Genomic DNA, 72,089 nt, shown 5'->3' on the forward strand with positions numbered 1-72,089 from the left:
ATTTTTGCTATACCAAAATTGACTACTTATATGCTATATCTAACAAAAATTTTGAGTCTTTTTCTTGTTGTTAGAGAATTTTATTTATAGATTTGCAACCCTATTCAATAGGAAAACATGCTTATTTGTTCAAAAACTCATCTAACCAGGTATTGAATTGTAGAATTAAATATTTCTCTTGGTTAACGTAATTAATGTACACAAATTTGTATTATTTGTTTTCCGAATCCTATTAATATTTAGTGTACTTTTAGACATGTTTAGTTAAATTTGCAATGTAATATTTTTACATTTAAACCATCAAGACATTATTAAGAACTCCTCCCTTTAGCCAATTAAACTCTATTATAAGGCACTGGACTTATAAAGGGATGATTGAGCATCTCATGAGAAGCCTCCCTTTACCCTTGTAATAGGAGTTAAAGCTTAAAGAGTGAGGGACCAGGCTGAAGTGAAAATGGGCCTCCAACCTATGTATTGACCATAATTAATTATACAATATTTTGCACTCCGTTAATCAGAGCTGTAAGATATATATATATATGTGTGTGTGTGTGTGTGTGCACAACATAAGTTAATAATACATTATATCATATAATATATATTATATACTTGAGCCCAAGGGGTTAGCTCAACCACTTGATAATATTTCTGGACATTTAATTAGTTTGGTATTAACATGTGCCTTAGTTGAACTTCATTTGGTTGAGTTGCACTACTCTATGTTAGAGTTTTACTAGGGATGTTACTAAATGTGTAAAAACATCCCTTGGGTTTATTCATGAGGTTTTCTATGGAAATATATTATGCATGTGAAAGTTATACTAATGTTATAATTAACTCTTATGCATGGGAGGGTTCATCATAACTATAGGAAATGATAAATTTTTATTGAAAATATATTAGTTCTTTCTAGCAACAATGATTACATAAATGATTAGTGGTTTTGGGTATTGTTAATTTTTCAGATTGTTCTATGTTGTATCAATTACTTTAGCCCAATTCAAAACTTCAATTAGCAATATTTCCAAATAAAATTAGTCTTTCCATTCATCAATAGTAATTGAAGATATAAATAAATACAATGACAAAGGAGACAATCAATACATCAACAAGAGACACAGGCTTTGGTAAAGGACTAGGGAAAAACCCCACTAGGGGGAAAACCATTTGAAAAATATTCTTCTATTAGATTGTCATAAAATGTTTATCAGAGAGTACAATGAGCTTAATACAATATCATCCAATAACCCAATCACATTCAAAAATATGATTCCAACATCAAGATATATCATAAACAACTTTCTTGTTTGCGGTAAATTGCGGTCAACTACGATCAATGGTCAAAACTTAGTCAAACTTCTCGCTCGTATGGATGAGGATATGTGTGTGCGACTGAAGGTTCCCAGTCGCTCCCTTGATCTTGTGATGCCTATGACTGTGGCCGAATCTACCCTGTGGCAAGCCAGTGACTGTAACCCAAAACCTTAAAACATATGCGATCCTCGGACCTTGTAATTTCAGACCTTTGCGAACTTCATTTGTCGTCCCAACCTCAGACCTGTGCGAACCAATAAAGGAAGAAGAGAAGAAGATGTTTGGTGATGTCAAAATGAGATTGAGGTCACTTCTATTTATAGGCTTCCATGGGTGTCCAATTTTCTTTGGGGCTGACCTTGTCCAAATGTGCATATGTGGGCTTTCCTTCATAAGTACACTTTCCCTTATCTAATTTGAGTGATATTTAGATCGATTTTGGTCCTCTCAAAAAGAGGAATTAAATTCAATCATCATCTTCATAAAATTAGCTTTCCAAAGTGGAATTTGACCGTAGTTTCATAATTTAACACTCCCTCTCAACTAGGGAGAATTCCACCTGTCAATATATGATCATCGAATATCTTGTCATGTATATCCTGTCGAAATATCATGTCCCATATTTTCTCAACTCTATCTGCTCAAACATTCTCAAATATAAAGAAGACGAATCAGGGAGCATTATATTCCACCCTCTATAACGTTGGAGAGAACATCTCAATTTGAGAACAATACCAGGGAGCACATCTTAACTTGAAATCTCATGGGGGAGCTAAACATATACAATCCCATATAGAGAAATAGGTGATATAGGGGAGCACATCTCAACCCATCCTATTTCTCACTGATCTTCCCAATGATGACCCTCAAGAGTCATGTGGTAGAACACCTGCATCATAATCAACTTGGGTTGTACAACCCCAAGTACACTCTCAACCCGTTAGCCAGACGAGGAGTGATAATCCCAACAAGTTGAGCTTGTGGATATGATGGTAACTGGGGTATACTCTGCAAAGACCAAGATAGGGGAGGAAAAACTCCAACCCTATGGGTAACAAATAGGGGAGCAACATCTACGACCCTATTGTCTATAGATCCCTCAACCCCAGGAACCCTCTATCTCAATTCCTCACCCTGGGAGCTCAAACAGGGGGGAAGCGTTGGCTTAGTGTTCTCGATTAGTGATGACCCTTGTCAAGAGGGCTCACATCCATCAATCCAAGCTTCTCTCTAAAGACCAATAACTTCCCTTTTGGAAAGTCCTTGGTGAGTATCTGCAATCTTCTCATATATCGATCTGTGATGGAGTCAAATGAATCATATATTTATTTTTATTTTTATTTTATTTTTTATTTTTATTTTTATTTTTTTTTTTATTTTATTTTTATTTTATTTATTTATTTATTTTAATTTTTTATTTATTTATATATATATATATATATATATTTTAATTTTTATTTATTTTATTATTATTATTTTTTTTCTATGTAAAATTAATTCTATTAAGTAGAAGAGAAAGTATTTACAGGGTGACCGAAGTCAGTACAATGCTCTGAAGAAGAGCCATCATTCCAAGAAAAACCAACAAAAGCCTCCCTCCAGAGGCGAAGAAACCCATAACTGAAAACAAAACCACCCATAGAGACCCATACATCCTAATCAAAACCAGGAGACCCGTTCATCAGCAGCCGGAAGAGACCCAGAACCCGGATAACTAAGAAGCAGCCGAGGATATCCAAAACTGGAACAAAAAGAAGGAGGATTACCTCCAGCAGAAGCATGCTACTCATCAGGTTGTTCCTCCACAATTCGAAACCATCCGAATTGCTGTTCATCTTCAGCAGGAGCGTTGAACTGAGCAGAGGGACCAGGATCGGCAGGTTGCATCTCCGTGTCCTGAATAGTTCTTCCTGGTTCCGCTTGTGTAGGCTGTGGCACCATACCAATGCCAAGCTGGAATGCAGGGGGAGGACCATCAGCAGCTCCCGAACCTCCGATATGATCATCAGTGCCTCCCAATTGCGTGGTTTCATAAAACATCACCGTGATGTGAGCAGTGACTCGTGGCCGATGAAGCGAACTGTCGAAGGTAAAAATGGCAGACCCAGTTGTCGAGGGTGGCCCAGGAGGCAAATTGGTTGCTCGGCGCCTTCCTCGTCCGCTATGGGTGCTCGGATAGCGCCCAGTGAACAGCTCGCTGGTGGCCGGCGAGTCCGAATTGGATTCATTGGGGGCACACCTGGGTTGGCCACGGCGGCAGCCCATTCTCTGTCGAAGGCGGGCCATAATAGGAGAGGCCTCAGACGGATATCCACCAGACACTACACTGTATCCTCGAAAGCCCACCGCGGTAGGAGAAGACTGAACGATCGCGCACCGAACAGAGTCAATGTCCCGGAGGTTCGAGCTGAGGAGGAATATAACATAACAGAGGGAATGTCGCCCACCTTATGACTGAAAATCTTGGAGCCAGCGGGAGCGGAGAGGCTGTTTCCTGTGAAGTCCCCTCCCTCCTTTCCAAAAACTTTGCTCGAAACAGGACTAATGCACCCGAGACTCGATGACAGAGGCCACTGCCCAGAGCTCGAACTCCGGCCAGTGTCCCAGAGAGAAATAGCATAAACCATACACAACAACTCCGCTTCAGGCGCAGAATTGACAGAGAGGACCCAGCCTAACACCTCACCTATCTGCATCGCGCTTGCATTACCTTGCTCTTCCTTATAGTTGTCTTCCCTCCCTCGATTAACCCACACCATAACTGCCTCATTGATGAAGACCGCCATCGCTTGCAGCTCACAGCATGCGAGAGCCGACGCATTAACAACTGAACCTGCGGCACTTAACAGGAGTATGTGATAGCCTACATGCCAGGCTGCCTTCCCCCGCTTTACATTCCTCTTCACGTACAGGGTGGGCAGGTGTCGAGCCGCCTCCCACCACCCCTGTCCCATCACATTGATCACCTCCCTATTCACCCGCATCCGAGGGGATTATTATTATTATTATTATTATTATTTATTATTTATTTTATTATTTATTATTTATTTTTATTTTTATTTTTATTTTTATTTTTTTTTTATTTATTTATTTTTATTTATTTTTATTTTTATTTTTATATTTTTATTTTTATTTTTATTTTTATTTTTATTTATTTATTTTATTTTATTTTATTTTATTATTTATTTTATTTTATTTTTTATTTATTTATTTTTATTTTATTTTATTTTTATTTTTATTTTATTTTATTTTATTTTTATTTTTAATTTTTGAATTTTATTTAATTTTATTTATTTTGTTTATTTTATTTTATTTTTATTTTTTATTTTTTATTTTTTATTTTTTTATTTTTATTTATTTATTATTATTATTATTATTATTTTTTCTTCGGATCCCACTCTTATTTTCACAATATATCACTATAATATCTAGGATTTGCTCAAATAACTCTCCAAAGAGCTTCCTTAATCAAACTGCTTCCTAGCTAGCCATGCTAGCGACAATATACTCTGCCTTGGCGGTACTCAATGCTACGGAATTTTGCTTCCTTCTCAACCACGATATCATGGAAGATCCAAGGTTGAACAACATTCAGACATACTCTTTCTGTCGACAACATTTCCTACCCAGTTAGTATTGGTGTATCGATGAAGTCGAACATCTCTGGTAGAATATCTCAGACCAAGTGTGATAGTCCCATGCAAATATCTCAAAATGTGTTTTGTAGCGATTAAGTTTGCATGGAGAGGCTCAGTGATGAATTGACTCAATGTATTCATTGCATAACATATGTATAGATAGGTGTTCACTAGGAACATCAGAGCCCCAAACAATTGTCTATACTTGGATGGATTCGCCAAATTGTTTCCTGTAGCTTCTCCACATAACTTCTTGAAGTTCATCTCCATTGATGTGGATAGTGACTTGCATTCTTTCATTCCAAATCTTTCCAACAACTTCAAAATATATTTTCCTTGTGAAAAGAAAATATCATTGGGCCTTTGCCACACCTCAAGACCTATAAAGTAGCGCATGAGTCCAAGGTCCTTCATCTCAAATTTAGAGGCTAGATCCCTCTTACACTCAATAATTAGGGGCTCACTACCAATCAAGAATAGATCGTCAACATATAAAACCAAAATCAACGACATACCTTGGACTACTTTGAAGTACAAGTTGGGATCGGCATTACTTATTGTGAATCCCAACTTTACCAAATATCTGTCTATGTGCGCGTACCGTGCTCTGGGGGCTTAATTCAAACCATACAATTCCTTCTTCAATCTACAAACATGTGTTCTCTGGTCCTCTACTTCAAATCCTTGTGGCTTCTCAACGTACACTTCTTCTTGTAACATACCATGGAGGAATGTTGTCTTTACGTCCATCTGATGAAGAGTCCATCCTTGAATTGCGGCAGGGGAAACTATCGAACAAATGGTTGTGTATCGAACCATAGGTGAAAATATATCATCATAATATTCTCCCTCTTTCCAAGAGAATCCTTGAGCCACGAACCTTGCCTTGTATTTATTAATGCTACCATCAACTCCATGCTTGATCTTGAATAGTCACTTTGAAGTCACCATAGATTTCCCCTTCAGTCTCAACACAACATCCCATACATCATTCTTCATGATCGATTCATATTATTTAACCAGAACATCTTTGCAAACTTTTTCTTTTACGAATTCTTCGAATGTGGGAGGTTCAGCTTGAATCATAGTGTTCATGGTTGCAACATATCCCTGATACCTACATGGCTTCTTCCTTTCTCTAAATGGATGATCATCTCTCATCATCCTGTAATGTGTCTCCAAGCCAAAGTAGCCTCTTCCTGGCAGGAGGATCACATGGAGCAAGATCTAAGGGATCCATGGGATCATCAATAATATCTATCTCAGATTCGGGCATAGAAGGACCATCCAAAATATCCATATCATCACTCTTCTCAGGAGGAGTATGAGGAGGAAGGTCCCTTGATTTTCTAAGGGAAGTATCTTCATCGAATGTTACATCCCCGCTAATCTTAACCTTCCTTTGACCATGATTATATATTCTAATTGCCTTAGAATTTTCACAGTATCTAATAGATGTACCTTTTCTTCCCGTGGCTTCCGACTTGTTTCTTTTTTCCTTCGGCACATGAAAGTATACGGGGCAACCAAAGATATGACGATGGCTAACATCAGGTTTGACACATGTGAACACTTCTTTGGGGGTCTTGTTGTACAATGCTTGATGATGCACCCTGTTTTGAACATATACGACAACATTTGTTGCTTCTCCCCAAAGGAACTTCGACAACTTTTGGTCATGGAGCATGGCACGAGTGGCTTCTACAATAGACGTGTTCTTCCTTTCAGACACTCCATTTTTTTTGGGATTAGAGGGCACAATCATTTCCTTCTTACAAAAATCAATGAATTCATTTGAAGTGTACTCTCCACCATTGTCAGACATGAATATCTTGATTTTATTCCCTTCTTGATTTTTGATCAAAGCTTTGAACTCCTTGAACATTTTGAAGGTTTCATCCTTGTGCTTCAAATAATATATCCACGTCTTTCTTGAAAAGTAATCAATGAAGGCGATATAGTAGAGATGGCCAACAAGAGGGTGTACATGCATTGGACCACCCAAGTCGGAATGAATGAGATGGAGGATGTCATTTGTCTTGTTCTCAATAGAGGGGAATGGTCCCCTTGTCTTCTTTCCTTTAGCACATCCTGGACATACTCCATCATGTTGGGCTTGAACCTTGGGGATCCCTGAGATCAATTTCTCCAATTTTGGAAGAGCATCATAATGTATATAGGCCAATCTTCGGTGCCATAGCTCGCTCAGATGATTAGTACCATGGACCAATGCAAGAAGGGGTCTTCTAGTAACCCTATAGAGTCCTTCATATCTTTATCCTAATGTGAATGCATATCTCATAGGTGATCCAACAGGCCAAGTAAGAATATTTCCCCTGATGAAGGAAACCCTCATCCCTTTGTCTTCGAAAGCAGATATTGATACCAAATTCTTCTTTAACCCTGGCACATACATCACATTGTGGAGAAAAATAAATTCTCCCAAATTCAAATGAAAATTGATAGACCCAAAACCTTTAACGGGATGAGTGGAGTTGTCTCCAAGAATTATTTTAAAATTTGACTCCCTCTCCACCAAATTAGAGAGAACTTCCTTATAACTGATAAGTGATGAGTGGCCCCACTATCAACCAACCAATAATCCCATGAATCCGGAAGAGAGGAACTAGTAAGAGCAGAAATAATAATATATTCAGGTTGTTTGTTAACATTATTTTCATACCTGGAGTATCTTGACATCTTTTGAGGAAAAAAATCTTCTTCATGGTCACAAGAAGCATCTATTCTTATTCTTTCATCTCTTCCACTACGATCATTCCTTCGAGCATATCTTCTTCTTTGATTATCAAACCTGTTGTTGCTTCTAGTGTTGTAGCATTGACCATTGTTATTCTTAGGGAAATCTTGAGCATAACGAACCTTCTTGTGACGATTGTAGCATTCAATGTGAGATGATGTTCTATCATTCCTTCTTTTTGTATCTTAAGGTGGAGTATTTCTTGATGGACCTTATTTTCCTTTCTTCTTCTTCTTATTTTGTGTGACGAATGCAACAAGTTCTTCTTCATCATGCTTTTGAATCCTTCCTCTTGATATCATCCTTGATTCTTCTTGAGTAAGATTTCCAACAATTTTATCAAATCACAGGAGGACATTGTTGCTGCTTATTGTAATTGTGAAGGTTTCCCAAATAGGAGGGAGACCTCTTAGAGTTACAATCACCAATTCCTTGTCAGACACAATTTCCCCAACTCTTTGCAATTGATCTCTAAGGCGAGATATCCTCATAATGTAGGATTGAACATAATCTCCCTTGTTCATTTTCATGTCTTTGAGTTGATATTTCAAGGATATGATTTCATTCAAATTGTTGACTTCATACATGCCAACTATCTTATCATATATATCTTTAGACCTTCTCAAATTTCCAACATATGCACATATATTATCTTGTAAACCATAAACTATAATTTGATTTATTTTTAACTCACCTTTCTTGTGCTTGTTCTTAACAGCAGTGGAAGCATTCTCTAGAGGCTCAGGTACTTTTCCTTGAATGTAATCCAGAACATCATTGTTATTAGCTATGATATCCAACCTGACTTTCCATGCAACAAAATTAGATGAGTCACCCAACTTTTTATTTTCCTTGAAGAAGGAAGATATGTTGACTTTGACTAGATTATATCCTTCAACTTTACAAATATGATTGTTTCAATGCTTGTTTCCTTTTGGGCTTGTCCTTCACCTTAGCTCTGATACCATGTTAATTTTTCAGATTGTTCTACGTTGAATCAATTACTTTAACCCAATTCAATACTTCAATTAGTAATCTTTCCAAATACAATTAGTATTTCCATTCATCAACAATAGTTGAAGATAAAAAAAAAAAAATGCAATGACAAAGGAGACAATCAACACGTCAAGAGACACCAGATTTGGTCAAGGACCAGGAAAAACCCCACTAGGGGGAAAACCTTTGAAAAATATTCTTCTATTAGATTGTCATAAAATGTTCAGCAAAGAGTACAATGAGCTTAATACAATATCATCCAATAACCCAATCACATTAAAAAGTATGATTCCAACATTAGGATATATCAGAAACAACTTTTCCTATCTATGGCCAATTGTGATCAATGGTCAAAACTCAATCAAACTTCCAGGTCGCATGGATGAGGAGATGTGCATGTGAGTAAAGGTTTCTAGTCGCTCCCTTGATCCTGTGATGCCTGCGACTGTGGCCAAATCTACCATGTGGCAAGCCAGCGACTATAACCCAAAACCCTAAAACATATGTGAGCCTCATCCTTGTAATTTCAGACCTTTGCGAACTTCTTTTGTCATCCCAGCCTCAAACCGTGCAAACCAATATATGAAGGAGAGAGAAAGAATATGCTTGGTGATGTACAAATGAGGTTGAGGTCACTTGTATTTATAGGCTTCCATGGGTGTCCAATTTTCTTTGGGGCCGACCTTGTCCAAATGTGCATATGTGGGATTTCCTTCATAAGTACACTTTCCCTTATCCGATTTGAGTGATCTTTAAGTCGATTTTGGTCCTCTCGAAAAGAGGAATTCAATGCAATCATCACATTCATCAAATAAGCTTTCCAAAGTGTAATTTTATCGTAGTTGCATAATTTAACAATTATAACCCATAATGAACCTTAGCTTGTTTTCTACTACAATGGTAAACACCTATAAAGTGATGGCGTGGGTGCCGGCGTTAGGGATAACCTCCCTAATCTGGCAACTATTTCTTCAATGTCCGGGTCAGCTTCTCTTTCTGGTTCTCTATGCGTATCAGTCATTAACTGATAGCTTTAGTTATTTCTTTAAACCCACAATCTTGCTTAATTATAGAAACAGTGGCTTTACAAAATACTATAGGAGGCTTTAAGGAGGGATTATATACCCAATACACATTACTTTTTAATATCCTTGGGCTTTAAAACCCGCGCCACACATATATACAAATACACAGCCCCACTATAAACCCCGCGGCCACATATATATCAATATATGGGGAAACCATATAATTCCCGCCCCAATTAACACATGCGGACTTCAAATTTTATATGTCGCCTTTATAATTTCGGCAGGTCCAATTATCGGTGGTCGCCACAAACAATAGCCTCCCCTCCTCTGAAACGACGGACCCGATGGCCCCTTTCCGAACCGTCCTATAAGGATTTCGGGTCCGGATCTTTTCGACAATTTCGTTAATCGCTGCTCCAAAGTGATACAAGGTCTCTGCGGACCCGATGACCCCCTTCAACTGCTGTGCATAAAATTTCGGCTCCGTAAGCTGGAGTAATGTCAAAGACTTCCCTTCGGACCCGACGCCTCTATGTGTTGTGGTCTATAACACTTCGGCTCTGGATATCGGAGCACCCAGTTCTAAAGCTTTCGCGGACCCGATTCTCTTATATACGGCCCCTCTATAATAATTCGGCTCCGAATTGTCGGAGTTCATGTATTCCACTGTTTATAAGCCCTCTCCGATGCGATGCGATATTGGTTCGGACCCGATAAGGGTAAGAACCAGTATTGATAATATCTCACGTCCGCTACAGTGCTCGTTCAATCGAAAATTGCATGAATTCTTAATGTAAACAGAAGTGTGCGCAGAACTTATAAAATATGACTAAAGGCCTGTGGATGCATAAATGAAAGGGAAGACGACTCAAATGTTTAATTACACAGTATAGGCGTCATGTGAGAAACAATAAAATGATTCAACACTATCAATGCACAGGATAATAAGCTATACATGCATATTATCAGAAACCATTGAATTAGAACGCCGAGAGAAAAGTTTCAAATAATAATACTTCGGCACTCGCTCCTCCCTCCTCTCTGCTGAGAGTCTCGCTTGCCTCTTTATTTATAATTAAGGATAGGCCTTCTCGGTCCTTATCCGATACAAAAGCATGCTTTACATAATGATTTAAAGCATAAAAAGCTTTATTACAGCTTATCTATCTGTGACATAAATAACATGTTTTATTCTCTACTTTATCTTATTTTTAACTAAAAAAACATGGAAATTGCAGGCTAAAGGACCCCACTCCCTTGCCTGTAGATTTTTATTTTATTTTTTGGGATAAGTTGGAAGACTTTTTCCCTCTGAGTCACATGCTCCCGCATCAGACTCCTGAGGACAAAATTCTTCATGGGCTCCTGTCCATGAGCTCGTCTACAGATTTGCCCAATTTCTGTAGAACGTCTTCTGTAACCCAAGTATCTTCAGCGATTGGTTGCTCTTTCCATTTTATCAGATACTGGAAGTACTCTCGTCCCCTGGTCTTCTTATGCACTTTCTTGTCCAGAATTCTTTCTGGCTGTAAATTCTTTGCTGTGGGTAACTGTTTTACCCAATCAATCTCTGGAGTCTCTTGATCCTGTGCTGTATCATCTGTCGTTTCATTCTCATATTTGTACAAGTCTGCAACATCAAAAATTGGTGATATTCCCACACCAGGTGGTAATTCAATCTCATAAGCATTTGCAGAGAATTTCCTCAGTATTCTGCACGGTCCAATTTTCTTGGATTTTAACTTATTATACTCTCCCTTTGGAAATCTCTCCTTTCTGAGATGTGCTAAAACCAAATTCCCAACTTCAAAGCTCACCTCTCTTCTCCTCATGTCTGCTCTGGTTTTATACTTGATGTTGCTATCCTGTAACTGTTGTTTCACCTGTTCATGTATCGCCTGCATTCTTGAAGCAAAGTCTTCACCCTCTGCACTTCTCATTTCTTCTTTTCCCAAATTCCTTAATTCAGATATTCCCCTTGGATGCATTCCATAAACAATATGGAATGGGCTCTGTCCTGTGCTCCTGTTTGGTGAGTCATTATATGCATACTCAACTTGTGGTAACACTTGATCCCATTGCTTTGGATGCTCTGCAGTAAGGCTCCTCAGAAGATTGCCTAAACTTCTGTTCACAACTTCAGTCTGTCCATCAGTTTGTGGATGATAGGCAGAACTGAAATTTAATTTAGTTCCCAGCTTCTTCCATAGTGTTCTCCAGAAATGTCCAACGAACTTTGAATCCCTGTCTGAAACAATGCTTTTGGGCAATCCATGCAATCTTACAATCTCTTTAAAAAACAAGTTAGCAATGTGAGAAGCATCACTAGTTTTATAACATGGAATAAAGTGTGCCATTTTTGAAAATCTATCCACTACAACAAAGATTGAATCATAACCTCTTTGAGTCTTTGGTAATCCCAGCACAAAATCCATACTTACCATATCCCAAGGCCTATCTGGAATTGGCAATGGAATATACAACCCTGTGTTCTGGCTCCTTCCTTTTGCATACTGGCAGACTTTACAATTTCTTACATACTTCTCCACTTCAGATTTCATTTTCGGCCAGAAATAAAATCTGTTGAGCTGTTCAAAAGTCTTCTCTGTACCAAAATGTCCTTCAAGTCCTCCACTATGCTTCTCTTTGATTAAATTTTCTCTCATTGAACAGGTTGGTATGCACAGCTGATTTTTCTTAAATAACAGTCCATCTTGTAGGAAATAATCCAACCACTTGCTCCTATCCGCCAAGACAGGATTTTTACAAGCCTCAAATGCCTCTTTAAAATCTGAATCGGTCTCATATAACTCTTTGAGAAAATCGAAACCCAACACTTGGAATTGACTTTCTTGCAGCAATACATTTCTCCTACTTAAGGCATCTACAACTTTGTTTGACTGTCCAGTTATATGTTTCAACACAAAATGAAAGCCTTGAAGATATTCTATCCATTTAGCATGTCTCTGACTGAGCTTTGGCTGCTGCATTATAAACTGCAATGCATGGTTATCTGTATAAAGAATGAATTCTTTTGACATTAAATAATGCCTCCATTTCTTTAATGCCTGCACAACTGCGTAAAACTCCTTATCATAAGAAGAATATTTCTTTTTTGCATCATTTAGCTTTTCAATAAAATAAGCTATTGGTCTATCTTCTTGGCTTAAAACTCCTCCAATTGCTTCTGCGCTGGCATCACACTTAACTTGAAAAGTTTTGTTAAAATCAGGAAGAACTAAAACAAGCTTTTCAGTTATTTTCTTCTTTAACATGTGAAAATTACTCTCTGCTTCAGCAGTCCATTTAAATGGCTGTTTATCCTTCTTTATGGTCTCAATAATAGGTGCATTAATCTTACTAAAATTCTTAATGAATTTTCTGTAAAAACTAGCAAGACCATGAAAACTCCTTACCTCAAAAACACTTTTGGGTGAAGGCCACTCCATAATTGCTTTGATCTTCTCTGGATCCATCTTCAACCCTTCAGCTGAAATAACAAATCCCAAGTACACCAGCTCCTCTTTCATGAATGAACACTTCTTCAAATTCAGCAATAGTTTTTCTTGCTGTAGCTTCTGTAAGACATAATTTAAATGCCTCAAGTGCTCCTCCTTGGACTTGCTATAGACTAATATATCGTCCAGATATACTATTACAAATTTACCAATGAATTCTTTAAGAACTTCATTCATAAGTCTCATGAATGTACTTGGTGCATTTGACAACCCAAAAGGCATCACTCTCCATTCATATAGTCCTTCATTGGTCTTAAAAGCGGTTTTACACTCATCCCCTTCTCTTATCCTTATATGATGATATCCACTTTTAAGATCTAGTTTTGAAAAATATTTTGCTCCAGACAAGCAATCCATTAAATCTTCAATTCTGGGTAACAGAAATCTGTACCTGATTGTAATTTTATTGATGGCTCTCGAATCTGTACACATTCTCCAGCCTCCATCTTTCTTTGGGCTCAGCACTATTGGCACTGCACAAGGACTCAAGCTTTCTTTGATTAACCCCTTGTCAAGCAATTCTTGCACATGTTTCTTAACTTCTTCATTTTCTGCAGGAGTCATTCTATATGATGCTTTGTTAAGTAGGCTAGCTCCAGGAATCAAATCTATATGATGACTAACTCTTCGAATGGGTGGTAATTCATTAGGCAAATCATCAACAATAATATCACAATATTTCTCCAACATTTCTTGAATTTCAATGGGTAAATCAGAAAATTTAGTAGAAGTCATTATTACCTTGGGCTTACAAATTACAGCAAAATTTACCTCGTTTTCTTCCATCTGCTTCAGGTATTCCTTTCCTCCAAGCAACAGAGTTTTTGGATCAGTCTTCTCTCCCGGTACATCTTCTTCTTGCAGAGGTAACAATGTATGATTGACACCATCCTTTCCAAACTTGTAGGTGTTTCTCTTCCCATCATGTATGGCTCCTCTGTCATATTGCCAAGGTCTTCCAAGCAATATGTGACACACGACAATTGGCATCACATCACAAACAATTTTATCTTTATACTTGCCCACTTGAAATTCCACTTCACACTGTTCACTTACCAACAGTTGATGTCCCTTTTGCAACCATGACACTTTATAAGGTGTTGGATGCTTCATTGTCTTCAGCTTCAATTTCTCCACTACTTCTGTAGAGACCAAATTATCAGTGCTGCCACTATCAATGATCATCTGGCAACATTTCCCTTGGACTTTACACACTGTCCTGAATAAAGTCTTCCTTTGTGGCGGTTCAGCCACCTCCTTTGCTGGCTTAAGTAGAACTTTGTTAACTACCAGAGATTCTCCTCTTTCTGGTGTATTTTCTTCTTCTGCTACTGCTGCCACTGGTACTTCTCCCTCAGCTAGAGCAACAATTGCATTCCTCTGCTTTGTTTCTGCATTCTCTGGGCACTCAAAAGCTCTATGTCCCAACTTGTTACATCTGTAACATCTTATTTCTCTGCCTCTTCCTCTGCCTCCTCTTCCTCTAGAAAAACTCCCTCTGCCTCTTGCATCACCTCCTGTGGGTGCATGCTGGGTTGAGCTACTGCTAGCTCCTTCTTTAGGTGCTGTAGATCTTCCTCTACCACCTTGACTTCCTTTTCCTCTGAAAGTCCCTCTCCCTCTGGCAGACTGCTTCCTCATGAGTTTTTCCTCAGCTTTCAGTGCTATCTGATAAGCTTCCTCTACTGTTTTAGGAGACAGCAGACTTATCTCATCCTGAATGTCCATCCTGAGGCCATTCATATATCTGGCCACCTTCTCATCTGTATCTTGGGCTTCTCCAGCTCTTATGCTCACTTTATAGAATTCTTCTGTATATTCTTTTACTGTTAAAGTTCTCTGTCTAAGATTTTTCATTTGTCTAAACAATGTTTGCTGATAATTACTTGGCAAAAACTTACCTCTTAACTTTGCTACCATTTTGCTCCAATTCTTGATTGGCTGCTTACCAAGTCTCTTCCTTTCCGCCTGCACACCATCCCACCAGAGCGCTGCATGGCCTTTTAACTTGGTGACAACAAACTTCACTTTCTTCTCATCTTTTGTTTCTTCATAATTGAAGAATTTCTCCATGCTATTAATCCAGTCGATCAATTCTTCTGGATTCAGTCCTCCTTGGTATACCGGTACTAATTGGTTCCATGGCCTGGCTGTGGATTTCAACACTGACTGAAAGAACCTCATCTCAGGAGTAACATGTACAGCTTCCTCCTCTTCTGTAGCTTCAACTTCGGGTTCACTGACATCTCCATCATCTATGTTTCTATCTGAAGTTAACACATCCAATCTAGTTCGCAGCTCTTCTACTGTTTCCATTAATTCAGCATTTGCAACAGGCTGTCCTCTTCCAACTCTAAAATCCATCCTTCTCCCGCTCCTGAGATTCAATTCAATGTCAGTTGATGGATCTGATACCACTAATGATGGCGTGGGTGCAGGCGTTAGGGATAACCTCCCTAATCTGGCAACTATTTCTTCAATGTCCGAGTCAGCTTCTCTTTCTGGTTCTCTATGCGTATCAGTCATTAACTGATAGCTCCAATTATTTCTTTAAACCCACAATCTTGCTTAATTATAGAAACAGTGGCTTTATTTCTTTGGGCGGTAATTCTAAAAGAATTACGCCAAAATACTATAGGAGGCTTTAAGGAGGGATTATATACCCAATACACATTACTTGTTAATATCCTTGGGCTTTAAAACCCACGCCACACATATATACAAATACACAGCCCCACTATAAACCCCACGGCCACATATATATCAATATATGGGGAAACCATATAATTCCCGCCCCCATTAACACATGCGGACTTCAAATTTTATATGCCGCCTTTATAATTTCGGCGGGTCCGATTATCGGCGGTCGCCACAAACAATAGCCTCCCCTCCTCCGAAACGACGGACCCGATGGCCCCTTTCCGAACCGTCCTATAAGGATTTCGGGTTCGGATCTTTTCGGCGATTTCGTTAATCGCTGCTCCAAAGTGATACAAGGTCTCTGCGGACCCGATGACCCCCTTCAACTGCTGTGCATAAAATTTTGGCTCCGTAAGCCGGAGTAATGTCAAAGACTTCCCTTCGGACCCGACGCCTCTATATGTTGTGGTCTATAACACTTCAGCTCCGGATATCGGAGCGCCCAGTTCTAAAGCTTTTGCGGACCCGATTCTCTTATATATGGCCCCTCTATAATAATTCGGCTCCAAATTGTCAGAGTTCATGTATTCCACTGTTTATAAGCCCTCTCCGATGCGATGCAATATTGGTTCGAACCCGATAAGGGTAAGAACCAATATTGATAATATCCCACGTCCGCTACAGTGCTCGTTCAATGGAAAATTGCATGAATTCTTAATGTAAACAGAAGTGTGCGCAAAACTTATAAAATATGACTAAAGGCCTGTGGATACATAAATGAAAGGGAAGACGACTCAAATGTTTAATTACATAGTATAGGCGTCATGCGAGAAACAATAAAATGATTCAACACTATCAATGTACAGGATAATAAGCTATACATGCATATTATCAGAAACCATTGAATTAGAACGCCGAGAGAAAAGTTTCAAATAATAATACTTCGGCACTCGCTCCTCCCTCCTCTCTGCTGAGAGTCTCGCTTGCCTCTTTATTTATAATTAAGGATAGGCCTTCTCGGTCCTTATCCGGTACAAAAGCATGCTTTACATAATGATTTAAAGCGTAAAAAGCTTTATTACACCTTATCTATCTGTGACATAAATAGCATGTTTTATTCTCTACTTTATCCTATTTTTAACTAAAAAAACATGGAAATTGCAGGCTAAAGGACTCCACTCCCTTGCCTGTAGATTTTTTTGATTTTTTGGGATAAGTTGGAAGACTTTTTCCCTCTGAGTCACATGCTCCCGCATCATAAAGTTAGACATTATATTTTATTCTGACTTGTTTCTTGTTTGAACCAAAAGCCAATCAAATGTGGAGAATTATAGATACATTGAGTCCATTAAAATTTATTTATTGTCATCCTTTGGGAGACATATCTCAAAATATTTTTGAAATCTGGTTCAGCCAAATTGTGTTGTCTACTAAGCTTTATAATTCATTTTTCAAACTCATATTCAAATAATTTTTCATTGATGAAATTTTTGGAATATTGATGGCATTTAATGTCTTTTTCCCATTAGGGGATAAGGTCCGATTAACTTTGAATTAGAAAATTTAAGGCACTGTCTTCTTTTCATTGGAACTTTAAAAGGGTAACTGTTATGTTGGAGGTATGTAATTATTAGTAAAGTATCCCTCAATAATTGGTCATCCTAGAAAACTTGTCAACCAGTACCATTTGTTTTCAAAAATCCATCATCCACTCATCCTTTACCTATACCATGCCAACATGTCATTATATTCCTCCCTCAAATGATAGTACTGTGACACTATTTAAGATGTGTTTGTGGATAAGGTGGTTTCCAAGTGCAAACATTGCAACAAATACTTAGTTTGATTCAATACCATATTGGAGAGGAGGTAAGAATGTAATTGAGTATAATAATCATTAATAACAAATGAAGAATCAAATGGAGTTTGAGACAAACCTCAACCTTCTATTTGATTGAAAAAGGACCATGTCCACAAGGTAGGTTTCGTTTGTCTATATTCATCAACATTATGCTTATATCTTTCTTTGGAGAATAAAAATGGTATTTATAGGGACCTAAACAAATCTTCAAAGATTGAGGAATATTTTTATCTTTTATGGAGAAAAGAGAAATCATGGTCATGTCAATTCAATGGGGATTTGATGTTATTCTCTACATAATTACTCATATGAATATGTCATCAACCACTATGGGGCGAAAACTGCCAATAGATGCAACAATTATTTTCTATGATATGCACAAGTATACATATTAAAAATGCAAGCATAGTGTTGACCATTTAATCTATTGATGGATTACCAACATGTCCATGTACTTAGAAGTACATTGAAAATTTATTGATGTGTATTTGTGACTTGTACTAAGCATAAAGAAATTGATTTTTGCATTTGTTAATTTTTCACTTTAGTTTTTCTATTTAATAATTAGTTTTGTGTTGGTTCTCTTGGGATTGAGAATATTTAATATGTGAGGTATGATACTCAATGTTGCTCAATTTTCTCTCTCTCAATCTACATGGATTTAAACTATTTTTTTGTTTGTTTGTAAGAATTATTGGAGTCTAAGGTTACCATAGGCGACCAAGGATGAGATTAGTGTTTTCACAATGATTTACTTTAGACACATAGAAACTAGCAAAAATTCCACATGCCTAACAAGTCCATCCTTTTTAAATAATGTCGTAGTCTACTTGTTATATATTTTGGAGCTTTTCTTGGCATATTTTCCGGTTGAATTTGTCCAAAACTCAACAATGATTTGTTGGAATCACAATTTTGAGTTGTGAACTCTCCACAATCCTAGTGCCCCAGGGGATTTTTAGGGTGCTAAATCCATATATGTAGTTAAAAACACATTTTTAACAACAAAAAATTATGATTTAACCAACAATTTTTTTGTCGGATTTTGACCAAAAACTCCAAAATGTATAGTAGTTAGAAAACACCCTTATTAATTGCGAAAACTCACTATTATAGATAAATGGTTTAATTGTAGATCTCATTGGATACATTGGTCTAAATGGAGAAAGAAGAGTTGGATTGTAAATCTCATTGGAGACATTGGTCTAAATGGAGAAAGAACCGTTGATAAATCCCATTTTTAAGTCAATTTAGGTTAGAGCACTCGAATGTACATGTGAATTGAGTTAAATGTTGCTAAAAGAAGGTTGAAAACAAGATTTTCAATTCATTTGTCCTACAAAATGTCATTTGCAGTGCCACTAAACTCTTCTTTCCTTAGTTAAATGCACCCATCCCGCAATTCATTTTAGCTTTCTTATTCATCCATTAAAGCTTATGCTAATATAATAAAACTATATAACTATCTTAAGCAATTATGATCTTTCTTGAGGATGCCATCTTTCAAACCTAATATCTATGCTCACTTTGTTTAAATAGTTTAAAGACTTGAAAATATATAACCCAAACGTATTGACAATCCATGTGAAAGTATGTACTAATGTAAAAATATCATTTGAATTTATTTTATTCCATTGTAGTGAATGAAGGTTCTATTAAAAGCAATAATAAATGCGACTTTGGTGGTTTCTATATGTTTTGAAGTGATAATTTCTTTTGTTAGCTCTTAGATAGGGATGTTTGGCATGTATAAAAGTTTTGTAGTGCCTTCTTATTGCGCATAGGATGGAACTTTGCCATAACCATGCAATTCAACTATACATCTATGCTCAAAGTTCCATATGGGCAAACTTCTGACCGTACACAACGAGTGTTACACTTGTAAAGCTTAAATGTTTTCCTTCCTTAATAACGAGTTTAACCACTCATTTTTAATTTTCTAACAAATCACCTTACTAGGATAATATGGATAGAACCCATGCATGGTAACTTATTTTAATACAAGTAATCACATTTTGTCACGATCATGTTTGGAATAATTAACAAAACCCATGCCCAATATTTGTCTCAACGTTCTCGTTGCAAATGAAGTGACCTGCACAATGATCTCTTGGTATTTTTTATAGTGCTTGAGATGGTTTTCTTCTTTTGTAGTTGTGCAATGCCTTTTTATTTGGAACTATTAAACTTCCATGTTTTAGTGGTTTAGTATTTCTCCTTAAAATTTCAGTAGTGTTTCTTTATTTCATTTGCAATAGGCTTCCTTTTATTGTCATATTTTTATATAGTTATGGTAGTGTATTGTGAAAAACAAGCTTAAAAGTGTGGCTAGTTTCTTAATAAAATTTTGGCCACCTGTGAAATAGAGTTTATTTCCATAAAAAAAAATTGGCCATACATTAGTTGATGCAAAAACATTTTTGAGTTCACATTCTTTATATCAAAATATTTGTTTCTTTTGATTTTCATTTTTTTTTATAGTTAATTTGCTTAGTAGAGGATTAAAGAGGCCACCATTGCTACAAAATTGTTGTGCATACACATAGTACTACAAAATCCAGACATTATATATATAATTGACACGTTGCTATGAAATTGCTAACATACACATGCATGAAAATTAATTAGGATAGTCAAAGGAGATTGACCACATGCTACCCTTGTAAATTTATGGAGACAACTTAGGAGGTGGTGAAATGTTACAAAGATTGTTAAACAATCATGCAAACTAAATAGTTTGAGAGTAACTTATAAATTTAGTGAATTAACAGAAGAGAGTTCAATTCCAACAATATGCAAGGGGAGAAGAAAAGGTTAAACTCCAACGAACTTAAAAGAAGAAGATAGAGAATATTATCTCATGTTGAGGGAAGTCTTAGATTGTTTGGTAGTCTCGTCATGCTAGTTTGAAATAGCATGCATTATGGAGAGACTAATGTTGGCATTATGATTCAGGTGTTGTCCTTGATGGCAAACCCATTCAGGTGATAAATCAAGAAGGACGCAGGAAATATGTTCAGCAAGTGCGTCCCCGCAGGTATACCATACAGAACCCGCGTCCAGGGACGCAGGCCAGCCGTTCAGGAGGTGCGTCCGCCCAGTGCACACATTTCAAGGCAGAGAAAAGCACGTGGGGGTTTCTTGTGTGGTATCTAGCCGACGGTTTTGTGTTTCTATGGTGTCGGCTCGTGGTTTTGTTCCATGTTTTGGGGAGAAGCTTGCCTATATAAAGCAAAGGAGTTCATTTGGATTAAGCATCATCTTGGTTGAATATCTTTTGGTGAGATCTAGTCCAGATCTATGAAGGCGAATCTTCTAATGGACTGTGATCTCTATGGCGCATGATCAGATCTGTGGATCTGAGTGTTTGGGTTGGTTCTGAAGTCCTCATATCTTTTATATCTGAAGAGACGCAGGTTCAGTGAAGGGAAAGTGCGCCGGGACGCAGTACAGTAAAGGCTCAGGTGCGTCTCGGAGGCAAAGGACGCGGCGCGACTGTGTTATTGGGTGCGTCTCTGAAGCAAAAGACGCGGCGCGATAGTGTTTCTGGGTGCGCCGGTCGCAGCAAAGCATAGAGGAACAGTGCGTCGGCACGCAGAACAGTGGAAGGTAGACTGCGTCCAGTCGCAGGTCACAGAAAGAAAATATGCGTCCCTGTCTTAAGATGATCTGTTGACTGTATATTTCTGTTCATAAGGTGTTCTGGGTTATTTCTGTAATTACTGATCTGATATCTGTAGTGGACTGTATCTGTTGTATACTTGTTGATCATTTGATTCTTCATGAAAAGAAGTAGGGGGTTGTAGCTCCCTTCCAGGAGAGACTGGAAAACGAGAGAGAGTTGTAGCTCTCTGCAGGTTGCAGCCTGCGTGCTGGTAAAGGACTGCACCAGTACAAAATCATTGTAAAAAGAATTTCTTGAAAGAAGATAGAGACATATTGCAGCAGGTGGTTTTCTCCCGCATTGGGTTTCCACCTTACATCTTGTGTTCTTTGGTGTGACTGTCTATTTTCTTTATTCATGCTCATTATTTTATGGTACTGATATGCAAGAATAATTCAAAAGATCAAATAAGGAAGATTTGGTAAATTGCTTGATAATACTGATTCACCCCCCCTCTCAGTATTATTTCCAACAATTGGTATCAGAGCAGGTCCTTCAGAAAAGCTTGATCGCTTGAAGGTAGATCGTTCATCATGAGCAACTACGAGAGAGAAGCATCAATCAGGCCACCAGTTTTTGATGGGACAAACTTCAATTATTGGAAGGTAAGAGTTACTGCATATCTTCAATCTCTTGGTACTGAAGTTTGGGACATTGTAGAAACAGGCTATGCTTTTCCTTCAGCTACTCCTACAGATCCAGCTGAGAAAAAGAAGTATGAAACAAATGCAAAAGCAGTCAGTACTCTATTAGGAAGTATATCCCAAACAGAATTCATGAAGGTAATGCACTTCAAATCAGCAAAAGAAATATGGGACAAAATGATCACAAGCTATGAAGGAGATGAACAGGTAAAACAAGCCAAACTTCAAACTCTCAGAATTCAATATGAGACTCTCAAGATGTATAATGATGAAAGTGTGGCTAATTATTTTCTTCGGGTAGATGAGATTGTAAATTGTATGAAAAATTTGGGTGAAGAAGTAAAGGAGTCTCTAGTAGTTCAAAAGATTCTAAGATCATTATCCCCCAAGTTTGAATCCAAAGTATCTGCAATAGAAGAAAAAGAAAATCTCCGTGTTCTTACTATGTCTCAGCTACATGGAATTCTAACTGCTTATGAAATGAGAAAGGGAGGACCATCAGACAGAAGGGAGGCTGCTTTTAAAGCATCAGGCAAAGAAGATTACTATGAAGCAAGCCATGATCCAGAAGAAGAGGAAGAAGAATCAAATTTTGTCAGAAATCTTCAAAGAGGTTCTGGAAGGTTCAGAGGTAAGCTACCTTTCAAATGCTTTGCTTGTGGAAGAGTAGGTCATTATGCTGCAAAATGCTCTTATAAGGATAAAGGAAAGGAACCAGTTAGATGGAACAAGAAACAAAGCGCAAATAAGAAAAGCTACTACACCCATGAAGATAGTGATGGCTTATCAAACAGTGATGAAGATGAACAAGGTAATAAATATAGGTTGTTAATGGCATTTGAAGATGATGATTATGAGGATGCTGTAGATGTGGATAACCTTTATGATGAAATTACTAGACTCAAGAGATGCATAGAAGAAAAGAACATGATTATTGATACTCTACAATTCCAAATTGATGAAAAGGAAAAACATCTTGAAAAATTAGAAGGTGAAATTGTTGGTCTTAGAAAAGAAATTGAGAAAACAAAAACTATTAATCTCAAGTTTGTCAAAGGATCTGAAACTTTGGATAAGATTATCAGTGTGCAGCGGTCTCCACTAAATAAGACAGGTTTGGGCTATAATGGAGAAACTTCTCAAGCATCCACTTCAAAAAGTTATCTTGATGCAGCAAGAAGAAATGAGCAAGAGCACAAGGAAGATCATCAGGTAAAGCAGGGACAAATGTCAAGCAGAAACTATCAGGGGCAATCCAGCTTAAGGGTGAACAAAAGCCACAACCAGCCACAGGTAAAATCTTCTCAATTTGGTTCAAGAATAGATGAAAATAGAAATTACAATCAGTTGGCTGGTAGATCCAATAATCGCAGAAGCTTCTTCAATGGACAATGCTTTTCTTGCCATAACTTTGGTCACAAAGCAGCTCAATGTGTTGCGTATAAAACAATCATGACTAGGGAAGCTCAAAAACAAAGAAGTATGACAGGGATTACAAAAAGGACCTATAACAACTTTTCAGCTCTTGAAAATGAAGTTGAATGTTCTATTTGCAATAATTTTGGACATAAAGACTTTGAATGCAGAAGCAGGTTTCCGGAAAGAAAGGTACAAGAGCAGAAAAAGGAACAAGCCTCAGGCGCCAAAACATGGAGAATAAAGGAACCTCAAACAGAAAGATGTGGGATAGCATTTTATGCAGAAGGACAAGAAAATCTATGGTACATTGACAGTGGATGTTCGAAGCATATGACAGGTGATAAAGAAAAACTTGAGTCTTATTCTAATTTAGAAAAGGGAAAGAAAGTCTCTTTTGGAAATGATACTCCTGCAACTATAAAAGGAAAAGGTATTGCTCCTTTAAAAGAAGATGTTAAGGCTGGAAATGTTTTGTTTGTTGATGGATTGAAGCATAATCTACTAAGTGTCAGCCAGATGTGTGATCAAAGAACCGAGGTTATATTCAGATCAAATGGATGCCTTGTTCGTGATCTTGATACAGGTAAAACAGTTCTCAAAGGAAAGAGAACTCCAAATAATCTATACATATTTGATGAAGGACAACAACAATGCTATCTAAGCAAGAATGAAGAGCACTGGTTATGGCATCGAAGGTTGGGACATCTAAGCTTCTCACAAATAAGGAAAGCTTGCAAATATCAGGCAGTTCGCGATCTTCCAGATATCAAAATTCCTGACAACACCATATGCAGATCATGTCAGTTTGGAAAACAAACCAGAACTAACTTTCCAGAGAAAGAAGGATCAGCCAGCATGCCTCTTGAGCTAGTACATACAGATGTATGTGGACCATTCAGAAAAAGAACACCTAGAGGAGAGGAATACTTGATATTATTTATTGACGATTTCTCCAGGTTTGTTTGGTTAGGTCTTATGAAGCACAAAGATGAAGCATTCGAAAAATTCAAAACCTTCAAAGCCTTGGCTGAAAATGAATCAGGTCACAAAATTAAGTGCCTCAGATCTGACAGAGGTGGGGAATTTACTTCAAATGAATTTTTCGATTTCTGTGATGAACATGGGATAAGGAGAGAATTCTCTACAGCTAGAACGCCTCAGCAAAATGGAGTTGTTGAAAGAATGAACAGAACAATCCAACAAATGGCTCGTGCTATGCTTGATGAATCAGGAACCCCCGCAACCTTCTGGGGTGAGGCTGCACATACTGCGGTTATTATTCTCAACAAGACAAATGTCCGGGTGAACAGCACTCAAACCCCTCATGAGCTCTGGAGTGGTAAAACTCCTTCGGTAAAGCACTTCAAAATATTTGGGAGCAAATGCTATATCAAGAATACTGAGGAGCAGCTTGGCAAACTTGATCCTAGAGCAGATGAAGGCATTCTTCTTGGCTATTCTCCACATAGCAAAGCATACAAATGCTACAATAAAAGACTTGGCAGAATTGTTGACAGCATTGATGTAGTGGTTGATGAAAAGGGATATATTCCTAGGCAAATACATCGTGAAGACATCGAAGAAGATGAGAGCTACCCTCAAAGACAGAATGATGAAGAAGAAGAACCTCAAGAAGAATCTCAAGAAGAATCTCAAGAAGAACCTCACGAAGAAGCAGAAGAACGGACAAGAATAGAAGAAAAGACTCCATCCAGATATGTTCAGAAGAACCATCCAGAATCTCAGATCATGGGACAAAAAGAAGCAGGTATACAAACTAGAAGAACAGTTGCAGAAGCTTCAAGCTATTTGGCATTACTTTCCTCCACCGAACCACAAAATGTGAAAGAGGCATGCAAAGATGAATGTTGGGTGAAAGCAATGGATGAAGAACTTGAGCAAATCGAAAAGAACAACACTTGGGAGCTGGTTCCTAGACCAAAAGATAAGAATGTTATTGGAACAAAATGGGTCTTCAAAAATAAATTGAATGAAAATGGAGAAGTAATTAGAAACAAAGCCAGACTCGTCTGTAAAGGGTATGCGCAGCAAGAAGGAATAGACTTTGAAGAAACTTTTGCTCCTGTTGCAAGACTTGAGGCCATCCGAATGTTCCTTGCTCTCTCAAGTTTTCAGAACTTCAAAGTATTTCAAATGGATGTGAAATCAGCCTTTTTGAATGGAGACTTGGAAGAAGAAGTGTACATTGAACAGCCAGATGGGTTCATTCTTGGAAATGATCCAAATCTTGTATGCCGATTGAAAAAGGCTCTCTATGGTCTCAAACAAGCTCCAAGGGCTTGGTACTACCGGTTGGACAAATATCTTCATCAACAAGGTTTCTTAAAAGGTTCAGCAGATAGCAATCTGTATATAAAAGTTGAAAATGACAAATTGCTAATACTTGTTGTGTATGTAGATGACATTATTTTTGGCAGCAATGAAGAAGCTATGAGTCAAAGCTTTGCCTCAGTCATGCAGAAAGAATTTGAAATGTCCTTGCTAGGAGAACTGACATATTTCCTTGGTTTGCAAATCCAACAGAAGGAAGGAGGAATCTTTTTATCTCAAACCAAGTATCTCAAGCAGATTTTGAAGAAATATGGCATGGAAGATGCAAAACCAGTATGTACACCCATGGTCACAGGATGTAGTCTCAGTGCAAATGATGAATCTGCAGCAGTACATCAACCAACCTACAGATCTATGATTGGAAGTTTACTATATTTGACAGGTACCCGACCAGACATCATGCATGCAGTTGGAATAGTTGGAAGATTTCAGGCAAATCCGAAGGAGACTCATCTTCAAGCAGTGAAGAGAATTTTCAAATATCTTCAAGGGACTCAAAATTATGGCTTATGGTATCCTAGAGATACAGATCTTACTCTTCATGCCTATACAGATGCAGATTGGGCCGGAAGCGTGGATGACAGGAAAAGCACAAGTGGTGGTGCGTTCTTTATGGGTCCCAGACTGGTCTCTTGGTTCAGCAAGAAACAGAGTTCAATTGCCTTGTCTACAGCTGAAGCAGAATATGTTGCTGCTGCATCTTGTTGCACCCAACTCCTTTGGATGATGCAGAATTTGCAGGATTATCAAATCACTTGTACTCCTCCAATCCCTATCTTATGTGACAACACAAGTGCAATCAGCATCTCAAAGAATCCGGTTATGCATTCAAAAACCAAGCACATACCAATCAAGTACCATTTTCTCCGGGAACAAGTACTTGAACAGAAGGTCAAGTTGGAGTATGTTCCTTCTAAGGAACAAGTTGCTGATATTTTCACCAAACCGTTGCCCAGGGACACTTTTGAATACCTCAGGCAAAAGCTGGGGGTTGTTGATGCATCATCTTACTGTTGATCATCTTCCTATTGGTGGTATAGGCTCAGGAGGAGCACATAATGCATTGTTGGCATTATGGAGAAGGAGATCTTGGAAATAGCTGCAATATGTCTCTATCTCCTTCATGATGGATTTCTGGTTACAGATCTGGAGATGCATGAGCATAGGGGGAGCATACCCTTTGCCCTTGATGTCAAAGGGGGAGAATGAAGCTGAAGATTATGTGGTTGCCATCAAGTCCAAAGGGGGAGATTGTTGGCATTATGATTCAGGTGTTGTCCTTGATGGCAAACCCATTCAGGTGATAAATCAAGAAGGACGCAGGAAATATGTTCAGCAAGTGCGTCCCCGCAGGTATACCATACAGAACCCGCGTCCAGGGACGCAGGCCAGCCGTTCAGGAGGTGCGTCCGCCCAGTGCACACATTTCAAGGCAGAGAAAAGCACGTGGGGGTTTCTTGTGTGGTATCTAGCCGACGGTTTTGTGTTTCTATGGTGTCGGCTCGTGGTTTTGTTCCATGTTTTGGGGAGAAGCTTGCCTATATAAAGCAAAGGAGTTCATTTGGATTAAGCATCATCTTGGTTGAATATCTTTTGGTGAGATCTAGTCCAGATCTATGAAGGCGAATCTTCTAATGGACTGTGATCTCTATGGCGCATGATCAGATCTGTGGATCTGAGTGTTTGGGTTGGTTCTGAAGTCCTCATATCTTTTATATCTGAAGAGACGCAGGTTCAGTGAAGGGAAAGTGCGTCGGGACGCAGTACAGTAAAGGCTCAGGTGCGTCTCGGAGGCAAAGGACGCGGCGCGACTGTGTTATTGGGTGCGTCTCTGAAGCAAAAGACGCGGCGCGATAGTGTTTCTGGGTGCGCCGGTCGCAGCAAAGCATAGAGGAACAGTGCGTCGGCACGCAGAACAGTGGAAGGTAGACTGCGTCCAGTCGCAGGTCACAGAAAGAAAATATGCGTCCCTGTCTTAAGATGATCTGTTGACTGTATATTTCTGTTCATAAGGTGTTCTGGGTTATTTCTGTAATTACTGATCTGATATCTGTAGTGGACTGTATCTGTTGTATACTTGTTGATCATTTGATTCTTCATGAAAAGAAGTAGGGGGTTGTAGCTCCCTTCCAGGAGAGACTGGAAAACGAGAGAGAGTTGTAGCTCTCTGCAGGTTGCAGCCTGCGTGCTGGTAAAGGACTGCACCAGTACAAAATCATTGTAAAAAGAATTTCTTGAAAGAAGATAGAGACATATTGCAGCAGGTGGTTTTCTCCTGCATTGGGTTTCCACCTTACATCTTGTGTTCTTTGGTGTGACTGTCTATTTTCTTTATTCATGCTCATTATTTTATGGTACTGATATGCAAGAATAATTCAAAAGATCAAATAAGGAAGATTTGGTAAATTGCTTGATAATACTGATTCACCCCCCCTCTCAGTATTATTTCCAACAACTAAGACCTCCAAATTGCAATCCATTGGTTGGAATTGATGTATTATTCCATAAAGAGTTAGATTCTATCCATATTCTCCTATTTCTTGTTATTTACATCATTATTTTATGTTCATATTGAGTTCTACAACATCTATATATTGTGATTGCTTAATTCATTTCTTTTGTAGTCACTACACTCTAATAGTGTCAATCTAGTTTTGTCGTTGTGATTGAAAAATAGAGAAACACCTTATGCATCAAGTTGTATTAGAGTAATGTTTTGCTTTGGTTGAAAAGTTGCAAAATTATGAGAACTAATTCTCCCTTGAGAGTTGGGTTCTAATAGATCATTTCTTGTGCAACCACGATAGTAAGGATATTTGGGAGAGGGCCATTTTGTCTTGTGTTTAATAGAAGAAGAGTGCTAGGATTAGATGGAATAAAGCATGCATTTAAATGGTAATTTGATTGAGAATTATGAGGCAAGAGTCCTAAGGATACAATTGCAAAGAAGGGTAGGTTGGGGAGGTGCAAGGAACCAAGAATGGTAGGAAATGAGAAGATGAGTCAAAGAATTAGATAATATAATAATTGGAGATACTAGATCTATAGAAAATTCCATATTAGAATACAATATGGAGGAAAAAAGAAGCCTTAATGAAATATGCCCATTTGAGTAGTTGATCTCATTTGCAAATGGTAGAGGCAATGCAAAGGTGGAACTTTCTTACTACAATTGTAGTTTAAAATCAAAGACTCTCATTGATTGATTAGGAGAGCTAAAGAGATACTTTAAGTACATGAGAATTTCCAAGACTCCAATAGTGATTTGTAAATTGTCATGGATATTCCACAAAAAAAATTTCCACAACAAATATGATAAAATAAACTAAAATATATACTATGAAGGTTAATTTCCTTTATATTCCAGAATTGTTAATTACTTTTTTTTTGCTTATGCACAAAATAGATAAAATGCTAAAAATAGAGAAAAACAAAACACAATCACACACCAACCACAACGAACATAAATATATGATTTGCGAAATCATTATGGGAGAAAACACAATTGGAAGAAGAGGTTGCTCTACTCTTTTTTGTTTGAAATGGAAATAATGCAAGTAAAAAGGAGAAGGCACTATCTATGGAGTCACCTGAGAATTGTGGCCTAATAGGCTACTATAGAACACTAAACCCATCTATTATTCTCTCTAAATCCTATTCACAGTTACTCTACTTTTCTATGGAACAAGATACAATTGAATAGAATGGAACCCCTTCTCCTCCTATTGACCCAATTTTAACATAACTAAATAGCCAACTAGGGGTCAAGTTTTACGCCTTCAACTCTTAATTAGAGTTACAAATTTGACCTTCTAGAGTATTATTCATAGTCCACACATGGATATCCCCTTTTTCATGAGTAAAAAGGGTCTTACATGGCATCCTCTCGAACCATGGTGGTGAAATTGGAAGGTCAACTTCTGGGAGGCTTAACTTTTGTATATGGACTCCAATTGACATCTTTCTTGAATTGTTGGAAAGGTATCCAAGTGTAAAACAATGCCACAAAGTCTAGCATAAGTGAGAGTTTTTGGACCCAAAAAATCTTCTTTTAATGCCTCAAAATTCCATTGGAAGGTTTCAAATCCCAATTCTACAAACTGGGACTCGCTGGTGAATATGGCCCTACAAGTTGATTCCTCCATTTTTTCCACTTACAAAGCATTGAAATGGATGAAAAATAATATAATTATCTAATCTAGATTAAATAGAATTCATTTCCAATAATGAAGTTGAAATTCACATTTCCCTCTAGAGGGATGTTGTGTAGAAATACATAATAGACAAGAGAGGATAACAATATAGAATAAAATGTTGAGCATGATCTAGGATATGTTCTTGCCTCCAATTACCAAAAAATTATGTATATACAAGTGCATAATGTGAAACAAAAAGAGACATATACCTAGGATTATACAAAATCATTCTTCAAATTGTCACTCAGTATAGGACATAAAGCGATAGAGTATCGAAGGATAACAAGGTATTTGTATGGATTTTCATTCTATGTTCAAGATGAAATGAGTATCCATTATTTCTGAACTATGGATAAAGCATATCATATTGGTTTAAAGGTATAGGAGAAGTTAAATAGGATGTGGCAGTAGAATTGAAAAGGAAAGAATCTAAGAGGTAGATGAAGAATAAAGGTTGCAAGAGGACCGTCTAATGAAGGGAGAGAAACTAAAGCATCCATTAGTCATATTACCAAAGGAGACAACAATGTTGGCAAAGGCAGAGGGTTTGGAAGAGACAAGGGTAAGAATGCTATTACTTGCTATAGATATGGAGTAGAAGGGTATAAAGCATATGAATGCCTAAAGAAGCGTAATCTGGGAAAAAAGAATGAGGTGAGTACTGGCATCATGCAAATATACAAGGAATCAATTGTTGTAGTACTTTACCATGAATAGGGTGAAAACCTTATGTTTAAATAGTTGTTGCTCAAAATTGAAAAGAAAAATATGAAGGAACTTGAACACAGGAAGAGGGTTTTTAAAACTAAATGCAAAGGTAATTGTTGTAATATAATCATGGATGGTAGAAATATAGAAAATATCGTGTCCACAAAGGTGTTTAGTAAGAGAAAATTTTAAATGCATCCATTTTCCAAATCCATTTTGGGTTTCATGCCTATAGAAGGGTTAACAAGTCAATGAGACAAAGTGATGCTTGTTGAATTTCCATATTAGCAAGTTCAATGAAAAAGTATTATCTAGTGTGGCGGAGATGGGAAGTCATGTGTATCCAGGAAGACCATGGTTGTTTGATAGGAAGGATTTGCATGATCACATGGAAAATACATATTCCAATTCGATAAGTATGGACATGATTATAGGCTAGAGAAAATAATGGAAAATGAGACATTGACAGTGGACAATAGTAATACGTAATTTTTTTTTTCTAAGTTAGGCTAATGATATTACTAAAAAAATATTGTACACTGAGGCCATAGCCTGTGCATAGCCATGCCTGATAGTTGGCAAAAGACAGCAGAAATAGAGTTTGGACTGCCCAGAATGGGAAACCAGTCCAAATCAAAAGTCGAGTGCAAAATTAACTTGCTACCCACGCAGGGGAAACCAACAATTACGCATAATTGTTTATCAGTTTTTCAAAATTAAACAAAAAACCATCCAGGGATCCTAAAACTATCAGTTCTTCTTGAACCCCCATTAACTAAGCTAGAAAGCACAATTCCAGTAAAACTTGAGAAAAAGCAAACACGTGGCAGGTTGTGTGGCAGACCAAGTGGCGAACATGTGGCAAGCAGAGTGGCTAACTAGGAGCGAGATGGAGGCGAGGGGTGTTCCTTCACAATGAAGCACCTATACACCTCCATGTCAACATCTGCCTGGTGTAGAGCCTCTGTGTCGTCAGGTTGTTGTGCCGGTTGTTCTTCCTCAATGAAACAACTGTAAGGTTCCACCTCTTCTTTTGCCTTCTGGTTCGCTTCCGCCTCCTTCCCTATTTGTCCCATTTCCTTCTCAATTTGCCGCATCCTTGCTCCGTGGGTGCTCGTCTGAGCCATGTCCAAAGCTGCTCTGTTGTGGCCACCTCCATCAGTGGCCTGCTCCTTAATTGTGCTAGTTTGGCCACCACCTGCAATGGTCTGTCCCTCAATTGCGTACTCCGTCTCATGAAAGCTAATGGAGATAGTGGCAGTGATGAGGGGCCTGTTCATGGAAGAACGGAAGGTGAATTGGGCGGACTGGAGATGCGTATGAGGATTTGAGGGAGTACCCCTGGGGGGCGAAGCAGGATTGGAGGGACTTCCGCTGGGAGGCGAGGCAGGGGGCATCAAATGGTGGCTATGAGGTTGAGAGCGGCCTCTGCCTCTGCCACTGCGGGTGTTTGGGTAGCACCCTATAATTTGCTGGGCCAGAGAGGAGGTGGACTCTGAGACTGGGGAAGGTGGGGGACGAGCCAGGCTTCCTCTACTTCCGCCCTGTCAACTGCGCATACGATGACGCGTTCTTGTCATGTTGGCTCCAGAAATTTGTGAATTTCTTCTGGAATTGGGCTCAGGGTAATGCAGAGGCTCAGTGAAATTAACGGGCAGCTCTGAGGAGGGACTGGCTGCAGAGGCCGAGTGGAAGACGTAATGGCAGGCCAGGCTCTGGGAGAAGTGAATTCCTGGGCCTAATTCAATACAGCAGAGGAGATGGTAGCGCCTCCCGGTGGAAGTGCGAGAGCTGGGTGCAGCAGCAGCTTGAGGGCAGCGGCATTGCAGAGGCAGAGGATGATGGACAGGTGCAGTGGTAAGAGTATCGCCGGTATTCATTTTTGCGTGGAGCCAAGGTGGGTGGTTGCAGACAGGTTGGAGATGACGTCCCCTTAATTGCCATTTATGGCTGTTATTAATGTCATGTTTAGACCAGTGTGCCAGATTACGGAGGGCCATGTGGTTTAGCCACATGCCATTCCATTCGGCCGCCACCACATTATTCCTACTGAGCACCCGCATTCGGGGAGTAATACGTAAATTATTAGTTGATGGCCCTATAATTAATTATGGAACCTTTATGGATTTAGATAAACCCCTGACACTAGAACTTCCAATAAAGGGTGTGTAAGAATTGATATGGATGACCCAAACTGACGAGCCTCTCTAGTTGGAGGATGTGAATGTAGGTGTCATGAAAGTGATTTTTAACTTGGATAAGTATGGTAGATCACTCCAATGGGAAATGTGTCTCAAGCATGACAATATCAACCTCAAGATAGAAGCTACCAGGTATAGCTCCATGGTCATTTTGAATGGTGCTACATTGATTGAGGCTTTAGTGTATGTGAACAAGCATATGAAAATGCTTTCATTAATAGTGAAAAATGCAATGACTATCTAAATTCTATCTCTGGGTGTCCCAAGTCACAAAAATGGTTCCCTTTGCTAAGCTACAAGATCTTTATCCTTTGGCTTCCACCAAATAAATTTATTTCCTTTGTTATTTCCAAAAGCATATGGAAGGATTTTGAGTTGTTGTAGATCTATGTGTGGATAGTTTACATGAAATTTCTCAATTTTTTGTATCATTACCACAAACATAATCCCTTTCAAGTTAAAGATATGGAAGTTATGTTTAAGGAGTTCCCACATCTTGTGCCACTTGAAGAAGCTAAACATAGAGACTAAGGGAAATAACAATACTACATGGGCACCAAAAACACAAATAAATATATAGAGTCAATATTTACTTGGAAATTTTTAATCAAGAAAATCATCACTCTCTCTTTGTATATATATATATATATATATATATGTATATATATATATACATATATATATATATATACATATATATATATACAGATATATATATATATATACATATATATATATACAGATATATATATATATATGTATATGTATATATACATATATATGTATATGTATATATACATATATATGTATATGTATATATACATATATGTATATGTATATGTAGATATACATATATGTATATGTATATATGCATATATATATACATATATGTATATATACATATATGTATATATATATATACATATATGTATATATATATATACATATATGTATATATATATATATACATATATCTATATATATATCCAGGTGGATATTGGTGGCCACCCACCTATTCCACTTGGACCCCCACCATTATTTCTTTTAGTTTATTTAATTATAACAAAGTTTAATATTTTGGCATTTTTTTGGGTCTTGAACTTTCAAAGTCGTTTTGAGGCCCTAAACGACGTTTTTTTTTTTGGAAAATAGGAAAACTCGAAGTCTACAACATAGGTTTGCGATCAAAATTTGTAGTACTCGAATAGATCTTTCTAACGAGGTATCGTATGCATCAAATGGAGATCTATGCCAAAGTTGCAACTCTAGGAAGTTGATGTACCAATTCACCCCAACGGGGCCCATAAACTTTTGGCACGTCATCTCCTAGGGTTAGGTTTTTGGATGTTTATGGTTTTCCATTGTTTCTCAATAATAAATAGGCCTTTGAGCCTCATTGTAACACAATTCAAAAGACATGTAGCCGCCACATCTCTTATCTGAGATAAACTACCATCGCCTAAGCTAGTTTATTTCCATTCTGCATGTAAACAATTTTCAAGACTTTGTTATTAATGAATTGAAGTTATGTTTTCATTTCATCTCTAGGTTTATGTTTATATATGTATTTCATTTCATTCCTTCATAAATTTGGATTAGTGGCATCAGAGCGATATGCTCTTTCTTTATTTTTTGTGCACGTCCCTTACGAGGTCGGGGTATAAGGAGTTGGGACTTGAACTGGTTGAGCCTTTGCAAGACTGTCCCCACCGACATCAAAGACCTCCCATGGTGGAAGAAAATAAGAATGAGGGAGTAGGATATCCCATCAAACTAGTTCTCAAAGAATCCCTCAAGTGCCAAAGGAACGAGATGGTGTGCAACATTAGCTAGATTCTTCGACAGATGCCAATCAACTATGCATCTTCATCCAAGAGTCACTTCAGAGGCGCCACCCCATTCAAGGTACGAGTGAACTTTGATATACCTATATTTGAAGTTCAAATAGATGCAGATGTTGTAGATAAATGGTTGAATCCGTTGGAAGGCTATTTTTCGGCCCATAGTTTCTCCAACAAGGAGAAGATTAATTTTGCATTGCTTAAGGTTGCCCCCATGTCAAGGACTGGTGGGAAACTTACTATGAGAAAAGGGCCAGGGAACCCTCTCTGTTTACAACTGCCCCCTCTTGGAACTCTTTCTAAGATGCTATCAAGGAACTTTATTATCCCATGGGGAGATATGAGGATAAGTACATATATTGGACCACACTATGACAGCAAAGGGACCAAGATGTGTGTGAGTTGACAAGTATTTTTCATACTCTCCGCTCAAAGTTCAGTATCAAAGACTAAGAAACATTTGGTGCTCAAGTATAGCGACTATCTGCCCAAATAAATTCAAGAAGAAATGGAGTTCCTAGACATTTCCTCACTTGGTGTAGCATATCAATATGCTACCAAGATTGAACAAAAATTTAAACAAAACAAGTGTGACTTTGTATTTGCAAATCAAAAGCAGGGCAAGAGTGCCCCCAAACCGGATAACAAATGAAATATCCAAGTTGGAGTGACCCAGGACAACCCATTGAAGCCACAAGTAAAGAATGGAATCACGAAGATGAATAAGGACACATGAAAGTAGTGTGAGTTCCATAAGAGCCCCACTTACAATGCCAATGAGTGTTGCACCGAGTAGTCATTAGTGGTCGAGCTGAAAGATTCATAATTCGATGCATGTTCTGATTCTGAGTTATAAATTGACAAGGGGAATACCAAGGGGAAGTAAGTTATTGACTCAGAATCCATTTCCACCATTGCCACCATCAAGGTCTAGAAGACTGAGCCCAAAGATCCAAAGGAGGGGGAGCGTCTCTTGCACTCACAAATGTGGGTGAAGGGTTCTTCGCTGCAGCTCATTATCGACAGTGGGAGCCAAAAGAGCCTCATTTCAGTAGAGGTCATGAAGTGATTGTAAATACTGACCACACCACACCCACATTTGTACACCATCGGGTGGCTTCACCAAGGACGAGATCTCCGCGTTAGCCAGCAATGTCACCTTCCCTACAACATCAAGCCCTTCACGAATGAGGTATTGTGTGGATCCTCTTGAATTTTTTGATGTATTATTAGGCCAAACATACTTGTGGAAGCGTCATGTTGTGTATGAGTCTAGGCCCCACAATGTTATTATTACTTTGGGAAATAAGTTATATAGCACACTAGAGGTAACGCTACCTATCGCCCTCTCTTTGATCTCTGCTAATTAATGCAGTAATAACATCTCTTAGACTGGGGAGTTTATTTTCTTTTTTATTTTCTCTCAAAATAAGGGGAAGATCATGGCCACATCCATGGCCCCCAGGAAGGGTTCCTCCACACCGCAAAAGCAGGTGGATAAGGTCGTGGAAGAATACACGTACATATTCTCCTCACCCACAAGGGTACCCTTGCATTCTCAAGTTAAGCATTCGATCGATATGACTCCCAGAACATTTCTACCCAATGGGACTATATAGCCTTGCTCCATTATGGAAAATGAAGGGATCAAGCGCCAGATCTAGGAGCTGCTACAAAATGGACACATCTGACCAAATTCCTCATGCTGTGGGAGCCTGATTATACTTATACAGAAGAAGGATGGGACCTGGAGGCTCTGCCTTGATTATCAGACACTACAAAAAATCACTATTAGAAACAAGTATTCAAGCCCATAGATTGATGATCTTTTCGATCAGCTCAAGGGGGCCAAGTATTTCAACAAGATTGATCTGAAGTCTGGCTATCACCAAGTTCTAATAGAGCCCACAAATATATGGAAGACCGCCTTAAAATCCAAGGAAGGCATTTTTGAATGGTTGGTCATGCCATTTGGGTTGAAAAATACCCCTACTACTTTCATGAGGTTGATGGATGAAATCTTGCAGCCCTTCACCAACTTGTCTATCGTTGTTTATCTCTATGACATCCTCATATTCAACAAGACCTGGGAACAGAACTTGCAACACATTCAGAAAGTCCTTCAAACCCTGTGGCAGCACAAACTGCTTTCCAACTTGGAAAAATGCACCTTTGGCATGACCTAGGTCCAATATCTAGGTTACATCATAGATGAGAAATGCATGGATGCAGATTTGGCTAAGATCCAAGTCATTCGGGATTTCCTGGCCTCGACCACTCTAAAAAAGCTTCGCAATTTTTTAGGCCTTGAAATTTTTTATCGAAGGTTTGTGTTAGGATTCTCCCATATCACTTGGCCTTTGAGTCAGATTACCAATTATGGAGTGAAATAATTTTTTATTGTTTTGAGTCCCAACAAAAGGCGTTCATTGAGATGAAGCACTACCTCTGCTTTGCACCTGTACTCACATTACCAGACCTGCAATAGCCATTTGAAATTGAGATATACACCTTTGACTATGCTATTGGTGCAATCATCACCTAGCACGGGCATCCAGTGGCCTATCATAGTGAGACACTTTCTGATACAATTTGGAAGTACCCCATCTATGATAAAGATATATATTCTAACGTGCAAGTTGTTGGCAATGGAAACATTATATTCTAGGAAGGAGACAATCATCCACACCGATCACTGACCTCTTCAGTTTATATAGACACAAGGGAAGTTGCAGAATGATCGCCATCAAAGTGGTCTACACATCTGCAACAATTCCACTTGAACATTAAATACAAAAGTGTAGCACCAATCATGCTGTAGATTGCCTCAACTGACCCCAAGTTGCAGCATTGACTATTGTTCTCAACTCTTGTGGCCACGAGACCGCTAGATGGCCGCAACTATACAAAAATGATCTAGAATTTTCTACCACATACCAGATGCTAGTGTATGGAAAGAAAGTTCCTGATTTCTACCTCTAGGACAGATTATTATGCTACTTAGGCCGCCCTTGTGTTCCTTCAAGCGAGTGTTCCAATCTGATTTGGGAGGCGCACTACAGTCGAGTCACATGACACTTTGCTATGGAGAAAATTGTGGCCTTACTATAGAAGTAATTTTATTGGCCAACACGACAAAATGTTGGAAACTATATCAGATCCTACATTTCCTGTGTCATCGCCAAGCCAACCATCAAGAAGCAAGGCTTTTACACTACTCTGCCTACTCCCAACCAACCCTGGGAATCCATCTCCATGGACTATCTATTTGGCCTCCCTTCTATAAAGCATGGTAATTACTGTGTATTTGTGGTTGTGGACATATTTTCCAAGATGGCTATATTGGCGGCTTGTAAGAAGAGTATCACCGCAAAGGACACTGCCAAAATATTATTTGAATGAGTATGGGTACATTTTGGGATCTTGCAGACCATTATATCAGATCGAGATAGTAGGTTCTTGAGCATATTCTGGTTGAGTCTTTGGACACTATTGGACACCAAACTCACTTAAGTCAATTTCATTCCATCCATAGTGGTCAGACAGAGGTTGTCAACGGGACGATAGTGCACATACTCCACATGTACAACTCCAATCATCCACAAACCTAGGATGAGAGCCTTCCTTATGTGAAAAAAAACTATAACAGAGTTATCCATAGCTCAACTTGTCACAATCGCTTTCAAGTGGGTCTTGGATTTCATCCATTATGTCTGATTGATGTTGCTATGCCTCATGCGACTACACAAACAAAATCCACACATGTACAATTTGAGGTTGATAAATCAACTAGGTTTATTGAACGAATCCAACACATCTGCTAGTAGGTTCATGACATCTTAGATAATTCCAATGGAAAGTACAAGAAACGACATTATCAACATTGGGTGCCACACAAGTTTTAGGTGGGAAATAAATTTTGGTTGCATTTGTAGAAAGAATACCTTATTGAAGCCCATTGGAAGCTCAAACCACTCTGATATGGGCCTTACACCATCACCAAGGTTATCGGAGAAAATACTTTTGAGCTCAACATTCTCCCATTCCTTTTCCTGCACCTAGTGTTTAATGTGGCATGCCTTCGACCATACTTTCCACCATTACCGGACACATATGACATTGCAGAACAACTCACACCAACATATCTAAACCCAAAATACATGGAACATGCCACAACTGATCGGATCATGGACACACAGAACAAGAACACTCGCCTACAGGAGATGCATCTGTATCAGGTTGTCAAAGTTGGCGAACTCCTGCACCAAGGCAAGTGGCTCACCAAGGACCAAGTTCAACAACAGTTTTCCTATCTCATGGAGGCACTCAATGCAATGGGGACCATTTCTTCCTAAGGGGGGAGGACTGATACAAGTGGATATTGGTGTCCACCTACATATTCCACTTGGATCCCCACCATTGTCTCTTTTAGTTTCCTTAATTGTAGCACAATTTACTATTTTTGGCAATTTTTTTGGTCCTAAACTTCCAGAGTCATTTTGAGGCCCTAAATGACGTTTTTTTTGGAAAAGGGGAAAATCAAAAGTTCGTGGTATGGGATTACAATTGCAAGTTTTATTCCTCTGATAGATATTTCTAACAAGGTATTGTATGCGTCAAACAAAGATCGTCTGCCAAAGTTACAATCCCAAGAAGTTGATGTACCAATTTACCCCAACGGGGCCCACATATTTTTAGCGCTTCATTTCTTAGGATTACGTTTTTGGGTTTTTGGGGTTTTCCATAACTGAAATCAATTTTATGCTTTGTTTAAATCTTTAAAGGCATTTAAAAACTATATTTTACAATCTAAAATTATTGTTTATTTACGTAGCCCCACAATAAAGGAAATTTTGATTGAAAATGACATCGAAGGTAGGAGAGGAAAATGAATTTCTAAAATCGAAGAATACAATACAATACAATTTAAACAAATCTAGGATATGTTCTAATATTTTGGGAAAAGAAATTAAATACATTGTAGCTGCTCAATATTCTTTTGTTGAAATAAAGAAATCTTTAATGGAAGCTCTACTTCTCATGAGTCCAAATTATACTAAAGATTTTATAGTTTTCCCTTTTGCATCTGAGCATACTATAACAACCATTCTTCTCCCAAAGAACCAACATGGATTTGAACAACCTATAGGTTTATTTAGTAAAACCTTGTAGAAGACTGAAATTAAACATAATATAATTGAAATCAATTTTATGCTTTGTTTAAACCTTTAAACGGAATTTAAAAATGATATTTTACAATCTAAAATTATTGTTTATTTACCTAGCCCCACTATAAAGGAAATTTTGGTTCAACATGAATTTGAAGGTAGCAAAGGAAAATTAATTTATAAAATCCAAGAATACAATATGGAATTAAAACCTATTAAAATTTTTAAAGGGAAAGATTTGGCCAAACTGTTAATTGAAACTAATTTTGAAGCATTGGGAGTTAACCAAATAGCTCATATGAGTCTAATTGCAAAGGTTGAAAGAATGGAAAGGGATAAATAGCCAGGGTTGTTGTTACCTGACAAAAACACTTTACACAGAGGAAAGATTTATTTCATCTAACTATTATGCAATTATTATTGCATGCCCTCGGAATTTGCAATTTCCAACTCATTTGAGTAGATCACAAGCACGTTCTTTAAAATTGAAATCTATAAAATATTGTATTATAGGAGATAAACTAAATTGGAGAGATACAATAATGATCAGTTTGAACCATGTATTTCTTGACGATATGGATTTCCTTATAAGCAAACATTATAGTGGAGTATGTGGCAAACATTATGCATGGAAGACCACCTCTCATACAATTTTAAGGAGTGGTTTATATTGGTCTACTCTATTTTTTGATGTCAATAAAAAAGTGAGGGCATACCAAGAATGCCAAATTTTCATCGGAAAACAAAAATTAGTTTCCCTTCCCTTGAACTCAGTTTAGTCTGAAGCTCCTTCTAAGTAGTGGGAACTATTGGAGAGATAAACCCTCACTATAGTGCACAACTTCGCTATATTTTAACCATTACATATTGTTTTACCAAATAAATGGAAATGAATAACAAAACTACATTGAACATTCTAGTAGAAATATTTTCTTTTGTTTTGACTGTCTTAAGAAGATAATCACAAATAACAATAAAACCTTTTCTTTAATGGATTTCAAAAAATTCCATGAAAATTCCAATGTTACTTTAATACATTCAACCACCTCCTCCCCTTAAGGAAATGGGCTAAATGATTCCACTATCAAGAACCAAATGAAAATTCTTAAAAATTATTTAGAATTCAAGAGAAATTGTGATGTTGCATTGAAATACACTTTTTGGGCTATTCAAATAAGTACCAAAAGATCCATAAATACATGTTCGTTCCACTTGGTGTATGGAATTGATGTCATCATTCATTTTCATCTAGGTTAAAAAATTATGAAATTATTACACTAAATTAATGAAGAACCGAATGACTTATAAAGGCGAATTAATTAGACTATACATGTTTGGAAAAATAGAGAGCAAGTTTATGATAGATTAAATAAACACTACGAAAAAATGAAGAATTTATTTGACAAAAGGGCTCAAGCCAATTTTTTTTATCCCAACGACTAGATGCTCATATGGGATAAGAAAAGTGAAGAACATAGAAAACACAATAAATTCGATAGTTTGTGGTTGGAAAATTTCTTTTTCTCTTGTAAATTTAAAAAATGATATAATTGATTCACCAATTAATGGTCAATTTTTAAAGTATTAAATAACTTATTGGTTTTACAATATAGACAATAATAATAATAATAGATGAAAAAGAAAAGGAAACAAAGATGGAATTACAAGATCAAATCAAGTATTTTAAGTTTTAGAATTCAAGTTTAACAGTACATAATTATATCTTTGTCATATTGCATTTCTTACTTTGAATATTATGAGATATTTTATTTCATGAGTACAATATATAGAAATACAATTTTGGTGTCTGGAAAATCTCATATCTAAATTAGAATAAATTGAGGTTACTTGATAAACTAGTTATTCACAATTTTGATCCATGCATGTGACTTTAATCATTAATACTATTCCAGAATAATAGAAACTTATCCTTTCTTGAAATGGGGAAGCATATAACTCCGTTGGGGCTATGGCTGCTTGTTGACTGAAAAAAACACCAATAAAAAAAATTCAAATAACGGAGCAATTATTTAACTATAATGCACACAGGCTCACACAATTTCATTATCAATTGCATATATTTATACATGAGGAGAGGTCTTCCATCTCCTATAATCTCTCAAAAATCACACCATAAATATCCCACAAATCTCTCATCAATCATTCCATAAATCTCTCATTAATTATTCCATAAATCTCTCCACAAATCTATTGTTAAGAATTAACAGCTCTAATAATTTCAAATGGATCATTATTCCAACATTGCTCCCCCATAATGATCATTTGGAAATATTTCAAGATCATCTTTGGATTTGCAAAACTTTTCCTTATATATTTCTTTGGTGAATATATCAACTACCTGTTCATTTGTTCTGTAGTACTTGATCTCGAACACTCATTGTTGAACCAAATATCAAACAAATTGATACAGAATATCAATATGCTTGGTCTTCTTATGAAAAACTAGATTCTTGGTCAATTGAATAACACTTTTATTATCACATATCAACTGAGTGGGTTTCTCTTGTTGCTCATGTAAATCCTCTAGATTTTTTCTCAACCAAACTACTTCACATGTTGTTGTCATTGCTGCTTTATACTCTGCTTCTTCTGTGGAGAGATAAATTTTATTTCCCTTGTTATTACTCCAAGCAACTGCTACTGAAACCATGCTGAATGAATACCATGAAGTTTATTCCCTACCATCCATTCATCCAACCCAATCTAAATATGTATAACCAATCAACCTAAAATATTTTGTAGACCTGTATACCAAATCATAACCAATTCTTCCACGCAAATATCTTAAAATCCTCTGTGTTTCTTTCCAATGCAATTATTTGGGTTTTGCCATAAATATATATACCATACTGACTATAAATGAAATATTTGGTCGAGTTATAGTTAAGTGGATCAAACTTCCAATCAATTGACGATACATAGTAACGTCAACTAAATTTTAGTCATCATGTCCATATAGTTTCAACCCAAATTCCAAAGGAGTTGTCACTGGCTTGCAACTCAACATTCTCAACTTCTTCAAAATGTCCCAAATATACTTGGTTTGTGACATGAAAATTCCATCTTCCTTCTGACAAACTTCAATACCCAAGAAATAATGCAACTCACAAAAACTTGTCATCTCAATCTCAACAATCATATGTGACCTAAATATTCGAAATAGTTCATCATTGTTCCTTTTGTAGATAAAATCATCAACTTATAAGACAATTATTAGAATGTTCTATGCTAACTGAAATATATAAGTCCTTCTTCAAATTATAAACATAATATTCTTTCCACGACTAGCCCCACACGTAAAGTCGGGGGGTTAGAGTGGGGCGCCCAGCTGCCCCTTCATTGCGTCGGGTGCCGCGGGGGGGTGGTAGCCCCCTTGCACGGGGTTCGGGGTAGGGCCCCGAATTTTTTTTTTAGACCCTATATTAGGTGGGCGGACCTACCTCTGGTTTTGTGCATGGATTTCACACATGGTTTTAAGCATGATGGTTTTCTGCCCATGGTATTTTGTAGACCTAGTCAAGGGAACTACGATTATGTTCTAATCCAGGGTTTATGGATGCTTTAGCTTGTATATTTATGTATTGTAACATTGAAAGGAAAATAATGAAAAATCAATCTGGTAGTCCCGGTTTTGGGATCCAGGGGAAAATATTTGTGTATTTGTTTTGTGTTTCTCGCCATCATATATTTCTATTTTTAATAATTCATTTACAGGTAATTTATGTACAAGGTTAAAACCTACATCACCATTGTTACTTGTGTAGATCAAATCATCAACATATAAGACAATTATTAGAATGTCATGTGCTAACTGAAATATATAAAGATTGGGCTCAGATAAACTTTTATCTAAGCCATGATCCTAAAAATAATTATCAATTCTTGAATACCATGCCCTTGGTTCTTGCTTAATACCATATAAGGATTTCTTCAACTTATAAACATGATCTTATTTTCCTAGCACTTCAAAACCCTCAGGTTTTTCCACATAAATTTCTTCATCCACATAACCATTCAAAAAAGTTGATTTACTATCCATTTGAAAAAATGGCCATTTGTACTGTGCAACTAATGCAAGAATCATCATGATTATATCCAACTTTTCCACTGAGGCAAATGTCTCAGTGTAATCAATGCCTTATTTTTGTGTATATCCCTTTGAAAGTAAACAACCTTGTACTTATTAATTGTGTCATCTAATTTATACTTGGTTTTATAAACCCATTTAGTGCCAATAACATCTTTTCCCTTTGGTAATTTGACCAAGTCCCATGTATCATTTTTCACCAAGGCATTCAATATCACTTCCATAGCTTCATTCCATTCTTTCTCCCTAGATGCTTCTGCATAATTATGTGGTTCATCCAGTTTCATTACTTGTCCCATAAGTGCATAATTTACTAGAGAACTTTGAGATCTAGTAACCCTCTTTTCAAAATTTCTATCCAACGTACTCCTTTCTAAATTACCCCTTTCAAGCCACTTAGGCTTCTTCTTAACTTAATCTGTTTTTACTGACTTGGAATTTGATTCATCACCAATATTCACTACATCTTTCCTCAATTCAAACTGTACCTATTCTAGCTGATAGATTCCCTTCTCATCAAACACAACATCTATGCTTATTATCACCCTCTTTTCTTTTGGATCAAATAACCTGTCACTTCTTTTTTCAGTACTCTATGCAATAAAGATACACTTAACACACTTTTCATCAAATTTCTTCCTCTCTTCCTTTGGAACATGTGCATATGCAGTACAACCAAAAAATTTCATATGTGCAACACTTGGTTTGTATCATGACCATGCTTCTTCTAGAGTCAAATTCAACATTACCTTTGTAGGACATCAATTAAGAGTATATATTGTTGTGTGTACTTCTTTGGCCCAAAACTCATTTCCAAGAGACTTAGTTTTTAGCATGATCCTAGCCATTCAACTATGGTCCCATTTTTCCTTTTCATGACTCCATTTTATTGAGAAGGGTATGAATTGGCAAAATCTCGCTTTATTCCATTCTTCCTACAATAAATCAAAAAATCATTTGACTTGCATTCTCCCCCATTATTTATTCTTAGGGTGAGAATTTCAAACCGCTTTTCTTTTCAACTAAAGCCTTAAACTCAAGAAAGTGAGAGAATACTTTAGACTTCTCTTGCAAAAAATGCACGCATGTCTTCCTAGAATAATCATCAATGAAAGTGAGGAAATATCATGCATTTCCAAAAGACAGAGTCTCCATTGTATAAAATAAATATGAATGCACCAATGCTAGATGATCCTTATCCTTCCATGTTCTATTTGAGAAACTTTCCTTGTGTTGTTTCCCAAATATACACCCTTCACACACTTCATCATCCAACTTAATATAAGGAAGAACATTCACCATGTTTTTCTTTCTGAGCAACACCAAACTTTGAAAATTCTAATATGCAATCCTTAGCTGCCAAAGCTTACTATTTTCTTCTTCTATTGCTTTCAAACTTTGTGAATTACTTGAATAAAAGGAGAGCTTGAAAATTTTGTCTTCAGTCATTTTTCCTCTTGCTACAATTGCATTTTGATTTAACTTATCGATGATTAAGCATTCTTTATTATCAAACACTAACTTGTAGTGTTGCTCCATCATATGTACTACAGAAAGTAGTTTCTTCTTTAATGTTGATGTCAACAAAGTATCCTCAATTAAATTATTCTTTCCATGCAATGCTAGTATTGCAACTGTGTCTTTCCATTTTAATTCAGAAACACTATCATCACCGAATATGAATTTTCTAGAATAACTGTCATTAATTTTGGTAAACAGCTCCTCTTGAGATGTTATATGAGTTGAAAACCCCAAATCAATATACCATGATTCACTTTCTTCACTATGTGGCATCAAACTTGAGATGAATAACTTCTCATTCCTAGTTTCTTCAACAACTGTATTGGCATTGTTATGCTCCATATCTCACATTTTTGCATAACAATATATTTCAAGATGACCAAATGTTTAGCAATAATAACACTATGGCTATCTACTTCTTCCTCCATTTTTACCTCCATCTCTTCTTGTCCTCCTCCATGAGATCCATCTCTGCCTCTTCCTCTGAACTAACTTGGATTCCCTCCTTTTCCTCTCGAAGGAGATGCATTTCCATGTGAAATCTATTGATTTATATTTTGATTTTGATTCTCATATTGACCCTTGCTCCTTACTCTTCCTCTATGATTTAAAAAAAAAAGAATGTTGCACTTGCTCAAATGGTTGATTTTCTTCAACAGTTAACAATAATCCACTTAATTCATCATTTTTCATTGTATTTAAATCCTTAGAGACCATAATATTGGTGGTGACCATCTAAAACTTGGGCAGAAGACTTCTTTAAATATTCCCAATTATCCTTCCTTTTGGAACATATTCACCTAACGACCTCATCTTATTAACAAGATGTTTCATTTTTATGATGTAATTATGAATGGATTCATTACTTTGCATATGATAATTTTCGAAATTCCTCCTTAATGTTTGAAATTTAGCTACAACAACACCTTCATATGTGTTTTTTAATATATCCCATGCTTCCTTGGATGATACTACACCATTGATTCTTGGAAATATAGATTCTTTAAATACACTTCGTATAAGTGAAAGTGCTTCATTATCCTTCTTACTAAGTTCCTTAAGAGATTTCTTTTCATCATCATTTAATGCTTTGAATTCATCAGGAGAAGGCATAATATATCCATCAATTACAAGTTCCCATAAATCTTTAGTCATGAATATAGGTTACATGTGTTTTCTCCAATAAAAACATTTTGGGCCAACAAGTTTAGGCAACACAATAGTGTTTGCTGCCATGAAGAGAGTAAGAGAGACAAAGAGATCAAATTCACAAAAGAACACATTGTGTCCCACTTCAACTTGGGACAAGAAACAATTTCCAGAAAAATGGAACTTAACAACCACCACAAAATATCCTCCCTATGTTTGAGTACAATGAAGAAATAAGAAGCTCAAAGATTAAACAAGACTTCCTCTCTTAGTACAATATCTCTTAATGAGAGAGAAAAGGTAATATAACCTTTTTACACCACTTTTGAGACCAGCTCAAGAAAAGATAGAAAAGATAGATCAACGCCTTAGAATTCAGCCTCTTCGAGGGGGCTACCTCCTTTACATTACATAAATGAACAATTCTTGGATGATACAAATGACAAAACCTCCTTTCTATATATAGGAGTCTAAGGAGTCACAATATAATCCAGCCGACCTAACAATAATAATATAAAGCCACAAAAATAACAATAGAGGGATTCTATGGGGCACAGAAATAACAATATGGGGGTAATAGGGGCACAACAATATAAATAAGGGGTATAACTACAATAGTAATGGCGTAATCACTAGTATTATAGGGACCCATCAAACATATTCACCTAACGACCTCATCTTATTAACAAGATGTTTCATTTTTATGATGTAATTATGAATGGATTCATTACTTTGCATATGGGAATTTTCGAAATTCCTCCTTAATGTTTGAAATTTAGCTACAACAACAACTTCATATGTGTTTTTTAATATATCCCATGCTTCCTTGGATGATACTACACCATTGATTCTTGGAAATATAGATTCTTTAACAACACTTCGTATAAGTGAAAGTGCTTCATTATCCTTCTTACTAAGTTCCTTAAGAGATTTCTTTTCATCATCATTTAATGCTTTGAATTCATCAGGAGAAGGCATAATATATCCATCAATTACAAGTTCCCATAAATCTTTAGTCATGAATATAGGTTACATGTGTTTTCTCCAATAAAAACATTTTGGGCCAACAAGTTTAGGCAACACAATAGTGTTTGCTGCCATGAAGAGAGTAAGAGAGACAAAGAGATCAAATGCACAAAAGAACACATTGTGTCCCACTTCAACTTGGGACAAGAAACAATTTCCAAAAAAATGGAACTTAACAACCACCACAAAATATCCTCCCTATGTTTGAGTACAATGAAGAAATAAGAAGCTCAAAGATTAAACAAGACTTCCTCTCTTAGTACAATATCTCTTAATGAGAGAGAAAAGGTAATATAACCTTTTTATGCCACTTTTGAGAAAATATATAAAATACCTTTACAATTAAAAAAAATATTTTCGAACATTTATAATTCAGACAACATCAAAGATTCATTTAAAAATATTCTTCCCTTAAAAACACTTCACTAATTCTCTCTCCTCCTTAGATCTTGTAAAAATATATTAAAAAATAAAAAAATAGAATTCTTACTCCACTTTTTTACTTCACTTCACTTTTTCACTTTTTAAAATCAAGAAGGCAAAATTATTCACATTCAACATAAGAATTTCACAAGCACTTTACTATTCAATTTCAACAAAAGACACAGTCTTTATATATATATATATATTTTTTAACTTCAAACTTCATGCCATTTAATTCTTAAATTTCATGCCCAGTATTGAAAAGGGTCCATGGTGAAAGTAACTTTTAATATTTTAAATATTTCATGCTATGCATTTTTCATCTCCGGTTTTTCCAATGAAAAAAATATTTTATATATTTTGACTTCAAAGCTTCAAATATGAAATCTGTGTCATATTTCACACACTCCGGGCTAGTTACATGTTGGATGACCGCAAATTTTTTGTTTGTTTGGAATACTGGTCTCTATATTCAAGTCTTACAACGAGCCTTGTTTTGCTTTCTTGATTAAAAAAAAAAAATTGAAAGACAAAAACAACTTCAACAAATACAGATCTGCACACAGTTTCACACAACCCACAAGTCTCCATGGTGTCTACTATATGGATGGGAATGATTTGCATTAAATACTTTGGATTTTATTTATTTATAATCATAACACTGTAATATAAATAAATTGCAGATGGATAAATAAATTGCAGTGACTGGCATAAATAAACTTCTAGATCAGTAATTAATTTATTGGAGTAATTCTTCGTTGCCACTATGACTCCATAGTTGGCTCCATGCAGATTTGTTCTTCGCACACATCAATTTTGCAACACAACAAAACATACCAAGCTTTGATAGCAAATGAAAAAGCACCAACGAAAAAATCAAATCAAATAACAGAGAAAAATTATTTAACTATGATGCACACAGGATCACACAATTTCATTATCAATGGCATATATTTATACATGAGAAGAGGTATGACATCTCCTATAATCTCTCAAAAATCTCTCTACAAATCTCTCATCTATCATTCCATAAATATCTCCACAAAACTCTCATCAATCATTCCATAAATCTTTCCACAAATTTCTCATCAATCATTCCATAAATCTCTCCACAAATATCTTGCTAAAAATTAACAACTTTAATCATTTCAAATGAATCATTATTCCAACACGGGTGATAGAGAAATATATATGGTATTGTGTTAATCCTAGTGAATAATCATCTCATTATTTTTAAGTTGCTTCGAAATGGGGGAAGCAGATAACTCTATCGAGGCTATGGAGGCTGACTGAAAGTAGAGTAATATTTATGGTATTGGGTTAATCCCAGGGCATAATCATCCCATATTTATTCATAATGAAAAAATTCCTCTTCAAAATATGCTAAATGCAAATGAGAAAGTGACGAAAATTCTTTATTTTGAGTTGTGGATGACTCCTTTGGGGCTATGGATGCCAATGAAACAACTTTTCATTCTAGAAACCCATGTAGAAAAATATAATAAGGGAAACATAAATCCCTAATAACTAGTCTCAACTAATATGGGTTAGACCTTATTTTGAGATGGATATCATACATGTACTCTAATTAGCACTGTGATTTTTACATTGTTTCAATTTATAACAAAAAAAATTAATTATTTAATTTACGGTTTTGCACTATTCGAATGAAGGATGAAACATATATTCATCCAAGTTGAATCGTGATATATATATATATATGTGTGTGTGTGTGTGTGTGTGTGTGTGGAAACTACAACTTTACTTAGAATTAAATAAATAAATAAAGGCACATAAATATATATAAGTTAGAATTCAAAGTATGAAAGTTGGGTCCAAGTATTTATTGTTTGTTTAACATATTTGGATTTTAAACAAAATCAATTTTATATAAAGTTTCGTGACAAAAAGGTGATATTCTAAATATTATAGCATAATTCAATATGAAATTTCTATCATTTCTAGTTGGGGGCTATAGAAGGAGCCCTTTCACTGCCAACCTGATTTGAAGTGATTTCATAAGAAGGATGCAGATTTTGTGTACAATGTAAAATAGTGGATAGAGCTACTAATTTTTCCTCGACCTAAGCTAGTCATGCCTTGAGCTCCTCCTGTCCTTCTAAGACTTGATCGAGCTTGGAATTTAGTGTTTCCTCAGGGGGAGTTATCACTCTCAAAGTCTCAACCACTGACAAGTTGATTTTAGGTTCCTTACCATTATTCATGGCTACTCAATGATTAAAATAAAAACATGAATGAAAATTGTAATAATGAGATTATTCTTATTACACGATTCTAATCACCCATATATCAATCATATCGAATTATCTAATCGAATTATTTCAAAGGAAGTTTACATTTATGATTAGTATCGATTATTAAATTCACATATGTGATTTGATGGCCTGATGCAATTAAACATCACCGACTTACCATATGACTCCATTACCCAATTGGAGGCATCTAGTCTTCATTCTCGTTGCTTCCTAATGAAACAACATCCCAAGTTGGAGTTGATGTTGTAACTAGGTTTATATATGTTGTAACTAGGTTTATATATGAGACATGGCACATTTTAATTATATCAATTATTTATCACTAATCTATGCTCTGTTTCATAGGAAGTTACCCTAAATAGATAGCAATCGAAACAACTTAACAAGATCTAACGGTAAATATTATTATGATTTGATAATCCAAATTTGATGAGATTGATGATCCTAATTCACATCGTGCACAAAACTAATCGAAGGTTAAGATGTTAGAAGTTACTTGATGCATCCAACGACCGATATCATTTTCATTAACAATTGATATTCAAGTGGTTGTCATCCACATTAATTTAGCACCAAAACTAGTAACATTAAATAAATGTAGCATACTGTCAAGATTAATTCACATTGTACATAAGAATTGAGGTTTATTAGGCTAATTACACTCACTTTTTCTCATTCTATGCTTCGTATCAGGTTGTTGTAGTTGAAAGAATCATGCTTTTGTTCTTGCATGAGCTCAAAGAAAACATAGAAACTCACCATATAAACTCCTAAGAAATAGGTAAGCTCATTAAGACCCACTATAGGATACAAATAATTTATAGGTCTAAAATGGCCTCTAAACACCAACATGAGATTTTCATTAACACTTTAGTTGAAATTTGTAACACCCACATACAAAATGTCAATAGACATGCTCTTAGAACCTAATTGGAGTTGAATGGACAAACAAATAATTCATAAATTTATTTGTTTAATACTAGCTTGCTCATAGCTACATTACCACCCATCCATTTCAACCTCGACATAATTCTTCTTTTAGCCAACAATTATGACTTGTTAAACCAAAATATTGTTTATCCTACAAATGGACATACCTTCTTAGAGGTGTAAGAGGAAGTTATAGCAAGAATGTTGAGATTACCCATGAGTGGAAAGAATATTAGTGAAAAAGAACTGAATGAGGAATTTATAATTTAGGTAGAAGAAGAGAAATTGAGATTTCTACGAATTTTAGTTGAAAACCCTAGTCAGATGGTTGAAAATTGAAATACTAGTGAATGAAAAGTTACTAAAACCATAGTTTTAGGTTATGGTTTCTTTCCTATTTGTTATTTTAGGATATGTCGATGACTTTTTTTCCAGAGAAAGAAACTCGTAATTTGATTATGTAAACAGGGAATAAAAATCACATTTTATAGACACACTGAGTGTGTATGCAATATGAGCTTTTACATGTCTGTTACATAGACAAAGTATCATGAAAATAAACCATATTTTATCTAAACCCCTAGTCATGAGTGAAAAAATCATGAAGATCCAAGGCACACAACTTGATGAGGATACTAACGCACAAGCCACAACAAAAACTAAAATCAAATCTATAAAAAGGGAACATAGGCCCATCGAGGTCCTAAGTTGGGAGCAAATAAGAGGGAAAATGTTACAATCTACCAGCATATAGCAAGATTACAGGTAAATAAAACTGGGACCGAGACACACACAAAGAGGTTGTGAAGGGCCAACCCCATGAAACAGTTCGTGAACCTAGAAAGAAGCCACAAAGGCCTTGCAGTGGAAAATTTGACAAGAGAAGGCATGAAATGGGGTGAAAAACCCATCCCCACAACTTCTCAATAGAGGTAGACTACACAACAAATAAACAATGATAGACCTCATCTTCAACAACCCACAATCATCAAGGCGACCATGAACCAGGGATCCTTGCAAGTATTACTTTGCAACAAATTAAGAAAAAGAAAGAAAACTAGGTCACCATGCCCAGCGGGAGGCCCCGTGAAAACCTCACCGAATTTGTGAAGCTGCAACTAGTAGAAGGAATGACAATGAGAATAAGTTGCGTGTGGCGCAAAGCTGTGAAAAACCACCACATGAACACCTACTCCATGAAAGGGCATCTAATACGACAGGTAAAGGCACAAGATAGAAGCCAAGAGGCTCTATCCCCTCAAAAATCCACCAAAATCCAAACCAGGCTTTGACATAGTAGCCACCAAAACCTACAACAAAAATAGTCTAATAGATGGAAGACACGATGGGAAGGGAGGAAAGACAAGATGCAAGCGGAGCAACTCGGGTTAACCGCTCACCCCTCGGTTTGTCCCCCATAAAAATGATATCCTTCCCTCTATGTATCTGGGGATATGTCAATGACTTGGTCATTGACGAATCTATCTTTATTTGTATAACAGAAATCAAAAAGATCTTAGGGAAATAGAATTCATTTCCTAGGTTATGTAGCTCATAGTGGTTCAAGCTTTTGATTTGTTAAGACATGTTGCATACCTCATACATCTAGTCGTGTTTTGTTACCCATAATGTTTTATTGAATGGTGTTTTCATTGATGTCAACATCTATTAATGACCACTCTTAATATTTGTTTGGATTGCATCAATTGAAATCTCCAATCGAAGGATATCTAGAAACCCTAGTAGCCCCACATTCGTCATGCTTTTTTATGATGAAGAGCAGTGAAATTGAACTCAGGATCACTATCCTTAGATTCTCCTCGTCGAGCTAATTCTGGTGGCATGTGGCAAGCCACTAGAGCCTTTGTAGTTTGTGAACTATTTTCACTTGAAGATGAAGGATCCAATCTTTGGGTAAAAACCCCAAAAGGTGGTGATGTGGCACTCTTTCATTGTCCAACACAATATGATAATGAAAATAGGGGTTTTATCAAAAGTCTATGATTACAATTATTAATGGAGGGTGTTTAAGATGATTATTGAATCTACTAATAATAAAGGGGAATTTGTTTTTAATAAAAAAAATACTTTATTCCCAAGGGAAAATGACTCCAATCCTTGAGCCCTAAGATGTGGAAATTCAAAGGTTAAAATAAATTTCTCCTTTTAATAATTGAAATTTGATCGACATTCCTTGACAGCCCCTCCACAATATATTTAAAGAATTCAATTTGTCTCCTTAGAATATAAATTGAATGAATATATGGATTTTAGGCATCTATGGTTCATTTATTTTGAACTTAGTATCGGAGTGTCCACGTAGAAACCATATTTCTGTCAACGTTTCAAATCCCAACAGGGATCCATCATCAGGACCAATCTGAATGATGATAGAAGAAGAGATTTGTGAAAGGATAATCTGTAGCTCTTCTTGCTATCTTCACTCTGAAATTTTCGAGTAAAATAGTATCACTACATGTATCCCCTCTGTACAAGGAAATGATTCTGGATTTTAGGCATCTGTGGTTCATTTCTTTTGAACTTAGTCTCGGAGTATCCATAGTAGAAACCATATTTTTGTCAATGTTTCAAATCCCAACAAGGATCCATCATCAGGACCAATCTAAATGATGATAGAAGAAGAGATTTGTGAAAGGATAATCTGCAGCTCTTCTTGCTATCTTCACTCTGAAATTTTTGAGTAAAATAGTTTCACTCCATGTATCCCCTCCATACAGGGAAATGATTCTGGATTTTAGGCATCTGTGGTTCATTTCTTTTGAACTTAGTCTCGGAGTGTCCACAGTAGAAACCATATTTTTGTCAACGTTTCAAATCCCAACAGGGATCCATCATCAGGACCAATCTGAATGATGATAGAATAAGAGCTTTGTGAAAGGATAATTTGCAGCTCTTCTTGCTATCTTCACTCTGAAATTTTTGAGTAAAATAGTTTCACTCCATGTATCCCCTCCGTACAGGGAAATGATTATGGATTTTAGGCATCTGTGGTTCATTTCTTTTGAACTTAGTCTCGGAGTATCCACAGTAGAAACCATATTTCTGTCAACATTTCAAATCCCAATAGGGATCCATCATCAGGACCAATTTGAATGATGATAGAAGAAGAGCTTTGTGAAAGGATAATCTGCAGCTCTTCTTGCTATCTTCACTCTAAAATTTTCAAGTAAGATAGTTTTACTCCATGTATCTCCTTCGTACAGGGAAATGATTTTGGATTTTAGGCATCTGTGGTTCATTTCTTTTGAACTTAGTCTCGGAGTATCCACAGTAGAAACCATATTTCTGTCAACATTTCAAATCCCAACAGGGATCCATCATCAGGACCAATCTGAATGATGATAGAAGAAGAGCTTTGTGAAAGGATAATCTGCAGCTCTTCTTGCTATCTTCACTCTAAAATTTTCGAGTAAAATAGTTTCACTCCATGTATCCCCTCCGTACAGGGAAATGATTCTGGATTTTAGGCATCTGTGGTTCATTTCTTTTGAACTTAGTCTCAGAGTATCCAGAGTAGAAACCATATTTCTGTCAATGTTTCAAATCTCAACAGGGATCCATCATCAGGACCAATCTGAATGATGATAGAAGAAGAGCTTTGTGAAAGGATAATCTGCAGCTCTTCTTGCTATCTTCACTTTGAAATTTTCGAGTAAAATAGTTTCACTCCATGTATCCCCTCCGTATAGGGAAATGATTCTGGATTTTAGGCATCTGTGGCTTATTTCTTTTGAACTTAGTCTCAGAGTATCCACAGTAGAAACCATATTTCTGTCAACGTTTCAAATCCCAACAGGGATCCATCATCAGGACCAATCTGAATGATGATAGAAGAAGAGCTTTGTGAAAGGACAATCTGCATCTTTTCTTGCTATATTCACTCTAAAATTTTTGTGTAAAATAGTTTCATTTCCCTGTACGGAGGGGATACATGGAGTGAAACTATTTTACTTGAAAATTTCAGAGTGAAGATAGCAAGAAGAGCTGCAGATTATCCTTTCACAAAGCTTTTCTTCTATCATCATTCAGATTGGTCTTGATGATGGATCCTTGTTGGGATTTGATACGTTGACAGAAATATGGTTTCTACTGTGGATACTCCGAGACTAAGTTCAAAAGAAATGAACCACAGATGCCTAAAATCCAGAATCATTTCCCTGTACATAGAGGATACATGGAGTGAAACTATTTTACTCGAAAATTTCAAAGTGAAGATAGAAAGAAGAGTTGCAGATTATCCTTTCACAAAGCTCTTCTTCTATCGTCATTCAGATTGGTCCTGATGATGGATCCCTGTTGGGATTTGAAACATTGACAGAAATATGGTTTCTACTGTGGATACTCCGAGACTAAGTTCAAAAGAAATGAACCACAGATGCCTAAAATCCAGAATCATTTCCCTGTACGGAGAGGATACATGGAGTGAAACTATTTTACTCGAAAATTTCAAAGTGAAGATAGAAAGAAGAGCTGCAGATTATCCTTTCACAAAGCTCTTCTTCTATCGTCATTCAGATTGGTCTTGATGATGGATCCCTGTTGGGATTTGAAACATTGACAGAAATATGGTTTCTACTGTGGATACTCCGAGACTATGCTCAAAAGAAATGAACCATAGATGCCTAAAATCCATAATCATTTCCCTGTACAGAGGGGATACATGGAGTGAAACTATTTTACTCAAAAATTTTAGAGTGAAGATATCAATAAGAGCTTTAGATTATCCTTTCACAAAGCTCTTCTTCTATCATCATTCAGATTGGTCCTGGTGATGGATCCCTGTTGGGATTTGAAACGTTGACAGAAATATGGTTTCTACTGTGGATACTCTGAGACTAAGTTCAAAAGAAATGAACCATAGATTCCTAAAATCTAGAATCATTTCCCTGTATGGAGGGGATACATGGAGTGAAACTATTTTACTCGAAAATTTCATAGTGAAGATAGCAAGAAGAGCTACAAATTATCCTTTCACAAAGCTCTTCTTCTATCAACACTTAGATTGGTCTTGATGATGGATCCCTATTTGGATTTGAAACATTGATAGAAATATGGTTTCTACTGTGGATACTCTGAGACTAAGTTCAAAAGAAATGAACACAGATTCCTAAAATCTAGAATCATTTCCCTGTACGGAGGGGATACATGGAGTGAAACTATTTTACTCAAAAATTTCAGAGTGAAGATAGCAAGAAGAGTTGCAAATTATCCTTTCACAAAGCTCTTCTTCTATCATCATTCAGACTGGTCCTGATGATGGATCCCTGTTGGGATTTGAAATGTTGACAGAAATATGGTTTCTACTATGGATACTCTGAGACTAAGTTCAAAAGAAATGAACCACAGATGCCTAAAATCCAAAATCATTTACCTGTACAGAGGGGATACATGGAGTGAAACTATTTTACTCAAAAATTTCAGAGTGAAGATAGCAAGAAGAGCTGCAGATTATCCTTTCACAAAGCTCTTCTTCTATCATCATTCAAATTGGTCATGATGATGGATCCCTGTTGGGATTTGAAACGTTGACAAAAATATGGTTTCTACTATGGATACTCCGAGACTAAGTTCAAAAGAAATGAACCACAGATGCCTAAAATCCAGAATCATTTCCCTGTACAGAGGGGATACATGGAGTGAAACTATTTTACTCAAAAAATTCAGAGTGAAGATGGCAAGAAGTGCTGCAGATTATCCTTTCACAAAGCTCTTCTTCTATCATCATTCAGATTGGTCCTGATGATGGATCCCTGTTGGGATTTGAAATGTTGACAGAAATATGGTTTCTATTGTGGATACTCTGAGACTGAGTTCAAAAGAAATGAACCACAGATGCCTAAAATCCATAATCATTTCCCTGTACGGAGGGGATACATGGATTGAAACTATTTTACTCGAAAATTTCAGAGTGAAGATAGCAAGAAGTGCTGCAGATTATCCTTTCACAAAGCTCTTCTTCTATCATCATTCAGATTGGTCCTGATGATGGATCCCTATTGGGATTTGAAACGTTGACAGAAATATGGTTTCTACTGTGGATACTCTGAGACTAAGTTCAAAGAAATGAACCACAGATGCCTAAAATCTAGAATCATTTCCATGTATGGAGGGGATACATGGAGTGAAACTATTTTACTTGAAAATTTCAGAGTGAAGATAGCAAGAAGAGCTGCAGATTATCCTTTCACAAATCTCTTCTTCTATCATCATTCAGATTGGTCCTGATGATGGATCCTTGTTGGGATTTGAAACATTGACAGAAATATGGTTTCTACTGTGGACACTCCGAGACTAAGTTCAAATGAATGAATATCATTTGCATACATAGCTTTGAAATAACCTTGGACCTGTGGAAGTAGTGTTGCATCAGATTAGATGCTTGGAGACGGTTTTTCACTTGGCTTTACTATGGTTTGGGATTCGTTGTTTTCATTGCAGGATGTAAGGACCTAAACCCTCCTTAGGGCATCAAATTCTGAACTGTATGTGTATCTTTGTGTCTTGAAGAAGATTCCAAGGCTAGGTATTAACCTTATTAATATGAAGACAAAATCATTGTGATATGAAGCAATCTTTTGTGGTTGCGGTTTCGTTATGATTGATTACATCTTGAAGTATTAATGTCTTGATTAAAAAAATGATCCCTACATGAAGATTATCAATCTAATCAGTTACAGTTGAAAACAAGTTTCATCCTCCTTGTGCAAGTAATCTTAGAATCCCCTGGAAGTTTCATTTGTGATCAATTTAATTATCTCTCTTTGCAACCATAATTTCACCAACTCCAAATCAAGTGTGCAACTTTGAACATAGGACTTCTCTGCAACTTGTTTGAAGATCACTGATTGTAGTGAACATCGAACTCTGTAATGCCTTGTCTTGAAGTGTTTCAAAAATCTGATATGAATTAGTGTTTGGTTTAAGACTTGTTCCCAAGCATCACTTTATGCATTTTAAAGGAAAGCGAAGAAGTTAAGCCAATAATATTAACATTTGTGGATTTTTATATCCCTGCGTTCAACAATTGTGTGGAAGTAGTCTTGCTTATACTTGTCAAGAAATTACTATACATATATGGGGTACTTAAGTTACTATTGTTTGCAGCCATTATTACTCTTATGTGGTTGATCGAAGGTGTCAATTGGGATCCATTGAAAGAGTATCTCATTATTTTGTTCCTAATTTCTACGGCCTCCTCTTACTAGCAAGAAGAAGTACCTAGCTATAATTGAAGCATTAGTTGAAGTCTATTTGTAGTATATTCTAGAATCTAATTCTCTATGGGATGTTTTATGACTCCTATAAAACCTCAGAAAGGTTGTTCTCATAAGCTATTGGGATTATTGTGGGTTCTAAAGTCCAGAATCTGGGTGTAATATAAATTTTATCCTTGCGATCATATTTGAGAATTCTGTGGTTAATATCTTCACAAAAATGAAGCAGTCATGGTGGTATTGATAAAGTTCAAGCCTTATTTTTGTAGCTTTTGCAACTATCATTTCATTGGTTGTTATTGTCATTGCAAAGAAACATTCGGTTAAGTACCTACAAATTTAGATCAAGTCGACCTTGTTAGGCTGACCTCACTACAAGCACCAGTCAAATATTGAAATTGTCAGCAAGGTTGGTGCAAGTGTCTACAACTGATAAGGTATGGTTGCATTACAAAAGATCTATTTTGAAGGTTTACTTTCAAAGATACATTTCTCAAGACAGTGAGTTGTAGATAATTCACATGAAGGTCGGAGCAAATCAAGTAAGTATTTTATTCTCTTCACAAATCTATACAAGTTAGGACATCTTTTGTCAAGGGCTTCTCAGTATCATTATCAAAATGGAAGTATTGTATTTTAGTAAAATTTAAACTCTTATAGGTAAATGAATTCTATTGGGGTTTTTGAGTTGAATAAACCAGAGTTATCCTTTTATAGTCATTGAGTTGAAATAAGTAGTAAAATATGAGCAAAATTGTTTATGATACTACAATTGTGTATGGATTGATGACAATATGACAATACCTCTATAAAACAAGTACAAATATTTTGAGCAGTGAGACTGTGTTGCAGTTAACAATTATTCGATAGTGACTTGGAATTGAATTTGACGCAGTATACATAAACCTTGTTATGCAAAAATAACCTCAACAATTGTAATGCTCTTGTAAACATTGACTTTCTTGTATGGCAAAGATCCACATATGTTTATGTAATGTTTGGTAGTGAGAGTTGACAATAACCCTGATAGCACAATAATGACATACTCAAACAGTGGACTTGATGACAATAGTTTTGGTATATGATAGTGACTTCTAGGTTGTTGTGATAGTGAGACAAGGAGGTTATTGAGAAACTTTGTGAAAGTACCTATGGTTTGGCAGTAGCAGTGGCAGTGAGAGTATAACAGCGTTGTGCAACGATCAAATTTTATTTTAAGATTGAACGAGATGAGTTGTTTAACAACTAGGGTTTGATATGCAGTTTGGATGGAGATAGAAGTAGTTGATATTGACAACTATAGTTTGATGTGAAGAGATAGATTTGATTACCATGTTTTGTTTTGTAGTTCCCTTCTATTGTAGTTTTCCTTATAGTGATTATGAGCACAGGTGGATCCATTCTGAAAATTGTGAAACATGGTTTGCCAACTGATCAAAGTGGTAGGGTGGTGCAAGGCAGGAGAGTGGAGTCTCCTTCACGTTGGAGCTTGAGAACACTTTATGGTAGTAGGGTGGTGTTAGGGAAGGTCGTATCTTGCAAAATGCATTGGAGCATCCATCCTGTAGCAGGTGATAAATAAGGTGTTGGATCGTCTGTTAGTTTGGAGCATGAAATCTAAGGTGTTGGAGCGTCCTTCCAGTTGCAGCTGATAAATAGGGCATATATAGGAGCGTCTGACAGGTTGGAGCCCATATATCAGCGGGTTGGAGCCTCCTTCAGTTAATTTAAATCTTTGAAAGACAAATATTAATAAGTGTTTATTGGTTTTTTTCACGAATGGGTTTCCACCTAGAAATCCATGTGTCTATTGTATCTATTGTTATGCATTGTTGAATGGCATTAATAGATGTTTATGTTTATATAATGATAATAAAAAATCATTCTATATGAAATTAAAAATATACTAATTGATAATTAATATTGGTTCACCCTCCCCCGGTATTTCCAACATATTTTATACCTAAAGGATTACCATTAGGGATTAAAGATATGAAACAAAGAGAGAAAGAAACTGACAAGTTCACTTAAGTGTAATACCAAGGAAAAATAGAAGGAGGTTATCTCCAATATGAGAATTCCTTCCTATTTCGCCTTCAGGAAAATTTTCTTAACAAAACCCCTAAAAAAATGCCAAATGAGTTTAGAGAGATTTTACAGTTAACTAAGGAAAATACTATGGGGGGCTCATATATTTTTGAGAATTATATTATTATAAGAATTTATAGTTGTGAAGGTCAATCTTACTTTCTATCAAAATTTGTTACTTGGCATATTTTTGCTTTAGAAGTAGCTAGACGGATGTTATCCACCGATGAAGTTCATTTTCTTTCTAAAAATAAAAAGTCAATGATTACAATGCCTTTTGAGATTTTATCTTTAATGATTAGAAATAGATTTGCTTTGGAAATTATTCAAAAGGATTTAATTTCATATGGTTTGGAAAGAGTTTCATCTTTGAATATGATATGTTTCATATTATATCTTATTTAAGGAAAAATCTAGGTTTGTCTTATGTCCACATACCAAATCTTGAATTTGAATAGTTGGCTAACTCTAACAAATGAGGTAAACACAATTATAAACAAGCAAGTGTTAAGAACTCAGAAGAATTTATAGTTTGGATATTACAGATGGAGACTAACCAAGTTAAGGGAAATCCTAAAAATGAATTAGAGACAACAAACCCAACATCATATACTATTGGAAAAATAATGAATATTGTCAGAAAAACACCTTCTGTGGATAGCATATTTCACTAAAAAGGAAAGTACGAGATATAGATCTTGATGAACAAGGTCATGTAGTTGAAAGAATAAACAAAGATGATGAAGATGTTGTCTTCGAGAAGACTAATGAAGAATTATCATAATAGGTACATGTTAAGGAAAGTGCAGTTATGGTTGGTATTCATAATTATCATTATACTTGAGAAGAACAAAATTGTTATTGTAATGCTTTTGATTTGGTCAAAATGTATTTTTGGAAAAAAGAAAATTATAATTTTATTTATATTTTCAATTGGATTCACAAGCGTTGGGCGTAGTAATTGAATTTCAATTAATCAACACTTAATTATCAATCAAGGGATTTGTAATGTTTGAGGCGTAGCACAGGAAATGCAAAAGATTCTAGATCTGTTCTGTAATCATTATCTTTATCCCTACAACTAAATCATTCAGGTGTAATAAAACATATATGTAAATAAAAAACTTGAAATTATGTTTATGTACTATCAACACAATGACACCACTCCACTCAAGAGTATTGGATTTTCACTAAAAAGATAACAACCAAAGACCTGAAAGAAATAACTCAAGATCAAACAAATCCAAGGTTCATTTCAAAACCATGCAAGTGCAAACATTTTAAAACAGAAAGAATTTTCAAAATAAATCTATTCCTGTAATTCATTCCTGTACTGGAAGAGGTAAAACAGATCCTACACTGCGTAAAATAGAACAGTGCTTTCACTCTATTCTTGTACTAGTAGAAACAATAACATTATGTGCATGTACTGGAGAAAAACACCTTATTCCTATACTAAAAAGGATATCGTGTAGCAAGTCTAAACTCAAATACTGTGAAAAAAAAACTTGCTTGAATTAAGACAAAACTCTCAGACTCATCACACCTTCAATGCATGAACCTCAAGACTTCATCAATCATCAAAGGAAATATTAAACTCCTGTGCATAAATAGGAAAATCACCTCATAAATATATATATCTTATCCTGGTTTACAATATTCAAGATCGAATTTTGTGCATATAACTTTATAAATAAAACTCAACTGATGACTCCAGTTTAATTAAAGATGACAATATTTTGTTCATGCACTTATCATTTCCAAATAACCAAAGGAAAACTTAAGTTTATCAAGCCCAAAATAATACAGTGAAATGTTAAATCAAGAGGTACTCAACCAAGAATAACTTCACCTACGCAATAAGGTTTCCAAATAGCTACAGGTACCAGAACAAGGGTTTTCACTTTCCTACTATGAAAAATAAAACTTGAAGAATAAACATATTGATTTCCAAGCAAGATTGTAATAACCCATTTGTGGATCTTATCTTAGGGAATATGTGTGCACCACAGAGTGGATCTAAGCTAAAGAGATGACTTTGAAATCAAAAGAGAATTTCCAGATTCAAACCCTTAGTGTGGTTTACAATAAACGAAATAAATTCTTCAATAACAAAGAAAGATCTGCTTAAAAGTAAACCCCGATCACAAACACAAGAACACAAAGTTATAGATTTGAACCTTTACCACTGGTTTCGAAAGAAAACGCAAAAGAGCTTATCCAATCGGGGGCACCTCTTACAAGCAAACCTTCACACAGAAATATGTATCACATCATTTACTCACCACACAATATAATAGATAGAGGGAGAATGAGTTGGGTCGGTTGGGCCCTAGCCAACTCGTTCCTTGTTTAAGTAATGAGATTAATCTATAAAGATAGGTTGATCATCACATGAAATAAAACACATGAATGCATGAATCTAGCATTAGCCATATTTTATTAAGCAACAAAAGTCTTTGCTTGATACATAATGAATAGTGATAAATCTAACCTCAGAGAGGTCGTGGCGATACAACTTTATGAAAGTATAAACACCAAAATTGTTCACAATATCACTAGCTTCCATCCTAATCTATCTTGACATATATACAAATTACATCAGCCCTCGGTCGTATCAAACAGATAACAAAAGATGGAGTTGTTGGAAACTAATATCTAACTTTAGGAACCCTCCAACGCTCCAAGCCATTTGCAGGAAAATAGGAGCATGTCCTCAGGACTGAATGCGTGCCTTTCTTTCTAGACAACTGGGGCAAACTCCAAGTTAGACTCTCAAACCAACGATCTTCCATATTCGGTGCAGGAATAAGGATGAGTGTAGGATTTCTCGGGATCTTCCTGTACCATAGCCACTTTTGATCTCGAATTAGTGAACATACATTGTAATAGTCATAAGGTAATACAAATGGCAAGTTACATAGAAAAACATCATCCTTTTTTACTTTTAATTAAAATGAGCACACGTTATCCATTTACCCAAAGAATGATTAAAGAAACTAAAAATACTTGCATAGAGATATTGTTTAGGTTGTAAAACAGAGGCTAAGGTAGGGTGATTTAGGTGAAAAATAGGAAAATTATGGTAGCCAACATTCCCCCAACCTCATCCTGTTGTGTGTCCTCACACAACCACTAACCTCTGCAAAAAACAAAATTTGAAAAACTTCTCCTCCTCATTGCTGGATTTGGATGTTGATTCCCGAACCTTCTGCTTTAGCCTTCTTTGTTCGAGTCTTCCTCATACATTTTTCCAATTTCCTAACACGAGTTCGCAGATGGGCCACATGGAACCTCCATTTTCTCATTGATTTCTTCAACTCAACCATTGTTGTTAACAATTCTCCATTCCTGGTTCTTAATGTTGCATTCTGAGTGTCCATACACCTATTTAAGACCTCAAGCTCATAAATTTGTTGTTTCAAGTTTTGAGTTTGGCTTGCCCTTTCCCTAAGAACTGAGTCCTTCAATTTATCTTCTCCCTATATCTTTGTTTCTTCTACCATAGATGTAGGAGGAACATCATCCTTATGCTTTTCCTCTTTCTCATGTTCTTGAAATCCTCCTTGCTCCACCTCTTTCTCACAGGTTACCTTCTGTCTTTTAACCTTTTTCATTAAAAATTCCAAAGGAGCATTGTCATCCTCTTCCTCCCTACACTCTCGACTCTCAACAGGGGTGCCCATTACTGATATCCCTGCCAATAAAGAAATATTATTGAGGAATCCTCAGGGAAAATCACATAGAAAAACTTTTGTCGACGCAATTCGAACCAACCAGTGTGGTTCATCGTCAGGACAAGTTGAATGAGCAGATCTCACTTAGCACATTAAATAGATAGGGCAGAGAATCCCATGACTTAATGGCTAACAACCAACAGCTAGAATTGACTGGATAACGGCTAGATTGACTCTGATAAAAGGTAAAATAATATTAATATATATAAATTTTTATTTAATTTATTATTATAATTAATTTTAATAAGAAGCATAATATCCCCGCAACGTTTAGACCTCTTAACACCATTCGTAAATCCCTAAGATCGGTGAAGGATCCCATCGACCCCAAGGACATGAAAGGAGTTTATATTATTCGTTGTTCTTGTGGGACCCCCTATATTGGTGAGACTGGTCACTCCATTAATCAAAGGATTAGTGAGCACACAGCAGACCTCAAGCATATGAGAACTAAATCTTCCGCGTTAGCAGAACATGTGGAGAAAACCAATCATCATGTCTGTATCGAGGAGGCTAGTGTGATTGCTAGAGTGTCCCAATTCCATCACCGGAAATTTAGGGAAGCCCTTGAGATTGAAAAAAGGCCGAACAATCTTAATAGAGAGGATGGCTGGAAGATTAGTAGTTGCTGGGTCCCAACGCTCTCCTCCTAGCTGTTTTCTTTCTTTCCCTCCCTTAATTATTGTTAAGTTTGTGATTTCTATTCTATTTTATTTTATCTATTTATTTATTTATTATTATTATTATTATTATTATTATTTATCTATTATTATTATTATTATTATTTATTTATTTATTTTTAGCTTTATTTATTTATTTTATATATTTTTTGGCTCATTTATCATTATTATTATTATTTATTGATTTATTTTAAACTTTGTGTCTATTTATTTAAACTTGATTTAATTATAAATTTACTAATATTAATTTTGAATTAATTAATTAATATAAACTATTAGTTGTTGTTTTTTTTTTTTTTGGTAAACTCTTTGTCTGTTAATTTTATTTTTGATTTACATAAATTAATTTTTAAAATTAATCTATTTTATATTTTAAAACTAATATACTATTTTATTTTTTTAATATTATAATATTTCTTTTTAACTCTTTGGCGAATATTTATAAAATATATATATATATATTTTAATAAATATAATTTACTCTATTTTTGTATTTATAACTAATATTTTCGAAGTAAACTCTTTGTCTATTAATTTTATTTTACATAAATTAATTTTAGAATTAATCTATTTTGTAATTTAAAACTATTATACTATTTTAATTTTTAATATTATAATATTTCTTTTTAACTCTTTGGCGAATATTTATAAAAATATATATTTTAATAAATATAATTAACTATTACTCTATTTTTGGTATTTATAACTAACTATTAATTTTGAAATTAATTTATTTTACATAATTTTTAATTTAATTCATTTTAATTTATATTCATCAATATATTTACAGTGATATATATATATATATATATATATATATATATATATATATATTTACTTATTCTAGCATTGTCCCTTACATTTTAATTTTAATATCAATAACCAAAAAAAAAATTCTTATTAAAATTAATTATAATAATAAATTAAATAAAAATTTATATATATTAATATTATTTTACCTTTTATCAGAGTCAAACTAGCCGTTATCCAGTCAATTCTAGCTGTTGGTTGTTAGCCGTTAAGTCATGGGATTCTCTGCCCTATCTATTTAATGTGCTAAGTGAGATCTGCTCATTCAACTTGTCCTGACGATGAACCACACTGGCTGGTTCGAAACGCGTCGACAAAAGTTTTTCTATGTGATTTTCGCTGAAGATTCCTCAATAAATTTATGGATCACAGAAGTCTCAATTCAATAAAAGAAATATTGTCTTGCACATGTGTACTTTCCACATGGATATCTAGTTGTCCCTTGGTAGAAACATAGTCTTTCCTAGGTGATTCAAAATCTTCAATGACCTCGACCTCAGATGTAATAGAAGTTTTTGAAGCCTTCTTACTCGAAGAAGTGTAATAACTCTTTGAAAGCCCATGTTATATTCTTCAGGATGGCTCTAGCACCGCAGCCTTGACTTTTACATTCTTCTTTTCCTTCTGATCTTTCTTCCCCTGCTTCTTCAGTTGCTGAGGGCAAGTAATCTTTAGATTCTTTGTCATGTGTATGTTTTTGTTGTAAATTTTCTTTCTGAAGCTCGGTACCCTTAGGCTTTGCATTTTTCTTTCGCTTCTTTCCTTACTGGACTTTTAGAATAAGAGCCTTCATACCACCTCCACTTTGATATGATTCTACAAATTCCTCCCAAGTAGATCCTCTATTTTTCAGCTCTTCGCTCACCAAAATCTTGACCAGCCCATAATGACATAATTTATGACCTACTTGGTCCTTCGGGGACTTTTGCACACTTGTTTACATTTTATTCAAACTTTTTAGCAGGAAATAGGGGAAATTAATCAACTTACTAGATTCGAAATGCACGAGGAGTCGAATGTGGTACAGGTAGGTCAAGGAGTATCTCCCCTCACAGGTGAGAAATTTTTGTAGAATGTACAGCGAATTCCTCCACTTTTCAAAGATCTCATTCCTTAGTACCCCTTTCTTCCAATCAACTACACGATCATCCTTTTCCAAGAACCTACACCACACACCTTTCACTATTTTGCCCTTCTTGAACCATTGGTCACCAATAGCAGGTAGCTAAATGGCCTGTGAAATGAATTGTTCCGTAACCTCAAACTTCAGTGAACCCACAGTAGTTATCTTTCCATCAAAATTTAGTGCAAACGCCCAGGTAATGGCTGAATCATAGCTATTGAATTTTTGCAAGAAAGGAAGAAAGCCAGCTTCCTGTAAAAGAGGTAGACTCATTTCATATTCCACTCCCCCTTCCATTTATTTAATAGAACAAGGCTTAATCCTCACTTACACCATAACATTCCTTAATCTTGTTGCAACCTACAATTCCTAAACTATTCAACACCTCAAGCTCTTTCAATGATCAACAATCATTTAGCTACATGAAGTCAAAATTATTTCATAATTTCAAAATTGGAAAGTGCAGGAATGCCTTTTTAACGGTCGCACGATCCCTTAACCAATGCTCATTTTGAATACATGCTGGTTTGCGTCATGATTCTTGTATCAACATCATAACAATTAACCTTCCACATTACCCAACAACGGCCATCTTCCCTAAGGTACGAAAATCCAATTAAAAATCTGGTAGAATTTCTAAAAATGGGCAAGGTAATGATTATTAGGAGCGGTGATTATGGAAATCATGATTCTGAGGGGTTAAATGGTAAAAAGTGGTCAAATCACATGTGGTGGGGGGAAAATCATGGATTGACTGCATGAATTCAAATGAAATGGAAAGGAGTTTAAATGAAACGATCTCCACGCATGCATTTAGTCTTTTAAGAACATCCTGTAGGGATGTTTGTTGCTAATTATGATAAAAGTCGCTTAGGTCTAATATTAATCGTGCACTTAACCAATCATTTCCCTTTAGACATAATAATAATGATCACTTATACAAAAAAAATTGTGGGTACTCATTTTACAACAAAGCCATTGTTTTTATACATGGCTATCATACTTTGACCCAAAAATCCGAAATCAATTTACAGTAAATTCTTGAACTGACAAAAGAATCTAAAATAACAAGTTCATGCTCTGTAATAGGAAAAGTTTCTTGCACTTTTTGAGATTCCCACACCATAACATAAGAGTTCCTGCACTATTCTAGGCACCATTCTTGCACTTTTAAAGGAGGATTCATGTATTGTTATAAGTAGTCTTCCTGCACCTGTAACAGGAAATTTCCTGCACTAAGCATAAACAATCCTTGTACCAAAAAAGGGGTTCTTGCACTGAAATAACCAATCTAGTTGCCTTTAAAAAAATTGGGTTAGATTGTGTATACAAAAATTGCAGAGTTAGAGGAGATTTTTATCGCCAAATTTAGGTGCCATCATGCTTTTAGCCTTAGACAAACAAGGCTTCATAAATTATCAGCACCTGAAAAATATGAGGGAAAAAAGGAGTAGGATAGGGTTATCATAAGAAAGGGAAAGAAAATCGCAAGGGACACTTAGAATAAGGTGGGTTGATCCATAAAGGGATATAGGAAAAAGGAGCGAGGGAAAAAAATTCAGGGGTAAGAGGGAAAAATAAAAATCGGGACAGCAAATTTTGTAGAAGAATAGGAGGGGCATTCAACTTAAGGAAAAAAAAGACGAAATAGAGGGAAAATTTAGAAAAGGGACAAGAGGAAAGACAGAGTATTCACCTTAGATAGTAAATGTCTTTGTCAAATAATGATGTGACCTGAATTAATTAATTGTAGTGGTATTTTTGTATCACTTGCATAAAATTTCACCATGTTGCTTGCTCTGAACTTTGATAAGTGCTTAGTTCTTGTTGGTTTTCTGCTGCCACCAGAAATCCTATAGAAACCTGCTTCTTCTCAAAACAAGTTAGCCATGCTTTCTGATTCAAGTGACATTCCATTTTATTAAAGAGGAACTTTCCTGACAGCAAGCTTTTTTTCATAGTCTGTATTTTATTTTATTTTTCTCTTTCTTTTTTTCTTCAGATATATATATATATATATATATATATATATATATATATATATATGTTTTCTTTTTTTCGTATTTTATTTTTTAATAGGAAAAGAGTAAATCAAAAAGTACTCACAGTAGGCTGGTATTATTTCCCACCTACCATCTTCAAATCTGACTGTTGTTGTACCTATTGTATGAAATCCTCTTTAGTGGTGGGCTGAAAATATATTTTGAGTCTATGCCCATTCACCAAGAAAACAACTTCTCGTCCATCAATGGTCTTAATTTCCACCGCTCCATTCTCGAAAACTTTAACTACTTCATATGGCCCCAACCAGTGTGTACAAAGTTTCCCCTTAAAAATTTTAAACTTCAAATCATAAAGGAGTACCTAGTTACTTGGTTGGAGTTGCTTCTTTTTGATTAACCTGTCATGCCATTTGCTACGTTTTTGTTGCATCAAGATAGTTTGTTGAGGGATTTCTCGCTAGACCATTAAGGGCCGCCATCCCCACCATCGAATTGAGGAGGTTCCCACAAAAGTCTAAGGTATCTAGCCTAGTGTCAATATGATCTGTCTAGCCGTTGGTAGGCGTGTTTGGCTAACCCAGGAACCTACGACATGAGAATGCTAGCCAGCAGAGGAATGTTAAAGGCCCGAAAATCAAAAAGCTCACAGGTGAACAACAACCCTTCTTATTTCATCAAATTCATTCAACTACAAAAGACGTTGTTGTTGTGCTTCTAAGAGATCCAAACCCATATAGTCTATAGTTCTAAAGGTTTTAATCTAGAATTTGATTTGCAATAGGACCTGCTTCCCATACACCAGCTCATAAGGTGTATGACCTGTGTTGTTCCTCCAGGTAGTTCTGTAAGCCCATAATGCTTCTGGTAATCTATTTGCCCAATCTTTTTTAGGAAGATTTACTATTGGTAAGAATGGACTCAATCACCTTGTTTTCAGATTCTACCTCGTCGTTTGTCTACGAATGATACAGTGTAGATTTCCTATGATGAGTCTTGTATTGATCTATAATTCCTTTGACTAGATTAGAAACAAACTGAGGTCCATTATCAGTAACAATTTCTCTTGGAACAAAAAATCAAGTAAAAAAATCACTGAATAGAAAATCAACACCAAATTTTTCAGTAGCATAAGGAACAATTCTAGATTCTACCCATTTTGTTACAAAATCTGTGCAACCCAAGATATGTATTTCATTTAAGGATGTTGGGGTTATGGGTCCCGCAAAGTCAATGGCCCGTTTTTCAAAGGGCTCTAACATGACTTGAGGACACAAAGGCATCTCATCGGCTTGACCAGGTTGGTCCAATCACTTATAACTATCACAATTCTTACCATATTGTTTGGCATCCCTAAAAAATAAAGGCCAAGTGGGCCCCACAAGGCTCAGGGCAACTCTCAATATATCAAACACTTCCTCTTCTCTCACACATCTACGGATAATAAGGTCAGGTCCAGTGTAGAAGAGGTCTCCTTGAATCCAAGAATATGAAGCACTTTTTTGAATGATCTTCTGCCTCTCTCAAGTGGATAGGTGTAGTGGTGTTTTTCCTGTGAAAAGATCATTAACTATGTTAGAAAACCACAGAGACTTTGTTGAAACAACAAAAAGGTGTTCATCAGGAAATGAGTCATCTACAGGAACTACTTGACCAAGGTTATCCAATCTAGAAAAGTAATCAACTACTACATTTAATTTTCCTAGCCTATAGATTATAGTAACATTGACTTCTTGTAGCAAAAGAAACCACCTAGTTATCCTACTGCTAGTTAAAGGTTTATTCATCAAATATTTTATGGTAGAATGATCTGTATGTATAAACACTTTATAACCTGTAATATAGTGTCTGAATTTATTAATAGCAAAACTACATCTAGAAACTCTTTCTCATTTACTGTACTGTTAAATTCAGCAAATGAAAATTTCTTACTAACAAAGTAAATAACATAAGATTGCTAATTTTCTTCCTGTTTAAGGTTGCACCAATGGCAGTATCTAAGGCATCTAAGGAAATATGGAATGGAAGGGACCAATTAGGTCCCCTCAAGACTGGTGCATGTACTAATTTTTCCTTCAAATTCTCAAAAGCTCGTTGGCAAGCCTCAGTCCAAGAGAAATTGCTATCCTTAGCTAATAATCGAAAAAGAGGGGTAGCTATCCTAGAAAAAAATTCAATGAATCTTCGGTAATAACCCACATGTCCAAGGAATCCTCTCACTTCCCTTTATGTTTTTGGTGTAGGAAGGTGTGTAATAACTTCTATTTTAGTCAGATCTACCTAGATACCCTTATCAGAAATAAGATGGCCAAGGACCACCCCTTCTTTTCACATCAATCTACATTTCTTATCACTCAAAGCAAGGTAGGCCTCTTGACACCTATTGAGCACTTTCTTTAAATTTTGAAGGGCTTCCTGAAAAGAATTACCAAATACTGAAAAATCATCCATGTAAACTTCTACACACTCGAGGTCAGCAAAAATAGCCAAGACTACCCTTTGAAAGGTGGAAGGAGCATTACAAAGTCCAAAAGGAAGCACTCGATAAGCGAATTTCCCCCATGGACAAGTAAAGGTAGTCTTGTCCTGATCCTTAGGTGAGATCTGTATTTGGTTATACCCATTTAAGCCATCTAAAAATGAAAATTACTTTTTACCTGCAAGGGTATCTAACACATGATTAGTGAAGGGAAGGCGAAATTAATCCTTGAGAGTGGCTTTATTGAATTCTCTATAGTCAATAAAAAGATGCCATATCCCATGCTTTTTCGGGACTACTACCAATGGAGAGACCCACCAACTATCAGATATAGGATAGATAAAACCAACATCTAATAGTTTTAGCAATTCTTCTTTAACAATATCTCTTAGTGCAGGGTTCATTCACCTTTGGGGTTGTCGGAAAGGTCGAGTACCCTCTTGAATACAAATACAATGAGTGAAAGTTTCGTGAGGGATGCCTTTCATGTCCTCATAACTCCACGCAAAGGCATCAAGGTGATCTTGCAATAAGCTCACGAGCTGCCCTTGCTGG

Source organism: Pinus tabuliformis, chromosome 1_2 (genome assembly GCF_031772625.1).
Source record: "Pinus tabuliformis cultivar Carrire ecotype Pingquan chromosome 1_2, CPIR1, whole genome shotgun sequence".
NCBI lineage: Eukaryota > Viridiplantae > Streptophyta > Pinopsida > Pinales > Pinaceae > Pinus > Pinus tabuliformis.